The sequence below is a fragment of the Lithobates pipiens genome, unplaced genomic scaffold (assembly GCF_037356315.1).
Source record: "Lithobates pipiens isolate NorthernLeopardFrog02 unplaced genomic scaffold, aLitPip1_a1.2 Scaffold_25, whole genome shotgun sequence".
NCBI lineage: Eukaryota > Metazoa > Chordata > Amphibia > Anura > Ranidae > Lithobates > Lithobates pipiens.
Window position 1 is genome coordinate 168,259,346 of NW_027507787.1, and position 72,089 is coordinate 168,331,434.

Here is a 72,089-nt window from a genome sequence, read left to right on the forward strand (position 1 = left end):
AGGGGCCATGTATTGCGATCTTGCTTCATCAAAAGGTACCGGCCAAGAGGGATGCCCTGCTCGTGAGGCATGCTCGAGTAAAGAGCCTCGACATCTATTACCATGAGGAGAGCGTCCGGAGGAACCTGATCCCCCTTGATGTGGCAAAGCAAGTCCATTGTGTCCTGAATGTATGATGGTAGACCCCAAACATGTGGCATAAGAAATGTATCTACAAATGTACTTGTATTTTCAGTTACAGACTCTATGGCCAATACTATAGGTCTCCCATGTGGTACACAGAGGTTTTTATGGGTTTTTGGTAATGTGTAAAACGTAGGTAATCGTAGTTTGAGTGTTAATAAATTTGAGAGTGTCCTCATCTATGAGGCCACCCCAAAAGGCTCCAATGCACTAATTGTGAAATTCAGCAATAAATTGTTGTATCAGGGTATGATCAATAGGTGTATACTAGACATGTGCAGAGTAAAATATTTCGTTTCGGAATTTCGTTTTCGTCTGAAAACTTAATTTATTTAGTTACTCCCGAAATTCGTTTTTATTTATTTCGTTTTTCGTTCAAAAATTGCATTCGTCCGAAAATCCACATGAATCACGGTCGAATCTGTCTTTGAAGGCTTATGGTGTCTGTCGAATGTATAAAGAAGATTTGACGGAGCTAGTATATAGCATACTTTAGAACCCTATTAAAGTCTATGGGACTCCAACGTTCAAAATCTAAAGTGCTCATTTTAAAGGCTAATTTGCAAGTTACTGTCCTAAAAAGTGTTTGGGGACCTGGGTCCTGCCCCAGGGGACATGGATCAATGCAAAAAAAAGTTTTAAAAACGGCCGTTTTTTCGGGAGCAGTGATTTTAATAATGATTAAAGTGAAACAATAAAAGTGTAATATTCCTTTAAATTTCGTAGGGGGGGGGGGTTGTCTATAGTATGCCTGTGAAGGGGCGCATGTTTCCCGTGCTTAGAACTGTCCCTGCACAAAGTGTATGCAGGAAAAAAAGTCCTTTAAAATCACTCGCAGCTATTATGAATTGTCGGCTCCCGTAATACAGAGAACACTCATTGAAAGTCATTGATAAAAAAATAAATAAATAAATAAATAAAAAAAAGCGTGGGGGTCCCCCAAATTCAATTACCAGGCCCTTCAGGTCTGGTATGGATATTAAGGGGAACCCTGCCTCAAATTTAAGAAAAAAATTGATGTGGGGTTCCCCCTAAATATCCATAACCAGACCCTTCAGGTCTGGTATGGATATTAAGGGAAACCCCGCGTCAAATTTTAAAAAAAATTGACGTGGGGTTCCCCCTAAAAATCCATACCAGACCCTTTATCCGAGCACGCAACCTGGCAGGCCGCAGGAAAAGAGGGGGGGACGAGAGAGCGGCCCCCCTCCCTCCTGAACCGTACCAGGCCACATGCCCTCAACATTGGGAGGATGCTTTGGGGGTCTGTGACCCCTCAAAGCACCTTGTCCCCATGTTGATGAGGACAAGGGCCTCATCCCCACAACCCTGGCTGGTGGTTGTGGAGGTCTGCGGGCGGGGGGCTTATCAGAATCTGGAAGCCCCCTTTAACAAGGGGACCCCCAGATCCCGGCCCCCCCTGTTTGAAATGGTAAGGGGGTACAAAAGTACCCCTACCATTTCACAAAGAAAGTGTAAAAAATGGTTAAATAAAACAAACACACTTTTGAAAAATTCCTTTATTAAAAATAAAAAAATAAAAAAAAGATTCCAGCGGCGGTAATCCACTCTTGCTATCCAGCGACGGACGATCATCTCTCCAGCGATGTCTCATCTCATCCAGCGATCCATCCTTCTTCTGTCTCCGTGGAGGAGACACTGCAACGATTCCGGGGGCTGACGTTTCTTATATACGGAGGGCGGGGCCACCCGTCACCTGACCCCGCCCCCCTCTGACGCAAGGGGAAACCCGGGGTTCCCTGTGACGTATGGGTGACCCCGCACCCCTCTGATGTAACACAGGCAGGTTTCCGTTACATCAGAGGGGGGCGGGGTCACCTATACGTCACGGGGAACCCCGGGTTTCCCCTTGCGTCAGAGGGGGGCGGGGTCAGGTGACGGGTGGCCCCGCCCTCCGTATATAAGAAACGTCAGCCCCCGGAATCGTTGCAGTGTCTCCTCCACGGAGACAGAAGAAGGATGGATCGCTGGATGAGATGAGACATCGCTGGAGAGATGATCGTCCGTCGCTGGATAGCAAGAGTGGATTACCGCCGCTGGAATCTTTTTTTTATTTTTTTATTTTTAATAAAGGAATTTTTCAAAAGTGTGTTTGTTTTATTTAACCATTTTTTACACTTTCTTTGTGAAATGGTAGGGGTACTTTTGTACCCCCTTACCATTTCAAACAGGGGGGGCCGGGATCTGGGGGTCCCCTTGTTAAAGGGGGCTTCCAGATTCTGATAAGCCCCCCGCCCGCAGACCTCCACAACCACCGGCCAGGGTTGTGGGGATGAGGCCCTTGTCTTCATCAACATGGGGACAAGGTGCTTTGAGGGGTCACAGACCCCCAAAGCATCCTCCCAATGTTGAGGGCATGTGGCCTGGTACGGTTCAGGAGGGAGGGGGGGCCGCTCTCTCGTCCCCCCCTCTTTTCCTGTGGCCTGCCAGGTTGCGTGCTCGGATAAAGGGTCTGGTATGGATTTTTAGGGGGAACCCCACATCAATTTTTTTTTTAATTTGACGCGGGGTTCCCCTTAATATCCATACCAGACCTGAAGGGTCTGGTTATGGATATTTAGGGGGAACCCCACGTCAAATTTTTTCTTAAATTTGAGGCAGGGTTCCCCTTAATATCCATACCAGACCTGAAGGGCCTGGTAATTGAATTTGGGGGACCCCCACGCTTTTTTTATTTATTTATTTATTTATTTTTTTATCAATGACTTTCAATGAGTGTTCTCTGTATTACGGGAGCCGACAATTCATAATAGCTGCGAGTGATTTTAAAGGACTTTTTTTCCTGCATAAATGACACTTTGTGCAGGGACAATTCTAAGCACGGGAAACATGCGCCCCTTCACAGGCATACTATAGACAACCCCCCCCCCCCCCCCCCTATGAAATTTAAAGGAATATTACACTTTTATTGTTTCACTTTAATCATTATTAAAATCACTGCTCCCGAAAAAACGGCCGTTTTTAAACAATTTTTTTGCATTGATCCATGTCCCCTGGGGCAGGACCCGGGTCCCCAAACACTTTTTAGGACAGTATCTTGCAGAATCTTTTCTCTCTGTCAAATCTTTTTTCTCTGTCGAATATTTTCTCTATATAATCTTGGACTAATAGAGGTAAGGTTAGGCACATTCGAACACAGGTTCTATAGACACAGATTGTTGTCAGAGTCATGTCGAATCTCCTATTCTATATCGAACTGTTGTAACAATGAAAACGAAAATAAAGCATTTATTTATGTCGGATCTTTCGTTTTTCGGATTTTGTGCTTTCGTTATCGTTTGTCAAAACGAAAACGAAAATAGCTGAAATTCGGACGAAAATGCATTCGGACGAAAACGAATGCACATGTCTAGTGTATACCAAGTTACATTATGTAGGACATCTTAGCACATAGTCTGGTACTGATGATGTGTCATAAGTACTATGTTCCCGCCCTTGTCAGACTGTTTAATTACCAGATCTGTGTGTTTCCTGTGTTTTTCTGCTTGTTCCTGTCCCCAGACTATATAGACCCACTTCTAGAATATCTTTCTTGATTTCAGTTATTGCACAATCCAGTGTCTCCCGTGTTCGCTGCGGGGAGATTACCCGTCCAGGGGGCCTCTAATTGTGCTGTCTGGTGCGCCTTTTGGGTTTCCACTGGAAAGCTATGCCTGACATAAAAAATCCAAAATTACCTTATTATCTGTATTTTGTTATTTTTATATCGTCTTAAAAACCTTTGATTCTGTAACTATGAGACTATATCGTTCTGTAGATGTTTATGGTCGATTCCTCCTGAAGAAGCGACTGAAGTCACGAAACATGTAGAGGATTACATCAGAACCTACATCTTTAATCCCCATACACCTGTGGGGTTCAATTTGTTCTTTGCCGAACCATTTGTAACTGTATGCAATAACTACTTATGTACCTTTGTACCAATGCTTTTATCTATGTTCCTTTTTTCAATAAATTCATATTTTTTATATTTACCTTGTCTAAATCCCTAGGTACCAAGATAATCCTCAACACTTTTGTTGTCGTGGGGAAGTATTTTGGAGTAGCCCCTGACACACCCTTTTCCAATGTTCTGTCGTGGTGATACAGAAAACCCCTGTGAAGGTAGATAGAAGTGGGCTACAAGCCCTGAAAATGTACTTCCCTGGCTGGACCAACATTGATGAAAAACACCACATTTGAGTGAAACCCCCACACTAGATATAACATATTTCCTCCTCCTCCTCCTCCTCCTCACTGTGGATGGCTTGAGACGTTTGTGCTTGTAATCGTTGTAATGGAATTGGCCTTACGATTTCCCAGCCATGTCCACTGGCCCTCCTAACCACTCGCACTTCACGTTCTAAAGACTGAAGCTCTGACCTAGATGGTTCCACACATACTTGTATGTCCAAGGGAGCCATTTGTAAAGGACTTTGTGTCCCAGCTGTGTCATCGTGTAGCAACCCACTTGGTGTTTGAGAAGTTTCTAATTGCTCATAAGAGGTTGTTGGTGGTTCTTTTGCCCCAGTCACCACCAATTTGGTCATATCTGGCTTTACAGTTTGGTCTTCCTTAGAGTAATTTGGTGTTTCCTTGTCCGAGTGATTGTTTACTTGTTGACCTTGAAAAGCTTTGACATAACGATGGATCTTCTGCTGACTAAGGTCCTTTCTTACCACCACCCTATAGTACCAGAAGATTAGGTTAGAGTGCTTTTTGGGGAACTATTTTCTAAAGTAATTCTACAATAATTATTTTCATATTTTCAGGTACCTACCTTCTTTAGTATTGAGTGTATTGAATGTATGTTTAGGGATAGAGAGTGCAGAAACTCCTGGTACCAATTTTTTCCATGGGGGAACAAAACTTTCACAATCACTCCCTCAATTAATATTGAAGGGGAGTTTCTTATAGCACTCATAGATATAATGATTGCAGAATATGTCTGCTGGACTGAGTAATGAAAACCTCACAAACAAGAAAAAAAGCCCAACCATAGTTATAATGTGTGGTTGTATGCAATGGTGTACAGCCAACCTCTTTAATGGCACCCTATCCATTCTTCTAACAATGGCTTTAAAAAAAAAAACATAACATAAGGGAAAAAATATTATAGTTATAACATGGTGACATCACAGTGTGCTCATCTCAAGTCCATGATCAGAGGTACATCCGTAAAGGTTTTACTGTACAGACAATTGCAGAGCACAGCAGACGTGACATTAAAGAGAACCACAGAGAAGTTGTATTGTATTCATTGCTTTCCTTACAGGGTCACCCATAGATCATGTAGGGCAGGGGTAGGCAACTTCGCCCCTCTAGCTGTTTTGAAACTACAAGTCCCATGAGACATTGCAAGATCCTGACAATCACAGGCATGATTCCTAGAGGCAGAGGCATGATAAGATTTGTAAGTTCAAAACAGCTGGAGGGCCAAGGTTGCCTAGCCCTGATGTACAGTAGGGTAGTGTAGTGTATTGATGAATGGCGCCACTATGTAATCATAAAAAAAAAAAGATCTTTAAAAGCACACCTTGGTATAGTGACAATCGTGTCCTTTATTCACATTTTTGAACCTCGAAGGATGCTTTTTTTTCAGGGATATCTTGAAAAATGCATTCTGCAAGGTCCCAAAAGGTTGACCTGTGATTCCTTTTGCTATATGTGAATAAACAACAGGATTATCATTATACCAAGGTGTGCTGGTGAACATCCTATTTTCCTAAGAGAACTGGTTACACCTGGTCTAAAGCAAGAATCTCAGTATTGATGAGATTCAATTGTGTATGATCAGACATAAAAATATCTATATTAGCCAAATTGCCCAAGTCTTACCCTTCAGCATGAGAGGATAAGGGATGCTGCTGAGTCAAATGCCTGACTTCAAACAGCCTTATGGGCCATACACACGATAGGGTTTTCTGACAACAAATGTTGGATGTGAGCTTATTGTTGGAAAGTCCGACCGTGTGTATGTCGGAATCTCCACCAACAAATGTTTGAGAGGAGGTTCTCAAATTTTTCGACAACAAGACTTGTTGTCGGAAATTCCGAGCGTGTGTACACAATTCCGACGCAAAAAAGTCCATGTATGCTCGGGGTCAAGCAGAAGAGCCGCACTGGCTATTGAACTTCATCTTTCTCGGCTCGTCGTACGTGTTATACGTCACCGCGTTCTTGACGCTCAGAATTTCCTAGAACATTTGTGTGACCATGTGCAAAACAAGTTTGAGCCAACATCCTTTGGGAAAAAATCCACTGTTTTGTTGTCGGAAAATCCTATCGTGTGTACATAGACTTAGACCCCGTTCACGTCTAGGCGATTTTCTGCTTGAAGGTTGTAGCTCTAAAAAGCTGAACAAGCCAAACTGACAGTGACTGTCAGGTTTGAGGTGGCCCTTGACCCCTGACTCAAGTAGAATTCTGCACAATTATAATAGTTTACATTGAATGTTGAGATTAACTGAATGGTTCTCTTAATTCCTGCCAGGTCCATTTTTGCATTTTTTTTTACACACAAAAATTTAGATTGAAAGATTGGTTAAAACAAAAAACAGTATATATATTCTGCAAGCAGAGACCCTAGGGAATAAAATGGTGATAGACTAGTTCAGATTTGTTATGTCAACTGTTTATCATGAGAAACTTTTCAGTAACAGATACACTAACCTTAACTTTATTGAACACAAATGTAATACATTACCCATTTTAAGATGAGGTGCCAAGTAAATGCATACCCAACACATCAAGCTTTAAAACTGTATGCACTCGTGAAATAACGATGAACTTTGAAACCCCAAATTTTCCTTAGGTGACACTTTAAAAACCCCTACAGGTCATCAGTTTTGAATTAATCATGAATAGTGGCCTTAGCGTTATCGTTCTCACTTTTGCATTTGCAGATATATGCAACATGTATTGTGCAATCCACATTTTTCCCAATATGTGCATTTACATACGTATGTACAGTACGTTGTTTTGGCATGGGCTCAAAATTATTTTTTGGGAGTAGATGATTTGGGTGCTTGAGTGTACTTCTCCTTTGTTCCACTTTTTTCCCCACGTATCTTTAATGGTATTACATAGGAGACCAATAACCTTCTATGTGATAGCATTTATAATTTAAAATAATCTCTTCTAGGAATAATCAGGGGTCTATTAGACACCTGATGTCTCTCCTGTACTTTAAGCAGATCGTACTCTATTTGCTTCTTTCCTGGCAACAGCGGCCAAGGAAAATGACAATAGAACTTGAAAGTAACAAAATCCTCACCTCTTCCAGGTTCTTACTATATAGAGGAGATTAGCAAATGGACATTCACTAGTCTCCCTCCTGTCTACCTGGTGACATACACCAGTCCATAGGGGTCCTGGGCCCGTGGGTGGGACAGATACTGGATCACTTCCACCTAAAACAGTTGGCTTCTGAAATGTATACACACTCCTATCTGCTGTAGTAACCTGGAGTATGTAAAACCCCCTAGCTACCACTGATCTATGACATACTGTACATATCACATTTGGTGGAGTTAAAACAGATACAGATCTCAGCAGAGCAGAATTAAAAAGAAAAAGTCAACTACAGCAATTCAACTCACCGTAAATACCAGTGGTCTCCTAATCCATATTTTGTGCCACAAACGCCTGATCGAGGCCAAAGGAATCGTGGGAGCTTTCTCTCCAACATCACTACAGTTGCAGCAACCTGATAAAAAGAGAGGCGGGATACATGTATGTCTTTATTATGATGATGCATTAACTTGTACAATAGACTTTAATCGATTTTCAATAATAATAAAACAAGACACATTTGTATATACACTATATTGTCAAATGTATTATGACACTGACACGCACATGAACTTTAATGGCATCCTAGTCTTAGCCCGTAGGGTTCAATATTGCGTTGGCCCACCCTTTGCAACTATAACAGCTTCAACTATACTGGGAAGGCTGTCCACAAGGTTTAGGAGGGTGTCTATGGGGATGTTTGACCATTCTTTCAGAAGAGCATTTGTGAGGTCAGGCACTGATGTTAGATGAGAAGGCCTGGCTCGCAGTCTCCACTCTAATTCATCCCAAAGGTGTTTTATTGGGTTGAGGTCAGGACTGTGTGCAAGCCAGTCAAGTTCCTCAACCCCAAACTCACTCATCCATATTTTTTGACCAATTATTCCCATAGACACACACCTAAACCTTGAGTACAGCCTTCTCAGAAGAGTTGAAGCTGTTATAGTTGCAAAGGGTGGGCCAACTCAATATTGAACCCTACGGACTAAGACTGGGATGCCATTAAAGTTTATGTGCGTCTAAAAGTGGGCATCCCAATACTTTTGACAATATAGTGTATGTCCACAGATCCTTAGGTATTAATCATTACCATACCTGAGCTCTCCACAGCTCATCTCTCTCCTGTGCCACCCTCCATTGAGTGTCTCCCACCATGGCGATCAGCAGATTCAGCATCATGAGGTTGGTGAGGATGGCGAAGGAAAAATATAAAATGTGGAACATGTACGGAAGGGTCACGGAATAGTTGGTGGGGGAGTTGATGACGTTGAGGAAAAGCTCAAAGGTGGTTAAAATAGACATGAGGTAATTATAGAAAAATCCAAACTGGTCGGGATCTTCTGTTTGGAATATAATGTAAAATGCTGGCAGAAGGAAAACACAAGTCAAAGAACATGATCAGTTACATTTAAATGTAGAAAAATAAACTTTTCCAAAAACTCTTTTACAATATGGGCTTACATGCATTCTATTGGATCAATGCATGGGGGCTGCATTGTAGAAACAAGGGTTGCAGCAGTCACAGCCAAGCCCCGGCTCCTGCGGGACTAGATTGCTTTCTCTGAAACTTTCTATCTTGGGATTCCCTTGATTTTTTATCAGTGCAAACATATTTTCAGGGGTTTATGTATCTGTTCTATAAAGCTTGCATCATTTGCCTAAACGAATCCTTGATGATGACCCTCAATATTCCTATTGTGTGTTTTTCAGTTTCCTTTACAGACTGTTCAGGTTTAAATTTGAAATATCCTTTGAGCAGCTAAAAGTACCCAGCAAACACAGCGGAAAGCCAAAATAATTACATTTGATTTAAAGCAGAGATAAACCTTAAAAGCACATATTTGCCAGCTGGTAGGGTCCATAGGTGAAAGATAATTTATATACTGTATAATCTATTTTTATTAAAGAAGACTTTTCAAAGTTACTAAAAATTGAAGGAGAAAAAAAAAGGTACATGGTACAAAATATACAAAGCAAGGTAAACTAAAGCTGCCTATACAATGCTGTGAAAAAGTATTTTCCTTTTTTCTGATTTTTATTTTTTTTTGTACTTTTGTCACACTTAAATGACTCAGATAATCAAACAAATGTTATTATTATACAAAGATAATCCAAGTAAATACAAAATGCAGTTTAAATTATGGTTTCATTTATTAAGGCTGGCTTTATGTGAAAATTGCCCCCTAAACCTAATAACTGGTTGTGCCACTCTTGGTGGCAACAACTGCAATCAAGCCTTTGCGCTAACTGGCTGTAGAGCAATTTTAGCCCACTCTTTTATGCAGAATTGTTTTAATTCAGCCACATTGGAGGGTTTTCCAGCATGAAAGGCCTGTGTAAGGTCATGATACAGCATCTCAATTGGATTTAAGTGCAGGCTTTGACCAGGCCACTCCAAAACCTACATTTTGCTTTGTTTGAACCATTTGGAGTTGGCTGTTATGGTTCAGATCATTGTCCTGCTGCATAACCCAAGTGCACTTGAGCTTGAGGTCACAAACTGATGGCCGGACATTTATCTTTAGGATTTTCTGGTAGAGCTCAGAATTTATGGTTCCATCAATTATGGTATGTCGCTCAGATCCTGAAGCTGCAAAGCAGCCCCAGACCATCAGGCTACCATCACCATGTCTGACTGTTGGTATGATCTTCTTGTTATGAAATGCTGTATTATTTTTATGTCATATGTAACAGGACGCACACCTTCCAAAAAGTTATATTTTTGTCTTATAAGTCCACAGAATATTTACCTAAAAGTCTTGGGAATAATCAAGATTTTTTTGGTAAATGTGAGATGAGCCTTTGTGTTCTTTTGGTCAGCAGTGGCTTAGGCCTTGGAATTCTCCCATGGATGCCATTTTTGCCCAGTCTCTTTCTTATTGTTGAATCATGAACACCGATCTTACCTGAGGTAAGTGAGGCCTGCAGTTCTTTACATGTTGTTCTGGGTTCTTTTATGACCTCCTGGATGAATCGTCGTCATGCTCTTGGAGTCATTTTTGTAGGTCACTCCTGGTAAGGTTCACCACTGTCCGAAGTTATCTCCATTTGTGGATAATGGCTCTCTCCATGGTTCACTGGAGTTTCAAAGCCTTAGAAATGGCTTTGAAACCCTTCCTAGACTGATACATGTCCATTACTTTGTTTCTAATCTGTTCTTGATTTTTTTTTAGATTATGGCAAAATGTGTGGCTTTTTGTGATCTGTTAGCATGCTTCACTTTATCAGACAGCTTCTATGTATGTGATATCTTGATTCAACAGGTCTGGCAGTAATCAGGCCTGGGTGTGGCAAGTGAAATTGAACTCCGATTTCCAAAAAATTGTGGTTAATCACAGTTCATTCATGATTAAGCATGGGAGGGGGCTTTTTCACATAGGGCCAGGCAGGTTTTAACAGCTTTTATCCCTTAATAAATGAAATAATAATTTAAAAACTGCATCTTGGATTTACTCAGGTTATCTGTGTGTAAAATTACAATTTGTTCAATGATCTGAATCATTTAAGTGTGAGAAATATGCAAATAAAAAGAAATAAATCAGTAAGAGAGCAAATACGTTTTCACAGCACTGTATATATGGCTGGTTCAGCAGGAACCAGCTGAATTTTGATCCAAGTATGGGCAGGCTAGTTGTAGAGAAGTCAATCTACTGATTGGTCTCTGTACCACCAGCCTGGGAGGTATTTACCACTTCAATTGGGGAATACAATACCTCAGTGTCACAAGGAGGATTCCCCCATCCACCTAGAAAGTGTGGTTGAACGAAAACAAAAGGCTGCTTATGGCTTATGAGCTGCTTAAGGCTGTTTTAGGCATGTGTAATGTGCTATCACTCTACATATCCTTATCATCAACATAATCTATATGTACAAAAAAAAAAAAACATTAACGAAAGGGGTGCTACACAGATATAAAGTGTGTCTAGTAATTATATAGGAATTGCTGGGATCAATTTTCTGTCATTAGGCAAAGGAAGCATTGGTAATACTCTATAATCACTAAATATGGCAGCAGTCTCTCTCTCTTTGTGAGTGCAATGTGGAGTGGTCTCTCTGTGGGGGAGCAAAACAGTCTCTCTCTCTCTCTGGGGACAGAAATTAGGTTTTCCAGTTGAACATAGGTGACAAAAAAAAACTGATGGGTTACAATAACTGCCCTTACTATACCAAAAATAAGAAATATGTTTTTTGCCTTCAGATCTATTTTAGAAGTAAAGGAGTTTAATTTTTTTCTGGAATCATACTTACCTTGGAGGACAGATGCTGTATCTGTCCCCCAACGCCTCTAAAGTGGGTTACACACTATAAGGAAATCAGGCGAACGTTCGTCCAATTTTTCTCACCCTTCCACAGCAAATCGGGACTGATGAACAAAAATTCGGAATCGGCTGTCAAGAGTTGTCAAAATCGTATGAAAATTCTATGGACAAAAATGTTTGCCTGATTTTTTTTATAGTGTACGAGCCTTAACACTGAGAACCGAGTGGTCGAACATTGCCAATCACTCAGTTTTCAGAGCTTAGTGAGCAGAGAGCTGCAGACTGTCAGTCACAGCTCTCTGCTCTGCCTCCTCCTCGCTCCCTGGAGCATTGAGCTGTGGAGGGGCGGGGGGCGGCCAGCTCAGACTCTCAGCCACTCCCTGAGTGTCGCTCCAGGCCCCTGGCAGATCCAGACTTTATTGTCTTGATGACGCGGTGCCTGGACTGACATCTGTGACATCAGCAGACTTCAGCCTACTCTCTGCTGAAAAGGGTCACAGGAGTGCAAAACGGACTGCACTCCTGTGACCCATAGGAGAAGTACAGCCAAATGAGCTTTGGGTATACCTTTCCTTGAAATGTCAGCAAGAACTTGGCTGTGTCAGTAAATATTGAGGGTTGTGTCCGTAAATTTCACTTTGGTAGGTTGGCAACACTGGCTGTCAGTAATACTGAAACGACACACACAGCAGCCATGAGACCATCCACACACCTGTTCTCACAGGCGCGTACATGAATACACTATGAACTGGCTGGGGGTGGGAGGAGCAGGGTTTTTTACAGCTGGGCCTGCTGGCTGGTTTCTGGGTAGTGCTGGCAGGAAGGAAGTGATAAGGGCGAAAGTGAAACCTCCCATATCGCCTCCTCTCAACATCCTATGTGGCCACGCAGGAGGGAAGAGACCCAGATTTTGTGGCTAATTAGTACCTAATTAGTGAGGTAAGACCCTCACTACTATTCTTTTGTTTTGATTTATTATGTCTGGGATGGGGGCCGAGTCGCTGCACTATAGGCCTCTGGGTTGTACTTGCCCCCTGGGCCAAAATTGCCAGTCAGCCCCTGTTTTAGGCTGTATTCACGCTTATGCAAATTGGATGCAGGTTTCCCAACATCCAATTCGCATGACAGGAGAGTGTACCCAGCTCGCAATGGAGCCAGTTCACACACCTCTGGGGTGGCAGCAGTTCATATTTGGAAAGGGTCCTGTGCGTCTTTGGTTCCGATTCAGGTTAGAACCCAGGCAAAAATTCAGACCTGGTTTGCACCTGAATTGGTGGACAGGAACGCACCAGCCCCAATAATTAAAATTTGCGAGCACTGAACTTATTCTCTTTGAAGAAGAGACACTTGAGAGGGGGATATGATTTCAATTTATAAATACTGTACTGGTGACCCCACAATAGGGATAAAACATTTTTGCAGAAGGGAGTTTAACCGCTGCTTCAGCCCTGGAAGATTTTACCCCCTTCCTGACCAGAGCACCTTTTGCGGCATTGCGTCAATTTAACTGACAATTGCGCGGCCATGCGACATTACACCAAAAAAAAAAATCGTTTTTCATTTTTGCGCTATAAACACAAAAAGAGCAACAATTTTGAAAAAAAAAACTATATTTTTTACTTTTTGCTATAATTACATTTTTTTTTTAAAATATATAAAAAACAAATGTTTTCCTCAGTTTAGGCCAATATGTATTCTTCTACATATTTTTGGTAAAAAAAATTGCAATAAGCATATATTGATTGGTTTGCGCAAAAGTTATAGCATCTACAAAATAGGGGAACGATTTATGGCAATTTTATTATTATTTTTTTCTATTAGTAATGGCAGTGATCTGCGATTTTTATTGTGACTGCGACATTATGGCAGACATATCGGACACTTTTGACACTATTTTGGGACCATTATCATTTATACAGCGCTCAGTGCTATAAAAATACGGGCACGGTCATGCTGTACGCCCACTAGCCCCGCCAATTAAAGGGGAGCTATGTGTATGCTCATTTGCCGACCGCTGCGATTGTGCCGACGTATATCGGCGCGCAGCGGTCGGCAAGTGGTTAACAAGACACATGTACACTCATTAAAATTTGAAGAAAAGAGGTTTAACCTTAAACTACGTAGAGGGTTCTTTACTGTAAGAGCGGCAAGGATGTGGAATTCCCTGCCACAGGCGGTGGTCTCAGCGGAGGGCATTGATACTTTCAAAAAACGATTACATAAGCACCTGAACGACCGCAACATACAGGGATATACAATACAATACTGGCATATAATCACACACGCATAGGTTGGACTTGATGGACTTGTGTCTTTTTTCAACTTCACCTACTATGTATCTATAAATTCTTCAAAACGTTTTACTTACCAGTTGTATATCCAACAATGACCACAAACATCAGCCAGCAAAACCGTACCAAGTCTCCAAAAATCATCTGCAAAAACCAAGGTATGTACTGAACACATATCCGATTTCCTACAAATACTAAGATCAAGTATACTTCTTCCCTACTTGTGTGGCTTTGGTCTGTCTCATTACCTTTCTTTTATATTTCCTTCATTTCCTCTTTACATAAAGCAAACCGGTCATTTCGCTATGACACCCTTTAATGAGGAGCTCCAGGCTCCTTCAGAAAAAATGAAAGGTCAGCAGCTATAAATACTGTAGCTGCCAACTTTTAATATTAGGAATCCAGGAATCCAGTGGTGCCCTCATCCGAGCTGATTTTTTAATCGACTATTGGAAGCTGCCACCGGCATCCTGCTTACAGGAAACCGACAGTGAAGTCTTGTGGTTTACAGCCGGTTTCCTACTGTGTGAGGGCAAACCTCCAGCTCAGTTCACCACGGCTAACTGAGCCAGGAGTGGGAGCCGGTATCTGTAAAATCCAAGTACCTACTCCCCTCTCACCCCCAAAAGGTGCCAAATGTGGCAGCGGGGGGGGGGGGGGGCAGACAAGCAGAACTTGCCCTTTTGGGTGGACCGGCACTTTAGGTGTAATTTTAGTCAGAAAATGAAGTCCCACTAGATCACTTCAGGCTGGTCTATGCTGATTAAAATCCAGTACTACATTGTGACAGAAGCAAAGCCCCTAGAAACGGATCTGTTGACAGCCTAAAGATTTACTGCAGTTCGGAGGCCCTGGGCTTCAGCAAAATGTCAGCCTTCAGCAAGAAGAAACAGGAGCAATGTTGATGGCAATATACAGCACACACTAATTTTAGTAGGATATATAATAATAATAATGAATGGTATTTTTTATCAAGTTCTTATGGGTAAGGTCTAATAGTTGCTGCCCTGTCAATGGCTTCATCTCAAGTAGAAAACACACATCTGATGATTCGTAGCTTCTGTGTGTTCATAACGGTCAGACCCCCATAGCTAAGAATAATTTATTCTACACCATAAGGGCCTGTGTTTATAGGCTTTTGTTTGCTTTAGTTGGGTTTTGCATTCTTATACAAGTCAATGGGAATGGAAAACGTTCAGGTCAAATGCAAGGTTAGAGGGAGGTCCACCATAGATTAAATGCACCTGTCAATGAATTCTGAATGATCTGAGAAGTATCTTAAACTGATACCACCAATCAAAGCCCAAAACCCAATGACACAGGCCCTAACCCTGCTATGTAATACTGCTAGGGTAGATGGAAGATATATGCCCAACATTGAAAACTGCCTTGCATCAGTGGTCCTCAGTTTGAATCCCAGCCAGGGCATTATCTGCATGGAGATCACATTTTCTCCTTGTGCTTGTGTGGGTTTCCTCCTGTTTCCTCCCACACTCCAAATACATGCTGGTAGGCTAATAGGCACCTGACTAGATTGGCCCTAGTATGTGTATGTATGAATGTGAGATATGGATCTTGGATTGCAAGCTCCTGAATAAAATAAAAATGTTTTAAACTTGCTCATCAGGGCCCATTTGTTTTCCTTTCTGCTCATTTGATGGATGTGTTGCAAAAGAAAGCTCTACAAAAAAAGGGAACATTTTGCTTTGCCAAGAACTTTTCCAACATCTAATCAATTCACAATGCAACACAGCATATCTACATCAACTCATTCACATGGTTTGGTCTTATAAGGTTGTGCATGTCCAGCCCAAAGCTTACTGCATTCTCAAGTCAACTTACTTTATGGATCATGATGGTGAAAGGTCCAAGCATTTGGAATCCACGTGCAAAATACATGACATAGCACCAGCCCAGCACAAGTAATATGCACATCGGCACCACCTCTCCATCTGTGTCTGTCAGTCGGAGAACGAGGGTCACAAGCACCAAACAAGGGAAGGCGATTCTGTTGGCAGATACTATTTTAGTTGCTTTGCTCATTAACACAAAGAAACAAACATGAAAAATGTCGCTTTAGATTATTTAAAGTAGTTGGAAAGGCTAAACACAGTACAGCAGCCCAATAGCACTGCAAATATTTATAGAAAATTCATAGAAAGTCACCCAAATAAATACCTTTCTTGATACACGTGGCCTTCTGTGGTGTTCTGTGGTACTACCTTGCTGTGTTGGCGCTGGGTGCAGTGTACATTGGGATAGTGGGTGTGTACATTAGTACATAAGAAGAGTGCTAAGGATGGGCTGTGGGCATTTAGCCAAAGTGATGCTGGGAGGATGAGAGGGGTTGCAGAGACCCATCCATATTTGCATTGTTGGAGCTTGATCATGAATAAGCAGAGGAAGCTTAATGCATGCAGCATCATCATGCATATACACTATATTACCAAATGTATTGGGACACCTGCCTTTACACGTGCATGAACTTAAATGGCATCCCAGTCTTAGTTCGTGGGGGTCAATATTTGACAGAGGAGTGTCTGTGAACATGGATTTTGCAAAAGCGTTTGATACAGGACACACGACTAATGTGAGGTAAAGTCTATAGGCTTGGAAATATCAGTTTGCAAATGGATAGAAAACTGGCTAAAAGACAGAATTCAGAGAGTAGTGGTTAATGATTCTTACTCTGAATGGTCTAAGGTTATCAGTGGTGTACCCCAAAGTTCAGTGCTGGGACCCTTACTTTCTTGGATTAAAAGTACAATTAAAAGTACAATTTCAATCTTTGCAGATGACACCAAGCTATGCAGTGGAATAATGTCCTTGCAGGATGTCTCCAATTTACAAGCCGACCTCAATGTACTGTCTAATTGGGTGATTAAGTGGCAGATGAGGTTTAATGTTGGTAAATGTAAAGTTATGCACTTGGGGGCTAAGAATATGCATGCATCATATATACTAGGGGGGTACAACTGGGGGGGATCCATAGTGGAGAAGGATCTGGGGATTTTGGTAGATCATAAGTTCAATAATAACATGCAATGCCAAGCTGCGGTTTGCAAAGCAAGCAAAGTCCTTTCTTTTATTAAGAGAGGTATGGACTGAAGAGAGAGATATTATTTTGCCCCTGTACAAATCATTAGTAAGACCTCATCTGCAATATGCAGTTCAGTTTTGGACTCAAAGCCACAAGCATGACACCCAGAGGCAGAGGCATGATGGGACTTGTAGTTTTGCAACAGCTGGAGGTCTGCTAGTTGCATATCCCTGGCGTAAAGGAAGGTGTTCCATTACTTTTGGTAATATAATGTATAATTAAATAGGGCAGATACAGATAACCAAAAACGCTAACCAGAATTGAAATTCAATGTTGGCAGCACAATGTAGTCAGCCCTAAAGCGGAATTCTTGCTATGAGCTGAACTGGCAGGATCAAAAGGATAATTGAAGGCACATCAACAAATTGGATAAAATTAAAGTGAATTATATATTATATATATTATGCAGAAAGCAGAAGGTGATTTTCATTTTTGGAATGCCCTTGGCTTGGTTTCCTTTGCAGTTGGGGGGGGGGGGGGGGCAGTAAAAACATGCAGTGGAGCCAATTTCTCCCCCGCCTTCTTAAAGTGGTAGTAAACCACCAGATAAATTGCAATAGGCCTATCTGCAGGTTTAAAGTGATATTAAAGTCTTTTTTTTGTTGAAAAATGTCATACTTACCTGCTCACTGGCTCACTGACATTGATGACGCCCACTGCTGTCTCAGCAAATGAGGAGGGAGAGTCCCCAAAAGCCGAGGCTCTTGTGCAGCATTTCTGGATCAAGATGGGGCTCAGATAATTATTAGGGGACTGCTGCACACAGAAGTTTTTTTTATCTTAATGCCTAGACTTCATTAAGATAAAAAACTTTCTGCCTTTTTAACCACTTTAAATTATAATGTACCAGTGTGCACTGCATACTAGCACATTACGACAGACTTACCTGCACACTGAGCCCACCAGCGCAGCGCTGTCATGGCTCCCTGATGCTGCCATCTTCATCCAGGTTCGCAGGTTCTGGCTATATAAGTGGCCGGGGCCACTTCACTCCCTCGTATGCCTGCCAAAGCACTGAACTCTGGCATGGAGCGCTGAAGGACCGGCACATTATGCTTTCCCTTTAGAGCGCATGTACCGGTGACATCACTGGCTGCATGTTGTGTGAATATCTCCTAAACAGTGTAACAGGGGATATTCACTGTGCCTAAAGGTAAGCCTTATTATAGGCTTACCGGTAGGTAAAAGGTCAAAAGTGGAGTTTAATTTCAATTTAGAGCGGAGTTCCACCCAAAAATTGAACTTCCGCTTTAAGTACTGGTGACCCCCTGCCACATGTGGCATGTCATTTTTTGGGGGGGGGGGGGCAGTTTTCGACAGGCACAAGCGCCCACTTCTTCCCCTGGCCCTGCAAAGCTAAACAATGCCAATTACCAGTTGTGGAAGTTTAAACTAGAAATGCTTCTTAGCAAGGATGATTTGTGGTAAGTGCTGAATACAGACAGACCCACAAATGGAGAGACAGAGGAATGAGACAGGAAGGATAGACAGGCAAATCCAACTATAAGCTTACTAGTGGAAGATGACCAGCTTATCCACATAAGAACAGAGCAAACAGCCAAAGCTATGTGGACTTCACTACAAAAACTGGATGAGCTTTCAAACCTCAATGGTAAACTGTTTCTACTAAGAAAGTTGTATAAGAGGAGACTAGAAGATGGCCAGATAATGTGTAACCACTAGAGATCATAGAGCAGCTACGTGCCATCAGAGAGGACATCAAAGATAACCATACTGTTTCCCTGCTCCTCTGCAGCATTCCAGAGACATATACAGCTCGTATTAATGCTTTAGAAACCAGACCCGAGCAGGAACTGACACTGGAATAAGTCAAAGACAAATTAATTGATGAATATGACAGAAGAAAAGAAAATACGCACCATGATGACAAAGCTCTAAAGATGTACAAAGACACAAAGCACAACAAAGAAAGCAGAGCCTGTTTTCGCTGTTAAAAGGACCGGTCACTTAAAAAAAGGCTGTTCTATCTGTAAAGCCGAGCAGTGAAAGCTGCGTGGCTGGTGTATAAACTTTAGAAGCAATAAACCACTAGCGATGAGACTTTCTTCACAAACATTGATTACAGTGCAAAAGACAAAGTTTTCCTAGAAAAGCATCACTGCAGAAGGTAAAGGCCAAGTCTTCCTGAACTGCCTTACACAACAAGGAGGTCACCACAGTATCTTTGTAAAGAAAGTGCTGTATGTTCCAGAACTAGAAGGCAGCCTTCTATCAGTGAAAAGTCTTGCATACAACAGTCTCACAATAACAAGCAATTCCTCACAATATCAAAACTGGATGACCATCTATTCAGGCTCATCACCACAGACCAGCAGTCCAATATAGTCTCTAATGACCTACACAACAAATGTATTCACTTATGACAAAGACGGCTGGGGCACAGAAGTCCAAAAGCTATATACAGGGCATTATAAAGAGAAGCTTATCATAAGATTTAACAATAATGCCTTACAAATTGCTCATGTATTAATGCAAAAGACACACATGATCCTCTTCCACAGGCATCTCAAAAAAAAAAAAAATGACCCACCCCCTGCAGCTTATACACAGTGATGTATGCCGTCCAATGAAAACTCCTACGTAAGGTGGGAACAGATATCTACCAACTTTCATTGCTGATTATTACAGTTACACAACTACTAATCTGATGAAACACAAGAATGAAATGTCAGAGAAATTTCAATAGTCTTGCCATGTCCAGCAACAAATTCCAACAGAAACCAGGAATAATACGCACCAACAATGGGGGGGAATACATAAGCAAAGAAGTGGCCTCATACCTGAAGAGACCAGGAATAGTACACCAGACAACCACACCATACACTCTTCAACAAAATGGTGTAGTAGAAAGGAAGAATCACACTCTTATAGAAATGGCCAAATGCATGTTGTATACATGCCCACATATACATGCCAGTGTTGCCAACCATCAGTATTTTTACTGGCAGCCAGTAAAAAAATGGGCACTTTTCTCCTGCCAGTGACAGGAAAAGGTTGCCACTGCCAGTAAAAAATCATTTGCTGTGACGCTCAGCTCGAAACTGCCTGCTACTGTGTGTTTGGGCGGGTCTGGCGGTGGCGGTGCAAGGTTCCAGTAATATAGTAGGTGACACTGCAGTGTTATAGTTTGTATTCTATGGCAATGTAATGAGAGGAAGTGTTTGTCACCTCACTGTTCTCTTGTATGCTCTTTGTTCCTGTTCCTTATATTCCTCAATTAAAGTAAAGTACGGTAATTCCATGATCTCAATACTCTGACAAAAGAAACTGTGTGCAATGCATGCTGTTGAGGCACAGTGGTGTGGTAATTATATGTATAAAAAAAAGGCATTTAGGAGGCGACATATCACCTCTTCACAGCTTATCAAATTCATCAAGGTCAAATGGGAAAATGCTCCTTACATTGGTGGTCAGAAGAAGAATGAAACTCGAATGCCGTGTACACACAAGCAGAATGTCTGACATAAAAAGTCAGACGGGAGCTTATCATCGTATATTCCGATTGTGTGTATGCCCCATCGGACTTTTTACATCAAAAATTCTGATGGACCTAGAAATATAGCATGTTCTAAATATTTCTGACGGAACCAATTCCTATTGGGAAACAGTTTATATGCTGTTTTCCGACATACCAAAGACGACGCATGCTCTGAAGCAAGTACGAGACGGAAGCTATTGGCTACTGGCTATTGAACTTCCTTTTTCTAGTCCCGTCATTACTGTGGTGATCAGAATGCTACCCTTAAATACAGCTAAAAACATAACTGATATAATACTGTTGGCTCTGCTAAGTGCCACTGACCCTGTAATTATGGAGGCACCATTGAATGGTAGGTCAGTCAGCTACAGCTCAAGGAAACCCTAGTAGCTTGTCAAGGAATCCTGATTGGGAATGGCTAGTCTAACCCATCACACATGTTTATGGAGTGATCTCCTGCAGGCAGATCTTCTGATCGCCATCTCACACCCTTGGCTAGTTTACATAAAATTATTTCCTTTGGTTCTTACATGATAAGTGTGAATGGTCCTCCTCGTATTAGGTCCTTTGGGTCTCTTATCTGAAAAAAGTCTGGAATCTAAAGAGTTTAGAAAAATATCTAAAATTAACAGAATATACTGGATAGTAGATAGACATGACTGCACCATTTTCTGCATAATAAACAAACTATTGACTTCATATTTACCCATATGGAACAGGGTCTACACAGGGCTCCTGTACAGCCTACCAGACATTATTTTTCCAATAAAAAAAAAAAATGTACAATGAGTTTTTTGTCCAATGCAGAATAGGAATACCATTCCCTCCCTCTCTATCTGCCTGTGTGCCCCAGCAGCCGGTGGGAGAGGAAAGCCAGCAGTGATGCAGGTGGCCCAGCAACACGGGGGGAATCAGATGTGGGTAGAACAGGTGGTGGCGGGATGGGAGAACATTTACAGGTTGATACACTCTAAAGGGAGAGACACACAGTGCATCATTTCTGTAATTGTTCTCCCGTCCCACCTCACTGATCCCCGCTGATCCCACTATCTGCAGCTCTGGGTCTATCTCTGTGCACCCACTGCTTATTGTTAGCAGTTGAAATTTTTTCCCTAGTAGCTATTCTATAATGGACTACCTTAGGACCTTATTAAAGTGTATCTAAACCCAAGAACAAAATTGAAATATTTTACATAGTTGGTAAGCTCACCAGTGCTAGAAGTGGTGACTGCGTTTGTTTTCTTTTTCAGGCTTGTGCATGTGGGGGGGGGGGGGGCGGCCTGTTTGTTAGGGACTCATGGGCATCGCCCCTTCTCTGGCGGCATTTGATGGGCACAGTGGCAGCATTTGATGGCACAGTGGCTGCAATTGATGGCAGTGTGGCTGCATTTCATGGGCACAGTGAGGCTGTAATTTATGTTTTTTTTCAGTATTTTTAGAATTTTTATGTTTGTTTGCGCTCCCTCAAAAATTTTGAGCACCAGCTGCCACTGAGGGGCAGTAAAATCAGGTGGTTCAGCTGTGGTTTAACTGTTCCACAACCGCCTACCTGAACCAGGGCATGCAGCGGCTTAGGGCTGTACACATGCCATGCAGCATCGCAGGCAAAAATTTAAGAACATGTCACATTTGGCAGGTTTTAATGCCGCCAAAGGCGGCCAATGCATGCCTTTGGGGCTGAAACAAAACCTTGTACAATGCAACTAATAAAATAATGTTTGGCTTGACATGCACTTTAAATTCTGTGTTTACCTTGAGAAGTAAAAGTACAATTGCTCCAATAACACTAATGAGCTCTCCTGTTAGACGTAGGTGGTCTTCAGAAGTGAGATATGATTCCTGGTGAGATGAAGAACATTATGGTGACAACAAGTTTTCCCACAGAACAGGCTTGAATTGAAAATATTGCCAAAACTACCCAGCAAACACTGCTGAAAGAGGTCCAAAGCAGTACCTCATCTCTACAACAGAATGCCCTTAGTCTTCTGGGTTAATGACTCCCAGAGTTACTCAACCTGGAAGGCCAAGGAAATATTGTGCAGCTTTCAAGTATAACTTTTTTTTAACTTTAAAGTGATTCTAAAGGTTTCTTTTTTATATATATATATTTTTAATAACAAATGTGTAATGGTTTTGCACAGAAATATATTATTGTTAGGGGTTAAGTAATTTCTAGCAAAAATGCATAGTTTTATAAGCATGTAATTTTCTTTTTAAATGCCCCGATAGAAAAATGGTTACAATTCTTACATTTAGAGATTTTTGGACCAGTAAGGTGATATCCCTTTGATTAGTTGCATTCTCCGTTCTTGGTTTAAGGGGCCGGTTGGCACAGGCAAGAGAGACCACAATCATGTAAAGGACATAGATAAAGGCCAATGTGCAGAAATATGGCCAACCAAACCTCTGCCATTTTCTGTTGACCAACTCCTGGACTGGGGAGAGATCCAAAATCCGACGAGCCTAAAAAAAGATGAAGTATTAAGTCAATAAGACCTGAAATCATGACTCTCGTGATCACATAATTCACCAACAGAGACAATGATAAATGTATTTAAGATCAATGCAACTGTAAAGACTTTTTTTGTAAACACAAAAGATTGTAAAGACAAAAGACACATGTAAAGCTTAAGTTAAGAGATAAGAAAAGGAGGAGGGATAGTTAAAGAGTTAAAGTTAATGTAAGGATAACAGTGTCTTTCTCCATCATTCTTCAAGGGACACAAAAGTTAGTAACAGTGCAATTATACTGCTGCCTACAGAGGGTTAGGACACTGGCAAACTGTAAAAGTTGTAGGCCAGCCCCCATATTAAACCTTCTCCACCCAGCCTGCCTCCGTTTTTTGCTAGTGTCCTAGTAGGTTGGGCATCCTTTCTTCCGCTCCTCTGAACAAAACTCTACATAATTTTGCTATTTCTTTTTGTGCAGTTTTTTCTTGACAACTTCAATGAAAGTGCTGGGATACACTGCTTATATTTTTTTCTCTCTTCAGTGACCTTAATCAAGATGCCTTGTTGCTGCTTAAGCTGGTCTCTGCATAGCAGTTATCCGGATCGGCGTATCTTTAGTAACAGTTTTTGGGCCATTTAACACTGGATGTGCGAGTTAGCCTGCACATGATCCTTTGGGCACTGGGCTCTGTGGCTTTCCCCAGTCAGGTTACTGTGCTTGTGGCCAAGATTCCTAATCCTCGCTCATTGGAAGAGGCTATAGTGCTGCTCTGAAGCAGGTTACATGATTCCTGGAGTCATATGTTGGATCACAGTTAGGCAGGTGTTACCTGTCCCACACCAGCAACACCCTTGGGTATTTTGATGGTAGGTATCCTATTCATCCTTCTGCTTCTGATGCTCACGTGCCAAAGTAGCACTTCCTGAGTGGGTCAAAAGGAACAACCCTAACCCATGCCAAATGCTGATGGGTGGCGCTGGGACTTGTTGGTCCAGGTTTCTATACACAGAAGGAACTTGAAATCAGGGGAACAACAGGTCCTTATTAATCTTGTTAATAATTTTTCTTTAACCATCAAACGATCAAACAAGGGCAGAAATATTGCAGTGATGGACAATCAACAATACGTGGCTATTGTGTAAAAAAAATCCTAGACAACCCAAAATGGTATAGACCCATTTCACCTAGACTAGGATCAACACTCTTTTTTAGGAGTTTGTGGATAGTGTCCTTGCAAATGGGATTATCCCTAAAAAAAAAACATGAGATTACATACACACTGATTTTCCTAAAATGCTGACTTTCTATTCCCTCCCTAAGGCCCACAAAAGCCTCAGTAAACCCCCTGGGAAACCTATTGTCTCTGACAGAAATTTTGAGTCACTTCATTAATGAACATCTGAGACCACATGTAGTATGTCTCCCCTCCTATATGAAAGATATTAAATTTTTTTGACCCACTCACATTTGGTCAACATTGATGTTGACACCCTTTATAGTTCTGTTCCTCATAACCTGGGCCTAGCCGCTACTGAACATGTTCTATCCCAGCGAACTCAAGATAACTGGGTCTACTATTAATTTATTGTGCAGTCCTTGGATTTTGTCCTCAGACATAATGTGTTTTACCTTTGATGGTTCCCTCTTCCTCCTGGTGCAGGGGGTTGCGATGGGGACTTGTTGTGCCTCATTGTATGCTAACCTGTACCTGGGAGACTGGGAACTAATGATTATGTCTGGCGAACTGCTATCAATGTGCATAGTTATGTGGTACCAATATATTGATGATGTTTTTTTTTATATGGAATGGCCCTGAGGATTTGCTCCAATATTTGTTGGACAGATTGAACAAGAATGAGTTCAACCTTTCACTATGATATATCAGCCGAATAAGATCACATTACTTGACATCATGGTTACACGTGACACCATTAATGTGCTAAAGAGATGCCTATATCGCAAACCCACGGCCGGCAAATCCCTGTTGCATGTGTCCAGTTTTCACCCCAAACCACTTCTAAGATCTATCCCATACTGTCAGTATCTTAAGATTAGAAGGAACTGTTCAGATGAAGCATCATTTGAGCAGGAGGCACTGAAACTCAGGGAGAGGCTCTTGGAGAGAGGAAACACCCTGACGTGGCTTAAAAAGGCCTATAGGAAAGCAATTAACAAATCCAGAGATAAACTATTATATGGCCCCACAGCATCTAAACAACAGGAGAATTTTACTAGAGTCATTATTATATTTTTTAACCAACACTCCAAGATTAGACACATCATATAGAAACACTGGCATCTGCTATTCTTGGATTCCAACATATGCAGGACTCCCCAAATTACATTCAGACATTCCTTAGCACTGCGGGACTCTATTAGAGTGAATACAAAGGTGATAAAAGAAAGGATCCATGTAAATATAGGGGTACCTATACATGCGGATGATGCAATCAGTGTAGATACATATACACAGAGGGATCTATGGTTATGCTGAATGGACATCTACTCAAGGCTAAACATTTTGTGAATGGCAAAACCTGTGGTGTGGTGTACCTCTTGATTTGCAGTTGTTTTTCCTTTTATATCAAGAAGATAAAAATTAACCATGTAAAAGAATTTACAGGCATGCATGCAAACTGCCAATCCTGAAATACCCCTCGGTAGGCATGTCCATGTCCTACATGAGGGGGTGTTTCCTAGGGCCAGGTTTTGGGCATTGGATTGGATCCATCCCAGTGCCCGTGGTGGAGATTGGAATAAACATCTCCTCCAGAGGGAGCTGAGGTGGATCCACTCTCTCAAGGCCACAATGAGGCTGTTAATTATAGGCAGGTTTTGGAAGGCTTTGTCTCAGGAGGGATGAAGTTATGATCCTTCATATGAGGTTATCTTCCCCACCCCCTCATGCTTCCTCCTCCCCCTTTGCTTCTTGTTGCTGGTTTGCTTTTGTTTCCTCTAATTGTGCATGCACAGGATGGTCCAAGTATATATTTTTATGGTCCCGGTGTTTGTTTTTTTATGTATTTATTTTTATCTTTATAATTATTCAATCTCTGTTCTACTACTCTATTACTAATATCATTAGTACTAAATATATATAGGGGGCCTAAGCGCTAATAAGGTAGTATATATGTGCTTAGAATTTAAAATAAAAAAAACCTTAATGGTTAGGCTGCAGCCATATGGAAGTGTTCTGTCACTCATTGGGTTAAATGTCTAATAATGGTGTTATCTAATCAATTTCCTATTTAACCACTGTGCTCAAAATAAATATTACTCAATATAAATATTTAAATTCGTGCATATAGATGAAAAATGCTGAGTGCAATAATGTGTCCACTGACACAAAAATAAAGTGCTAAATACTGTGCAAATTATGCAAAAAAAATTGCTGTGCAAATAATGCTTAATTAAGCCATTCACAAATGCTGTGAAAAATATTGTGCAAAAAAATTCTAGTACTAAAACCATCATTATTTCATTTATTTTACATTTATTCATTTTAATTTCTTCTTTTTTCATCCATTTTTTTAATTTATTCTTTATTATTTTGTACATATATACACATTAATTTATACCTTGAAGAAACTAATTTTGAGAAATTGATTAGTGTGTTATTGCTGCCAACATCCTAAATAGCATCATGTAGAAAACATGCACCAAAGTGCATTAGGGGAAGCCCCCTTGGACTTTGTATGGCAGAAATAAAGTATAAAAAATCAAGAATAAATAAAAAGGCACAAAGGTGCCAACTTTATTGGTCACAAAATGGTAGACCAATGCCTTGTTGTTATCCTTTGGCTTAGCTTGCTTTCCCGGTGGTTGCTGCACCCGGCACGCCGCCTGGGCCAGTGGGATTCGGGTATACTCTGACACTTGGCAGGTGTCCCCTTGTGTCATCACTGTCCGCATCCCTCCGGCCTTCCTTTCTCGCCATCTCCTTATCTCTGTGCAGCTTCCCGTGGGTCTAACCCGAGCCTGGGAGGGGTGTTTTGTGCTCCCCTACCAACTTCTGTGGACCTTGCAATATTGTTTTTACTTCACTGTGCTCACTCGCTGGCAATGTGAGTAACTCCTTCAACTGTCTCCCCTTTGTCTCTTGACTGTCTCTTTTTTGCTTCATGTATATAGAATGACTTCTGTGAATATGCTCTAATATGTGTTTTATTTTATAGAAGAAATTTACTAAAGTTGTTTAAACCTACCTTGAAGAAGGAGCGTATAGAACTCCGAAACATGTTGGTGTCAGGTTTACACACCTATTCTATCATTGCACAGTGACCTATTACATTGGCGCCATGACCATTAATTATTTTTCTTTTTTATGTAACTCATTGTATGTATTGTATTTTATCATACTTTTTAAAAAACTTTTTATACTAAAAAAATACTTGAATTTAATTGTTGTTCAGCATGTGTCTGTACACTCTTTGAGCCTAAAAAGTCCTGCCTAGCTGTTCTGGGAAGTTCTCTTCTCATCTATACACAGAAGGATAGGTTAAAAATGACTGAGGTCCCCACAAGAAGGGGGACCATGCTAGGAGGGTATTCTAGTTGGTCTTCTCTTTTGGACTTGCTTGTCCACCAAACTTGCTTCTAGGGACATGTTTTTTCTGGAACTTGGCCCAGTAAATTGTTAACATTGACCATTTCTAGTCTTGGTCTGGTTTTCTCCTGTTTAGGTAGTATTTTTCCCATCGTTTTTATTTTTTCGTGGAATTGAAGGGCTCTCCATTCTCTCACTGGTTTATGCCTATTGTTCTCTAATGTGAAAGCCTAACCCATGGGGAAGATTTTTCTGTTTTCTGGTCTGCAGCACCAGGTCGATCCTTAGTGCTCTCCACCAGGTTGTGGCAGTTACCCTGTCTAGGGGATTCATCTAGCTTTGATTCAGACACTGATTCAAATTCCACTGTAGCTGGTTCACAAATTAACTTCTCTGTGGTTATCAGTTGGACTGCTTTTAAACATCCCTACTGTCACTGAATGTCCTTCAATGGATGATGGTGAAAATGTTTGCTCTTTCCATGAGATACCTTTCTTTGAGTCTATTGAGGGACAAAGGTTCCAACCCCCTGTGTGGGACTGGCTTACAACTTTGTTTTTTGCCAGTGTCCCAACAGCAGTATAACCTAATTGTTACTGAATTCCTGTATCACTTTATAATGGACTTGACTAAAAAGATTTTATGGCAAGTATAAAAGTCACATTTTCTTAACTTTGGATAGAACCCTGTGCTGTTTTTATTGCTATGTGGTGCCGTTATTCCTCTCATTTGCCATCCTGCGGACAACTTTTACCTGACAGGAAGCAAGGAGAACTCTCCAAAAGCAACAAAAGACAGAAATAATAATACTTTCCTCTAGTAGAGTAGGGGAATACTAGAATCCCTTCCAGAATGGGGTCATAATTGCACAATATTTCCATACACACCTCTCTTTTTTTTACAGAGACCACCAGATCCAGTACAGACTTGGGATCCCCCCAAACATCGATCTCCGTCAGGTCATAAAGATAGCAACTAATCTGACCAAATGTCCACTGTAGTTGTCTCCTCTTCTGCACAATGTGCTGGAACATCTGGGGAGACCAATTTTAAGAGGCTCATTCAATAAAGCAATGCAAAAGGCACTAAACCTTACTATATTCAGAGCATTTAAAGGATTTGTCTAAAACTGAAAAAAGGTTATAACTGTATCAAGTGGCAGGGCCAGGGCAAGGGAAGGGCGGGATATTAGGGGCATGTGCCCTGGGTGCAGTGTTGACGGGTGTGGGGGGGACACACTGGGTGCTTCAGCCACTCCGTTCTCCTTTTGCTGAGAAGTCGCATACAGCATCACTACAGCATCATTCTTATCACAAAGAGCAGGGCCTGATAGCTGCTGGATGGAGGATTCTGCTCTCTCCTCCCTCAAATAGCAGCCTTCTCTGGGTGGATGAGGACATTTGTACTTCCATCTCAGCGTGCCGCTGCTGGGGAGTCAACAAAGACTGCCTCAGATGCCAAAGCAGTCCTCCTTGGATTGACTCCACAAATATAGGAATTCTTTTTTCCTTCCAGTGACACTACAGATGCAGGGACATTTTTCCTTCCAGTGTGACACCACCACTGCAGGGACATTTTTCCTTCTACTGGCACCAACAATGCAGGGACATTTTTCCTTCTACTGGCACCAACAATGCAGGGACATTTTTCCTTCTACTGGGACCAACAATGCAGGGACATCTTTTCCTTTAAGTGACACCACAGATGCAGGTACTTTTTTCCTTCCAGTGACCCCTCAGATGTGGGGGCATTCTTCCTTCTAGTGACATCTCTGATGCAGGGACATTTTTCCCTTTCAGTGACACCACCAATGACAAGACATTTTTCCTTTCAGTGACATCATGAACGCAGGGACAATGTTCCTTCCTGTAATACTTCTGACTCTTCAGTTCGCTAAAACCACAACTATTGCTATTGCTTTTTCAGCTCAATCTACAAACATTTCAGCACAGCACATTGCACACCCATGTCTTAGCCCCATCACTGTCCCTCCCAACCTGGGCACTGGATAAACTTGTTCTGACACTGCTGAGTAATAATATTGGGGTCCTTGCTTGAAATCACAGCCAATTATTTTAATTCTTAAAATAACAATATTGTATAATTTTTAGATTTTTTTTATTAGTAAGATCTCTTCTCACAGAGGGACAGCAACCTCTTTTCTGCCGACTTTAAATGGCGTCTCCGTGTCCACTGAAGTGTAAACAGGCAGTCACTGAACGTGCTGTGTGGCCCATTTATATGTTTATGTTCAATGATTCTATCCGCCTCTTATGTAGTATGAATAAATCCAGTTCAATCCGTCTTTTTAATGACAAGGGTTCTCCACATCCTAACCTTGCTCGACATTTGTCTCCCCATCAGTGTTATACTTTGCTGTTGACCGATGACCATGGACTCACCCATTTTGACCTTTGTCAAGTGAACCCATAATACAATAACAATGATTATCTCCACTCTGCAGGTTCCTTACATATACATACCACGGTGTTACCTTCTACCGCCGCCATCTTCAAGGGGGTCAGCCCATCATTGTTTGTGATCTCCTCTGAACCAGGCCCAAACTTCTCCTTGTGATGGCCCAGGATGAGGTTGTACATCTGACAGGCAGACATTTTGTTGGGTTGTAATGCCAGAATATGGAGGATGGTGTTTCCTGCAGGAGGGGAGAGAAAAATAAGAGAACTGAGAGTGGTACAAAATATTTCAGCTATAAATATATAAAGTTTAGAAGATGTAATTACAATCACATGAACTTTAATGGTCTCCCAGTCTTAGTCCGCAGGAATCAATATTGACCCACCCCTTGCAGCTATAACAGCCTCAACTCTTCTGGGAAGGCTATCCACAACATTTAGGAGCATGTCTATGGGAAAACTTTACCATTGTTCCAGAAGTGTATTTGTGAGGTCAGGCACTGATGTTGGACAAGAAGGGCTGGCTCGCAGTCTCCATTCTAATTCAACCCAAAGATGTTCTCTTGGGTTGAGGTGAGGCAGGTTCCTCCACTCCTAACTCACTCTTGCATGTCTTTATAGACCTTGCTTTGTGCACTGGGGCCATCCAAAAACTGTTCCCACAATGTTGGGAGCATGAAATCATCCAAAACTGAAATAATCTCCATAATCCCCCCACCACCAAATTATTTGGACCAGTGCAGAAAGCAAGGTCCATATAGACATGGATGAGTGAGTTTGGAGGGGAGCAACTTGACTGGCCTGCACAGAGTCCTGACCTCAACCCAATAGAATGTCTTTTGGTTGAATTACAGCAGTGCTTGACTTCACAAATGCACTTCTGGAAGAAGCTGTCATAGCTGCAAAGGGTGGGTCAACTCAATATTGAACCTTACGGACTAGGATGCCATTAAAGTTCATGTGCATGTAAAGGCAGGTGTCCCAATATCTTTGGTAACATATATATATAAATACAATATATCAATCATATACAGTGCTTTGAAAAAGTATTCCCACCCCTTGACATTTTGTCATGTTACAACCAAAAACGTAAATGTATTTTATTGGGATTTTATGTGATAGACCAACACACAGTGGCACATATTTGTGAAGTGGAAGGAAAATAATAAATGATTTTCATAATTTTTTTTACAAATAAATATGTGAAAAGTGTGGTGTGCATTTGCATTCAGCCCCTATGAGTCAATATTTTGTAGAACCCCCTTTTGCTGCACTTACAGCTGCAAGTCTTTTTGGGGAGGTCTCTACCAGATTTGCACATTTAGAGAGTGAAATTTTGCCCATTCTTCTTTGCAAAGTAGCTCAAGCTCTGTCAGATTGGACAGAGAGCATCTGTGAACAGCAATTTTCCACATATTCTCAATTGCATTTAGGTCTGAACTTTGACCGAGCCATTCTAACACATGCATATGCTTTGATTTAAACTATTTATTTGTGGCTCTGGCTGTATGTTTAGGTCATTGTTCTGCTGAAATGTGAAACTGCACCCCAGTCTCAAGTCTTTTGCTCTAACAGGTCTTCTTCTAACATTGCCCTGTATTTGGCTCCACCCATATTCACTCTGACCAGCTTCCCTGTCCCTGCTGAACAAAAGCATCCCCACAACATGATGCTGCCACCACTATGTTTCACGGTGGGGATGATGTGTTCAGAGTGATGTGCAATGTAAGGCCGCGTACACACGACTGTTCGCCCAACTTAGTTTGTCAAACAATCCGACAAACAGTCCGCTCAAAATTTGCATGAGCGGACTTGACCACACACGATGAACGAACAGTCCGCTGAAAGCGTGCGCGATGACGTGAACGGCACGTACGACGGGACTAGAAAAACGACGTCCTATACACTACAATGCAACCTTCGGCGTGTAAATCCTTTCTGAGCATGCGCGGAACTTAGTTTGACGAACAAGTCTACACACGAGCGGACTGTCCGCTCAAACCAAGTTTCAGCGGACTGTCTTACGGGAATTCCGAAAAACTTTGTTTGTCAGACTGTCCGCTGAAACTGTCCGCTGAAGCCCACACACGAGCGGACTGTCCGCTGAAACACTGTTCAGCGGACAAAGTTGGGCGAACAGTCCGCCCGTGTGTACGCGGCCTTAGAGTTCCACCACACATAGCGTTTTGCATTTAGGCCAAAAAGTTCCATTTTGGTCTCATCTGACCAGATCACCTTCTTCCACTTGTTTGCTGTGTCTCCCACATGGCTTCTCACAAACTGCAAATTTTTATGGCTTTCCTTTAACAATGGCTTTCTTCTTGCCACTCTTCCATAAAGGCCAGATTTGTGGAGTGCACGACTAATCATTCTGTGAACAGATTCTCCCACCTGAGCTCTTCCAGAGTTAACATGGGCTTCTTGTCTGCTTCTCTGATTAATACTCGCCTTGCCCGGCCTGTCATTTTAGGAGGACAGCCATGTCTTTGTAGGTCTACAGTTTTGCCATACTCTTTCCATTTTCAGATGAATGATTGAACAGTCATCCGTGAGATGTTCAAAAGCTTGGGATATTTTGTTATAACCTAAACCTGCTTTAAACGTATCTACAACGTTATCCCTGATCTGTCTGATGTGTGTTCTTTGGCCTTCAGGATTCTGTTTGTTCACTAAGGTTCTCTAGCAAACATCTGAGAGCTTTACAGAACAGCTGTATTTATACTGAGATTAAATTACACACAGATGGACTCTATTTTCTAATTAGGTGACTTCTGAAGGCAATTGGTTACACTCGAATTTAGTTAGGGGTATCAGAGTAAAAGGGGCTGAATACAAATGCACGCCATACTTTTAACCACCTCGCGCCCGCCCTATAGCCGAATGACGGCCGTAGAGCAGGCGCTTTAGTCTGGGTGGCCGTCCCTGGGCGCTCATCGGGGAAGTTCTGTGTTTGCCGTGTCCCCTGGGGACAGGCAAACACAGATCGCTGTAAACGGCCAATCACAGCGGCCGTTTACAGCGAAATCGGCGTGTCCAATGGGAGATGATCTCATATGTAAACATATGAGATCATCTCTCAGCGCCGCTCTCCCTCCTCACACAGACAGAGTGTGAGAGGGAAGAGATGAACGGCTGCAGCGCCGTCAGTGTAAAATAAATAAATAAATAAAGTAAAAAAAAAAAAAAAAGGTGTAAAAAAAAGTGCCATCCTCCCCCAGTGCAATCCCGCCCCAGTGCCATCCTGCCCCAGTGCCATCCTGCCCCAGTGCCATCCACCCCAGTGCCATCCACCCCAGTGCTACCTGCCCCCAGTGCCACCTGCCCCCAGTGCCACCTGTTAGTGCTATCTGTCCCCAGTGCCACCTGTTAGTGCCATTTGTCCCCAGTGCCATCTGTCATCAGTGCCACGTATAAGTGCCATCTGTCATCAGTGCCATCTGTCATCAGTGCCACATAGTGCCATCTGTCATCAGTGCCACGTATTAGTGCCATCTGTCATCAGTGCCACGTATCAGTGCCATTTGTCATCAGTTCCACCTGTCAGTGTCACGTGCCATCTGTTGTCAGTGTCACGTGTCATCAATGCCACTTATCAGTGCCATCTGTCATCAGTGTCACGCGTCATCGGTGCCACGTATTAGTGCCATCTGTCATCGGTGGCATGTATTAGTGCCACGTATTAGTGCCATCTGTCATCGGTGGCACGTATTAGTGCCACGTATTAGTGCCACGTGTCATCAGTGCCACGTATTAGTGCCACGTGTCATCAGTGCCACATATTAGTGCCATCTGTCATCAGTGCCACGTGTCATCAGTGCCAGGTATAAGTGTCATCATTGCCACGTATCAGTGCCATCTGTCATCAGTGTCACGTGTCATTGTCCTGGTGCTTCAAAAGTGTAATAAGTAGTCAACAAGTTAGATGTGTAATTTATGTTCCTAGAACACATGATGGCGCTCCCTGCATGTTGGGCCTCTCTATGTGGCCAGGCTGTGAAAAAGTCCCACACATGTGGTATTGTAAGGAGGAGTAGCAGAATTTTTTTGGGGGTGTCATTTGTGGTATACACATGCCATGTGAGAGAAATAACCTATTACAATGCCAATTTTGTGGAGAAAAATAAAAAAAATGAAAAATCTTAATTTTGCAAAGAATTGTGGGAAAAAAATGACAACATCAAAAAGCTCACCATGCCTCTTACTAAATACTTTGGAATGTCTACTTTTCAAAAAGGGGTCATTTGGGGGGTATTTGTACTTTCCTGACTTGTTCGGGTCACAGGAAGCGAGATAGGCCACCAGTACATCAGATGTGATCAATTTTGTGCGATTCGCACCACAGCTTTTAGACTCTCTAACTTTCACAAAGACCAAATAATATCCACTAATTTGGGTTATTTTTACCAAAGATATGTAGCAGTATAAATTGTGGCCAAAATTTATGAAGAAAAATTAATAATTTCCATAATTCTGTCACAAAAACAAAGAAATATGCGTTTTTTTTTTCAAAATTTTCGGTCTTTTTTCATTTATAGCGCAAAAAAGAAAAAAACCCCAGAGGTGATCAAATACCACCAAAAGAAAGCTCTATTTGTGGGAAAAAAAGGACAAAAAATTCATATGGGTCCAGTGTTGCATGACTGAATAATTGTCATTCTAAATGTGAGCGCACCGAAAGCTGAAAATTGGTCTGGGCAGGAAGGGTGTATAAGTGCCCAGTAAGCAAGTGGTTAAGATATTTATTTGTAAAAAAAAGATTGAAAACCATTCATCATTTTTCTTCTACTTCACAATTATGTGCCACTTTGTGTTGGTCTATCACACAAAAGCCCAATAAAATACATATATAAGTTTTTGGCTGTAACATGAAAAAATTTGGAAAATGTCAAGGGGTATGAATACTTTTTCAAGGCACTTTTTGTAAATATTTTATTCTATCTTTTCATGTGACAACATTAAGAAATTACACTTTGGCACAATGTAAAGTAGTGAGTGTACTGCTTGTATAACAGTGTGAAATTGCTGTCCCCTCAAAATAGCTCAACACACAGCCAATAATGTCTAAACAGCTGGCAACAAAAGTGAGTACACCCCTAAGTGATGTAGCACTGACCCCCGAAGGAGCTGCTGTTTTTTGTTGGGCTTACCGTTACCTCAACTGCTCACTGTGTCCGTCTCAGGGGTCCCATTGTAGAGTGGATTAAAGAATGTTAGCTCCAACACTTAGTCCTTTTTCCAAAGATTTATTTGAAAGAAACATGAAGTTTTGCAATAGAGGGATAGAGGGATAAGGGGAGTTCAGGTACCTTGTAATTGTGGGTTAGAGGTATTTCCTTGATCCAAAGGACAAACAGCTTCCACAGGCTGGATCTAGCAATCCCCGGATAGGCCTCTCTCACTGACCTAGCAGCCGGTGAGATGCTGGAACAAAGTCTCTGCCACAGACTTGTCAATTCAACAAAATCCTTGTGCAATCCTCTGCCACAGGAAAGCACAACCAGCAACTTGTTGAGAAATTAAAGAGTTGTCACACAGTACCAGTTTCTTTCAGCCGATCCGGCAATACTGTGTCTCCAGGCTCTTCCAGAGATACCAGCCTTGTTGCTCGGTCCTCTCCTGAAAAAGTCCTCCCCTGGATCCTCCAGTCGCTTGGCTTCTCCCTGCAGGCAAGATAGCACAGGACCACCCCTGGATTGGCAGGCCCCAAGACTTTTGGGCCCACCCTTTCAGTTACAAAGCCTCTGGCCAGCCGGCCCAGAGACATAGAGACGGGCAGCACACACCTCAGCCCAGGAGGGCCAGGAGGTTGGGATAACGAACCACAAAATATGGTACCTGTACCTTAAGTACCCTTACCCAGAATGCACAGTGGGTGAACCACTCCCACTGGGCTTTTTCTGAGTAAAAGGGGTACCCAATGCATTCAGCCTGTTACATTTCTAACACTTACCAGTGGTGACAGCGACACCCACAGCCAAGTGGAAACTAGCACAACCCAGCTGAACTGGTACAGAAACCAGAACTTTGACATAATTAGTCTGAGCCAAACTGCAGCTTCGGACAAACTAAAATTTACAAAGACAATAGCGTCTGCTCATTAGGAGCAGGGCACTATAGTGAAAATGTCCAAATTGGGACCATTAACCTCCCCAGTGTCATGTGACTCATTGGTGTTGCAAGGTCTCAGGTGTGAATGGGGAGCAGGTGTGTTAAATTTGATGTAATCGCTCTCATTATCATACTGTTCACTGGAGGTTCAACATGGCACCTCATGGCAAGAAAACTCTGAAGATCTGAAAAAAAAAAAGAATTATTGCTCTACATAAAGATGGCCTAGGCTATATGAAGATTGGCAAGACCCTGAAACTGGGCTGCAGCAAGGTGGCTAAGACCATACAGCGGTTTAACAGGACAGATTCCACTCAGAACAGACATCACCATGGTCAACCAAAGGAGTTGAGTGCACATGCTCAGCGTCATATCCAGAGGTTGTCTTTGGGAAATAGACGTATGAGTTCTGGCAGCATTGCTGCAGAGGTTGAAGGGGTGGGGGAGGGGGGGGGGCAGCCTGTCAGTACTCAGACTATACGCCACACACTGCATCAAATTGGTCTGCATGGCTGTCATCCCAGAAGGAAGACTCTTCGAAAGATGATGCATAAGAAAGCCTGCAATCAGTTTGCTGTAGAAATGCAGACTAATCACATGGATTACTGGAACCATGTCCTGTGGTCTGATGAAACCAAGGTAAACTTATTTGATTCAGATGGTGTGAAGCCTGTGTTGGCAACCAGGTGAGGAGTACAAAGACAAGTGTGTCTTGCCTACAGTCAATCATGGTGGTGGGAGTGTCAGCGACCCTAAACACACCTCCAAGATGACCACTGCCTTGCTAAAGAAGCTGAGGGTAAAGATGATGGACTGGCCAAGCATGTCTCCAGACCTAAACCCTATTGAGCATCTGTGGGACATCCTGAAATGGAAGGTGGAGGAGTGCAAGGTCTCTAACATCCACCAGCTCTGTGATATAGTCATGGAGTAGTGGAAGAGGAAACCAGTGACAAACTGTGAAGCTCTGGTGAACTTCATGCCCAAGAAGGTTAAGGCAGTGTTGGGAAATAATGGTGGCCACACAACATATTGACACTTTGGGCCCAATTTGGACATTTTCACTTAGGGGTGTACTCACTTTTGTTGTTATGCAAGCTGTACGCTCACTACTTTACATTGTAGCAAAGTGTTATTTCTTCAGTGTTGTCAAATGAAAAGATATAATAAAATATTTACAAAAATGTGAGGGGTGTACTCACTTTTGTGAGATACTGTATATGATAGGTAATATTAAACATTTAAAGGGTAACTCTTTCCCACTATCACTGGGAATAAATAGCAAATAAATAAAAGATAATATAGCGTATAGAATTGCGACAAGTCATATTGTAATTGAATGTTATTAAAAATGACCTTTCCTTTTCAATCTGCAGCCGCTGTAATTTTTTGGAAATGCAATGCAATATGGATACAAGATAGTGTTCTGTACATAGAATGTGTACAGAACGCCCCTAGAAACATAATTTTCTGCTTTTCCTGATTGGCTCACCCATTTTCCTAGAAGTCTGCCGAAGATACAAGTCCGTTTTTAGGCTTCCCTGCAACAGCCTTGGACAACTACAGGAAAATAATTAAGTGGTGTGCTGCAACTGTCAGAGCGAATGCAATGTGGACACTCTGGGGGTGTTTGGACCCCCATATCCCTCCCTTATCTACACCCCTGGCTAACAGTAATAAAAGGTGAATCCCTTCCACGTGTAACATTGTGCAGTTACTGTTATGAAGAACTTTTTTATTTGCCACAAGATGGCAGTGTCCCCCAACTTAGTTATCACACAGCTCTTACAGAAATGTAGGAGACTTTGGGACTTGTATGCTGCATTTAGGTTTTTTGTTTTAAGATCAGCTGGAGCTGAACTACACCAACCCCTGGGGACTGGATAAGTGTGGGAGGGGGGGATTTAAAAAGGGAAGGAGTTGGAAAGACTGTGTTGGAGGCCAGATGTGAGAGAGAGAGCAGAGTGGATCCACGGGGACCCAGGCTGGATTGGACCGAGTTGGGAAGTAACAAAAGCCTCCAGAGAAGCTGATCATCCTGAGGAGGCAGGTAGCAGAACCTGCAGGCAGATGGACCGGGTCATCGCCACCTTCACAGCCATTCCAGAATACAGAGGGAGCCCAGACACTATAACCCATACAGTGCTGCAGGCTAACCTCCTTACTACCTTAACTAACACTGCAGGAGACCAGGATTCAGTTCTTTGCTTCCCTGTGAGGCAGGAATTTTGCAAACACGCCCTACTTCAGACTTGAGCCATTCATGAAAGAAATGAGTTGGTTCCCATTTAGGGACATACTCCAGTCCCAACTTGTTTCACCTTCTTTTCAAAGCAATTTCTGTGACCATTTGACATCCTTAAAGCAATACTTATTTAGACATCCTTAAAGTGATACTCAGCCCTACCAGTGTTTATTAAAGGGGAGCTCTGTTGCCATTTTACTATTAACTATTACTAAGAGACTACATCTCTACTGTGCACCAGCGCAAGGGCCTCAACTAGCCGGCAGAAGAGTTCTTCATATGCTTGGGGTATCTACCAAGAATTTACTTGACTAAATTCCTGAGAGTTAAATCCTGACTTTTTCTCATCCTAATTGGTTACTTGGAGAAAATGTATTGGTTTGGGAGCTCACATTCATTTAAATCTTCAGTCCTGCAGGATGGGTGGGAGTGGCTTAAAGTTGTACTGTATTGGGTTATATTGCCTTTGAGGTTTTTCCAGTTGAAAGACTCAGCCAAGTGTTCTCTTTTGCCTGTTTTGCCATTTCTGTGACACTAATACAACTTAACTCATCTGTGTGTACATGTTTATCTTTTGTGTGATGCCAGGGAGTCACCTGGCCAAGGTATTTTAGTGGTGTCATCAAGGGCAATACTTTGCTCAGGTAGTACTGTGAATAGTGAATAGGGTACCCAAAATACTCAGCAGCTCCTAAGTGGGTAGTGCTACACAAGTTTAGCTGTTTTTGCATCACCACATGTTCCAAGCTGGACCAATGTAAGTATGCGTGATCAATACCTAGCCGTTCCTGTGGAAGCTGTGAATCATTGTGGTAGGCAGCGCTACTACCGTGATCACCACTGGATTCCAGGTCTCATGCTATGTGGCTGCCCTGTTGCCATTTAGGAAGTCACTCGGGCGCAATTCAGAGAACACTTTGCATTTTTTCAATGATTACAAAGCCTTTTCTGATTGGATAAGGTGGAGATCATGGCCTTGCCATCTCAACTCTCCACCTCCTTCATTCAGAGAATATAAGCTGATCTGCTACAAGCATTCCTATTACTGTACTGTGTAGCAAGATCAGAATCCAAGGTGCTGCTTGTTTCACCTTTTCAAAATAGTGTTGGATGCTGGTTGTCACTGACAGCCAGCAGTTCTACCCTATATCCCAGTTGGGACCAGAGAGAACTGCTGATTTCTGGTGCCATTTTAGAACAACACATGAGACTCGAAAGGTTAAAGATCCAAGAACTGAAAGACGTATAAACAGTTATAGAATAAAATAATTTGTGCAGCAGAGTAATAAACCGAACCATGGGAATCTTTGGCCTCTGCATCGGCTCCGTGCTGTAGTAATAATTGGACCAATTCTGCATTCCCCACGCAGGCAGCAAAGGAAAGAATGTGTTCTCCTGTCCAAAAAAAAAATAAAGAACTATTAACTTTTAGCACTTCATAATATTACTGGGTTTATTGAGGTGTACAGTATGTCACAAAAGTGAGTACACCCCTCACATATTTGCAAATATTTTATTATATATTTTCATGTGACAACACTGAAGAAATTACACTTTGCTGCAATGTAAAGTAGTGAGTGCATAGCTTGTATAACAGTGTAAATTTGCTGTCCCCTCAAAATAACTCAACACACGGCCATTAATGTCAAAACTGCTGGCAACTAAAGTGAGTACACCAATATTTTGTGTGGGCTCCATTATTTTCCAGCACTGCCTTAACCCTCTTGGGCATGGAGTTAACCAGAGCTTCACAGATTGCCACTGGAGTCCTCTTCCACTCCTCCATGACAACACCACAGAACTGGTGGATGTTAGAGACCTTGCGCTCCTCCACCTTCTGTTTGAGGATGCCAAACATATGCTCTATAGGGTTTAGGTCTGAAGACATGCTTGGCCAGTCCATCAACTTTACCCTCAGCTTCTTTAGCAAGGCAGTGGTCGTCTTGGAGGTGTTTGGGATCGTTATGTTGGAATACTGCCCTGCGGCCCAGTCGCCGAAGGGAGGGGTTAATGCTCTGCTTCAGTATGTCACAGTACATGGTTCTCTCAATGAACTGTAGCTCCCCAGTGCAGGCAGTGCTCATGCAGCCCCAGATCATGACACTCCCATCACCATGCTTGACTGTAGGCAAGACACACTTGCTTTTGTACTCCTCATCTGGTTGCTGCCACACAAGCTGGACACCATCTGAATCAAATACGTTTATCTTGGTCTCATCAGACCACAGGACATGGTTCCAGTAATCCATGTCCTTAGTCTGCTTGTCTTCAGCAACAGGAAAGCATACCCTGACTCACCATAATAGAAGGAGTTGGGTTTGAGCTGGAAGTACGTTCCGACTGCCCGTGGAATGGACACACTGGCACCATTTTGTATCAGCTCTTCCACAATTGCAAGATTCTGACGCATTACAGCAATGTGCAGTGCTGTCTGACCTGCCAAGACACAAGAAAGGAGGAAGCTATGAAAACAAAAGAACTGATATCATATTTTTCAGACCCGTCAGTGAGTATTTGGTGGATTTTTCCTAGGTTTGGAGAGACTGGGGAAGAGTTAAACATAGTGTATTTTTCAATTTTTGTCCCTCGGTGGAAATATATTCCCTCACTTCTTGTCCCAGAAATATGTTAGGTACACGGGTTTAACTACAGATCATGGTGCCCCATAGCAAGATGTTCATGGGCCACCCCAGTGACCACCCTACTGTCTTTGAACTTAGCATTAGGTATGTCTAAATCAAGGACAGGTAGATTGGAAACCTTCCATGGGCTCTGGCTCCCTTGTGTATGGCTTGAAGGTCTTTAGCAAATGATTACCATGCAATAAGGTCCCCCCCCCCAGTACATTGGCTGCAAGCTGGGCCTGTCAGAGGCTGACTACTCAACTGATTCAAACACTACAAGGTAACGGATTTTCCACAGATCTGATTCAGACAGGAGACCTGACACAACTGCCACTCCTTCTCCCAACCATTACCAGTCTCCTGCCTAAGTCAGTGTCCACACTTTTTGTTACCCAGGTATAGGCGACTGGAATGACAAGGCTCAGTCTGCTTTCTTTTATTATTTTCTACATGTGCAACAGGCATTATAGTCCATTACTTCATGGTTCAGACATGGATGTTTGGGTATAATACCCACTCCTGGGTTTTCTCTCTTGTAGAGTATTTAGCTTCTTAGCATACCACACAGGGGAAAGATCCACAATGTTCCTCTAAGAGGGAAGCCCATGTGAATTGGTCTAAATGTTAAAGATGCAGGCCCTGGAACTCCCACAGGGGCCTAAAAAATACCCACACTCAGTACTTGCCTCTTTATTGTACTGCCATGCCACTATTCTGGACTCTACACCTCTATTTTAAATCTAAAACTAGGAAGGAGATGGAGACCCATAGAGTGGAAAGTGTGATGCCAGGGGAGAAGTGGTGGTCAGGACTGAAAGGGGATGCAAAGTGCAGCATTGGAAGAGGGAGAGTACAACTTTGGGGCTTTTTTAAATTTGGGTAAGTTTTAAAAACAAAAACCTTTGGCATAGGCCAGCAGATGACCCAGCCCACCAGATTCCATTTGAGTAACTGAAAATTTATATTTGGATTGATTGGCTCTTTGAAGATGAAATGTCCACATTATGCACCTATCCACATTTTCTTCCATAATACAATGCAATACTATGAATAAATTACCCCTTATCATGCATCTGTGAAGGTTCTCATATATCCAATCATGGTATAGCTTATAGTGGTTATAGTGGTTATTCATATTCAACTAGACCTGTTCTGTAATGTAAAGCCCAACTGAATGGGACCAATTCATTTAAAATTCTGACTTAAATTAACCAGTAATGGTTCCTTTAATTACCTTTGTAAAGGTCAGAGGTCATGTGCTGGTTGACAAGCTCTGGCGTATGTTCCAACAGAATCTTCACAGACTTCAGGTTATCGTGGAGCACAGCGAGATGTAGTGCAGTCTCTCCAACGGCACCTGGTAGAAAGTCCATCATTGTGAGACAAGCTCTTATTAGTAGTGATAAACATTGCATATTTTTTTTTCTCGTCTCACTTTGTTTTATAATTATATATGGGAAACTTGAATTGAGCCAGCATTTTCTTGGGAGAACAAAAAAAATGTAGTGTAAAAGCACAGAATCTGGAAGATTTTAGCAATTACTGTAGTAGGCCAACCACTACAGTGATTTTCAGCTTCCCAGTGGCCTCCAAGATATGACATACCGTATATTGTAAAGTAAATATGCAATTAAAGCCGAGTTCCACTCAAAAGTGGAACTTCCACTTATCTGTCTCCCCCGGTGCCACATTTGGCACCTTTCAGGGGGAGGGGGGAACGGGTACCTCGGAAGTTTGCCCCCCTCCTCCTTCCTCACCAGGCAAATTAGAAAGCACAGCGCGCTCTGCACATGAACAGTAGGGAACCGTCTGTGAGGCTTCACTGCCGGTTTCCCTTAACAGGAATGGCAGCAGCGCACCCGACAGACGATCTGAAAATTGGCAGGGGTGCCCACTTTGTGGGAATCCTGGACAAGTAAGTGACCTAATACCTAATATTAAAAGTCAGCAGCTACAGTATTTGTAGTTGCTGACTTTAAATCTTTCGTGGGGGGGCTGGACCTCCTCTTTAAGATCATACTTATTAACAATTATTAACAATTTTTTTCGGTCAGAATCCAAATTCGGACCCATTTTTGGTTATTCGGAGATTCAAATTTATTGGAACCTCCGAATTAAATAGTAATGAATAGTAATGAATTTAGTTCAAATTCTTTAACCACTTCAGCCCTGGAAGGATTTGCCCCCTTCCCGACCAGGCAATTTTTTTGCGATTCAGCACTACGTCGCTTTAATTGACAATTGCGCGGTTGTGCAACGTTGTACAGAAACAAAATTTCTTTCCTTTTTTTTCTCACAAATGGAGCTTTCTTTTGGTAGTATTTTATCACCTCTGCAGTTTTTATATTTTGCTCTATGAACAAAAAAACAGTGACAATTTTGAAAAAACACAATATTTTGTAGGTTTTGCTATAATAAATATCCCAACATTTAAAAAAAAAAAACATATATTTTCTCAGTTTAGGCAGATATGTATTCTTCTAAATTTTTTTGGTAAAAAAAAAAAAATCGAAATAAGCCTATATTAATTGGTTTGCGCAAAAGTTATAGCGTCTACAAAATAGGGTATAGATTTATGACATTTTTTTTTTTATTATTTTTTTTTTACTAGTAATGGTGGCGATCTGCAATTTTTATCAGGACTGTGACATTGTGGCGGACAGATCGGACACTTTTGGGACCACTTACATTTATACAGTGATCAGAGCTAAAAATAGCCATTGATTACTGTATAAATGTCACTGGCAGGGAAGGGGTTAACTCTAGGAGCGATCAAGGGGTTAACTGTGTTCCCTAGGTGTATTCTAACTGTAGGGGGGCTGGGACTGACTAGAGGAGGAGGGAGATCGGTGTTCACACTTAGTATGAACACAAAATCTTTCTCCTCTCCTCTGAGAGAACTGGAATTTGTGTGTTTACACACACAGATCCTGGTTCTCGCTCTGTCACGAGCGATCGTGGGTGCACGCACATCGGCTCAGAGGACACACACGCCTGCTGTGACGTCATAAAGAAGTGACATACAGCTACGGCGATTTGCTAAGCCATGCCAACCTGCCCCAGTATAACTGCGGCGGCTGGTCGGATAGCGGTTAAAATTTATTTAATTTAATTGTTTTCTAACAAATTCCAAATTTTCAGAACAATTAGAATTTGGATCGGTAGAAAAATGATCGACCGATTAAAATTCTGTGTGAAGAATAGCTGCTTCCCCACTGACAACCGAAAAGTAAACAAATGTAAATGTAAACAAAACAATAGTGGCAATAGAAAACTAAAGAAAAACAGTGTGAGGTTCCCCCCAATCTGTGCCAGGCCTACCAGGTCTGGTATGGATTCTAACGGCCAAAAAAAGGACGGCGCTTGGTCCCCCTTAAAACCAATACCAGACCCTCTGCACATGCAGCCTGGAAAAAGGAGGGGACAAGCAAGTTCCCCCCATCTGGGCCAACCAGGCCTCAACATGGGGGGGTGGGGGTTGATGGGGACAAGGGTCTCTTTCCCCACAACCCTCGGCCCCCCAGATCCTACCCCCCTACCCATTCACCAAAATTTGTAAAAAGTAAATTAAGACAGTACACAAGTTTTTTACAATTCTTTTATTAAAAATAAGAAACAATGTGCCCAATGTAGATCCTTCTCACATTGCCCGCCACACCGTCAAACCCGAAAAAGGAAAAAAGGCCTCGTCAAATGTTCCCTGCAGCCTGCCTGCTCCCCATCTCACATTTCTTAAATTGAAGGGGCGGAGTCACCTGATGACATTAGCTGGTGACCCCGTCCCCTGTGATGTCACCGACCGGGGCATGTTGGGTCAATGACATCACAAGGTGCGGGATCACCAAGTTATGTTACGAGGTGGCCCCTTACCTATTTAAGAAGCATCACCCGGCGAAGTAGGCATTAGGTGGGCAGCCTTCGTCGCGGGTGGAGCTTTTCTTTTTCGGGACCAGCGGTGCAGCGTTCTAGCAGCACTCTGAAAATTGATCCACCATGGATTACTTTTCAGAGAATAGGCAGATAAATCCCTTTTCATTGGTGTGATCACATTAAGGCTGGCCATAGATGCCTCGTTTTTTATTGATTAGCCAGATGGTAAAAAAAAAACAATTCCCCCATCCACACATGCATGGTGGATGGAGGAATCCTCCCTGCTCTGCTATTGTATTCTGACAGCGAGACTCCTCAGCTGACAGAATACACTGATCAGTGGCTGCAGCCAGCTAATCGAGAAACATTTTCAACAGAAGTCGATCATTAGGCCAATTTTTGTTGAGTGAGAACAGCCATATACAGTGCCTTGAAATTGTCCCAATTTTATCATGTTACAACCAAAAACATAAATGTATTTTATTGGGATTTTATGTGATAGACCAACACAAAGTGGCACATAATTGTGAAGTGGAAGGAAAATGATAAATAGTTTTTAACTTTTTTTTACAAATAAATATCTGAAAAGTGTGGGGTGCCTTTGTATTCAGCCCCCTTTACTCTGATACCCCTAAATAAAATCTAGTGGAACCAACTGCCTTCAGAAGTCCCTCAGAGGTTTGTTAGAGAACCTTAGTGAACAAATAGCATCATGAAGGCCAAGGAACACACCAGACAGGTCAGGGATAAAGTTGTGGAGACATTTAAAGCGGGGCTAGGTTCTAAAAAAAATTCCAAGGTTTGAACACCTCATGGAGCACTGTTCAATCCATCTTTCAAAAATGGAAAGAGTATGGCACAACTGCAAACCTACCAAGACATGGCCGTCCACCTAAACTGACAGGCCGAGCAAGGAGAGCATTAAGCAGAGAAGTAGCCAAGAGGCCCATGGTAACTCTGGAGGAGCTGCAGAGATTCACAGCTCAGGTGGGAGAATCTGTCCAGAGGATAACTGTTAGTCGTGCCCTCCACAAATCTGGCCTTTACAGAAGAGTGGCAAGAAGAAAGTAATTGTTGAAAGAAATCCATAGGAAGTCCCATTTGCAGTTTGCAAGAAGCCAAGTGGGGGACACAGCAAACATGTAGAAGAAGATGCTCTGGTCAGATGAGACCAAAATTTGACTTTTTAAACTAAAAGCAATGTGCTATGTGTGGCGGAAAACTAACACTGCACAACATCCTGAACACATCACCCCCACCGTGAAACATGGTGGTAGCAGCATCATGTGAGGATGCTTTTCTCCTCAGCAGAGACAGCGAAGCTGGTCAGAGTTGATGGAAAGCTGCAAAATACAGGGCAATCTTAGAAGAAAACCTGTATTGCCGTGTACACATGCCCGAACTTTACGACAGCAAAGGTTTGACTGAACGAATCTGTTGTACAATTCGATCGTGTGTGGGCTTCATCGGACCTTTGCTGTCAAAATCTTTCTGTTCGACTTGAGTCTGGTCGAAAAATCAGTTCGTCTGTATGCTAGTACGATGGACAAAAACCAACACTCGGGCAGCTATTGGCTACTGGCTATGAACTTCCATATTCTACTCCGGTCGTACGTCATCATGGTCGAATCCGTCGGACTTTGATTGTGTGTGGCCAAGTCTGTTCGTTTGGAAAGTCCGTTGGAACTCATTCGGGAAGACCGTCGGACCTTGTCTGCAGGAAAGTCCGGTCATGTGTAGACGGCATTAGAGTCTACAAAAGACAAAAGACTAGGGTGGGAGTTCACCTTCCAGCAGGACAACAACCCTAAACATACAGCCATAGCTACAATGGAATGGTTTATATCAAAGCATATTCATGTGTTACAATGGTCCAGTCAAAGTCCAGACCTAAATCCAATTGAGAATCTGTGGCAAGCAGGGGCGGACTGACAACTCATGGGGCCCCCGGGCAATAGGAGATTATGGGGCCACACAGTATACAATCACGCAGTATACACATACATGTTTCTATTGGCTGAGAAGGTACTGGAGAGGTGGGGCAGCTAAAATCTCAGGATTTTTAGACCAAAAGGATGTGGGTAAGGGACATTTCAGAGACGGATGTAAAGAAAAACACAGATTTTTACATACCGTCCCTGGTTTTACTGAGGCTGGCAACCCTGGTGGGGCCCCCTAGTGGCCCAGCGCCCTCGGGCAGTGCCCGAGTGGCCAAATGGTCAGTCCGCCCCTGGTGGCACGACTTGCTGTTCACAGACGCTCTTCACCCAATCTGACAGCGCTTGAGCTATTTTGCAAAGTACAATGGGCAAAAATCTCTAGATGTGCAAAGCTGGTAGAGACATCCCCAAAAGACTTGCAGCTGTAATTTCACTGAAAGGTGGTTCTACAAAATATTGACTCCGGGGGGGCTGAATAAAAATGGACGCCACACTTTTCACATATTTATTTGTAAAAAACTTTGATAACCATTTATCATTTACCTTCCACTTCACAATTATGCGCCACTTTGTGTTGGTCTATCACATAAAATCCCAAAAAATGCATTTACATTTTTGCTTGTAACATGACAAAGTGTGGAGAATTTTAAGGGGTATGAATACTTTTTGAAGGCACTGTATGAATCAAAATTCTATGGCCAGCTTAGGAGTATACTGGATACAACTACGTAGGTATGAATTGTCGATTATTGTGGATCTTTTCGTGGTCTTAACAAATAATCAGGATGAAGTACTTACCTCTTTGCAATGGGTCAGTGGTCTCCAAAGCCAGCAGCTTCTTGAGAGCCTTGGTGCGATTCCTCTGTGCATATTTAAGGAGGGGCAGCTCCTTAATCCTGTGGGGACAGATTGCATTATTTGTGTGCACAGGATGCATATGGTCTCTAAAAAGTCATTAGTATAGTAAAGGTAATAGAAAGGAAATGTAAGAAATGGTAGCAGATAATATTTTTTGGGGGTTATAAAATTTTAGACATTTCAGTCTCTCAACTTTTTTTCCAACTGGAGGAACCCTTATAATAATTTTCTGGGCTCAAGAAATCCCTGCTAAAAATGATCATAGATTTAACACCTATATCCACTTGACCGCCGGAATATCGACCAGGCCAATGTTTGCTATACAGCACTGCATGACTTTAACTGACAATATGGTACATATATGACATTTATGTAATTTCCCCCCCACAAATAGAGCTTTCTTTTGGTGGTATTTGATCACCACTGGGTTTTTTTTTATTTTTTTGCGCTGTAAACAAAAAAAGACTGACATTTAAAAAAAAAAAAAAAAAAGAATATTTTTTACTTTCTGCTATTAAACATATCTAATAAAAAAAATGTAAAAATCAAATTTCTTCAAAAATGTAGGCCAATATATATTCTGCTACGTATTTTTGGTAAAAAAAAAAAAAAATCCCATGCAGCATATATTGGTTTGAGCAAAAGTTATAGCGCCAACGAACTATCGGATATATGCTGGAACTTTTATTTATTTATTTATTTTTATACTAGTAATGGCAGCGATCAGTGACTTATAGCAGAACTGCGATATTGGGGTGGACAATCTGACACTAACCAACACTTTTGACACTTTTTTTGGGAACCGGTGACACTAATAGAGTGATCAGTGCTAAAAATATGCACTGTCACTGTACTAATGAAGCTGGCTTGGAAGAGGTTAAACCTTTAGGGTTAAATGTGTGTCTAACCAGTGTTTATGTGCACACACTGCAATGCAATGCAATGCCTTTACTAAGGAAAGTGCTGGATTTTTATATTAGCAGGGAAACAAAATCCAGCACATCCCACTGACAGTACAGAGCTCTGTATTGTTTACATAGGCAGAGCTCTGTCTTGTGTTGCTCCTTGCCGATCAGCAGTTGTCAGTGGACACCCATTGGCCGACACCCACTGATCGATGTAGGCTTAGGACACGTCCCCTGTCACACCCCCTTAAAGGAGAATTAACCAAAAAAAAGTCAATTAAAGCCACAAGGGCTTTTCCTTTATATTGGCTTTTAAAAATTACAAATGCAGCAAAGTAGAATATGGTTGAAAGGTTTAGCACTGGGAAACAATTTTTGAAGATTAAAAAGTACATTTTATATACAACTATATAGATCAGACCAAAATGAGGGACAAATGAGGAGGAGGGACATTGCTCAAAATTAGGGACAGTCCCTCAAAATCAGGGACAGTTGAGAGCTATGTATTAGTTCGAGGGGATAGATATAGATTATTTTTAGATACACCCCCCCCCCCCCCAAAAAAAAAAAACAATGACCAGACTAATGCCCTGTACACCTGGTCGGACTTTCCGACGGAAAATGTGCGATCTGATCATGTTGTCGTAAAATCTGATCGTGTGTGGGCTGCATCTGACTTTTTCTGTTGGAATTTCTGACTCACAAAGTTTGAGAGCTGGATCTAAAATTTTCCAACAACAAAATCTGATCATTTAAATTCTGATCGTGTGACGACAATTCCAAAGGACAAAGTGCCACGCATGCTCAGAATAAATTACGAGACGAAAACTATTGGCTACTGGCCTCTTTATAGGCCCGTTGTATTTGGTTTACGTCACCTCGTTCTGAACGATCGGATTTTCCGACAACTTTGTGCGACCGTGTGTATGCAAGACAAGTTTGGGCCAAAATCCGTCGGAATAAATCCGACGGATTTCGTCGTCGGAATGTCCGACCGTGTGTACAGGGCATTAGACTACCAACCCCATTAATATAAATAGTCTCATAGAACCACATGAAATAACCAGATAGGAACCAAAATACATACATCTTTATTAATGAACACATTAAAGGCATAAACAATTAAAAAATCTTGGCCAAGGATACAAAAATATATGCTGGTACCAGTAACTGCCTCTGAATGCAAATAACCAGCATATACTTGAATACACTCCAATAGACTGTGGCGAGTCCCCTAATAAATAAATTCCATGTACATACAAGGATTTTTTTCTCAGAGAATAGATGCAGGTACTTCCCCATTGTGAGTCACCCCTTGTCTCCGCCTCCTACCCACCTTTGAGCATGTGCCTTTGTACCACCCTCTAGCCGCTTCCTAGTACCGCTTAAGCAAGTATCATTTTTTTTTTTTGTGCAAAGTAATTTGTATGAAATTTGTTAATTATAACAAGAAATGCAGTAAAACAGATATCTTCAGCAATTACAGACCCCACCACCAACAACAGATCCCCCAGAAACAATAGATGCCCCCACCAAAACAATAAATACACTTCAGCCACAATAGACCCCCTCCAGCAAAAATATATCTCCTAGCAGCCACATCAATAGACCCTTTAGCAGCCAGCAACAATAGAACCCTCACTCAACAGTAGACCCCCCCCCCCACAACAATAGATCCCTCCCTCAAAAGTAGATCCCCCAGCAACAACGGACTGCTTCCTTAACCACTAGATGACCAATTATACTGCAGCAGGTTGTCTCACCTGGGCAAATCGCTGTAGGTATACATCGGCCGCTAAAAGACCACTAGGGGGCGCAGGCCTGTGGCACGATGATGGAGCCAATGTATGTGCCCAGTAGGTGGAATGTTCTCCGGGCACCCGCAATCGCTCCTAAAAGTCACAGAACGGAGATCTGTCAATATAAACAGACAGATCTCTGTTCTGTCAGGGGTGAGGAGACACATCTGTTGCTCATTCTAAGTATGAACAGCGATATGTCTACATATGGACACACATTTAACCTCTTGATTCCCCCCTAGTGTTAACCCCTTCCCTGCCAGAGACATTTATACATTAATCAGTGACTATTTTTAGCTCTGATCACTGTATAAATGTCCATGGTCCCAAAAATGTATCAAAAGTGTCTGATATGTCTGCTGCGATGTCGCAGTCCCAATAAAATCACAGATCGCTGCCATTACTAGTAAAAAAAAAAAAAATAATAATAAAAATGCCATAAATAAATCCCCTACTTGTAAACGCTATAACTTTTTTTGCAAACCAATCAATATACGCTTATTGTGATTTTTTTTTTTTTTTACCAAAAATATGTAGAATAAATATCGGCCAAAACTTAGGCAGACATTTTTATTTTTTTTATATTTTTGGGGGGATATTTATTATAGCAAAAAGTAAAAAATATAGCTTTTTTTCATAATTGTCGCTCTTTTTTTGTTTTTAGCGCAAAAAAGGCAGAGATGATCAAATACCATCAAAAGCAAGCTCTATTAGTGGGAAAAAAAGGACCTCAATTTTGTTTGAGTAAAACGTTGCATGACCGTGCAATTGTCAGTTAAAGCGACACAGTGCCATATTACAAAAAAAAATGGTCTGGTCATTAAGGGGGCAAATACTTCCGGGGCTGAAGTGGTTAACATCGGCAGACCGTCCCAACTATAGACCCCTTCCAGCGTCAATAGTTTCCCTAGCATCTAGCATCAATAGATCCTCCAGCATGTCCCAGCACCCCATGCCATTACATACATGCAGTTCCAGAGGCGACGGAACTGGGTTTCCCCACGTTCCCACTGAAAAAAAGCCCTGTGTACATACAGTGGGGCAAAAAAAGTATTTAGTCAGCCACCAATTGTGCAAGTTCTCCCACTTAAAAAGATGAGAGAGGCCTGTAATTGTCATCATAGGTATACCTCAACTATGAGAGACAAAATGTGGAAACAAATCCAGACAATCACATTGTCTGATTTTTTAAAGAATTTATTTGCAAATTATGGTGGAAAATAAGTATTTGGTCAATATCAAAAGATCATCTCAATACTTTGTTATATATCCTTTGTTGGCAATGACAGAGGTCAAATGTTTTCTGTAAGTCTTCACAAGGTTGTCACACACTGTTGCTGGTATGTTGGCCCATTCCTCCATGCAGAACCAAAGCCATGGAATACTATTCTTATTACATGGAAAAAAGAAAAGAAAAGTAAACAAATGTGCTGTCTTAAAGTGATAAATAATAGCTGCCAGCACAACAGAAATCTGTGAATATGTGAACAAATGGAAAAGTGGTAAAGTGCAGCGCTAAAAGCGAAGGTGAAAGTGAGATTCCCCTGACGGGATCAAACTAGTAACAAACCATTACTGATGTGCATAAACCATGATAAAATACATACAATATTACTCTAATATACAAACAACAATAATGATGATGTTTACATAAATCAACAGTGCATCTATATATATATATATATATATATATATATATTAGAATGAAATTCCATAAAGTGACTCCAATATATAAAGTGACTTGCGAGATAAATCTGTGAACTAGTTATAGCAGTGGCATCAGCAGAACCCATCCCGACCGGTTTCGTCTCAATAAGACATCATCTGGGGTCATCTTGGACCCCACTTTTAGTGCTGCACTTTACCATGGACCATGCCACGGACAATCCAATCGTGTGTGGGCAAATCAGGTCGTTTTTCATTAAAAAAATCCAACAGACCTAGAAATAGAACATGATTCAAATCTGTCCGAAGGACTCAATTCCTATGGGGAAAACCATTCGGATGCTGGTCCAACGGACCAAATACGACGCAAGGGAAACTATTGGCTACTGGCAATTGAACTTCCTTACGTCATCACGTTCAAAACTAATGGACTTTCGAATGGACTTAGTCCGTTTGTGTTTGGCCAAGTTCGCTCGCTTGGAAAGTCCGCCGGAACTCCGCTGAAAGTCAGTTGGGAAGACCCTCGGACCTAGTCTGCGGGAAAGTCCGGGCGTGTGTATACGCAGCATTAAGGGTATTAAAGTAAAGGGGGCTGAATACAAATGCACGCCATATTTTTCAGATATTTATTTGTAAAAACAAAATTTAAAACCATTTATCATATTCCTTCCACTTCACAATTATGGGCCACTTTGTGTTGGTCTATCACATAAAATCCCAATAAAATCCATTTACATTTTTGGTTGTAACTTGACAAAATGTGGAAAATTTCAAGGGGTGTGAAGGCACTGTAAACCCATGCATTGGTGGTCAGTGGAAAATTTCCCCCTAGGGAAGACCTTTTAGATTCAATACTACTAAGTTGCCCAAGAAACCCCAAGCAATCTCAAAACAATTCCATGAAACCCTGGTTGTGGGAGACTGTTTAAATAATATAAGCACCCAAGGCAAACATAATTGTACAGCAACTCATCAGCAATCTTCTTTGACTAATCTGGATGCAGACATCTGACATCCATTTGGTTTCTCTATGGGTTACTGTAATTTGTACATTACCATTTCTTCCTGCCTTGCCTTATTGAATAAAGATAAATGAAAACATGTAAGAGGAACCCAGATTATTTTCACATGGCCAACATGCACACCCATATACTGTTCATGTCCATGGATGCTGATCCTAGACCTTTCCTCCTCCTCATCCTACTGGTCAGGGTAGACAGTCACACTTGGAAAACTCACACATAGCCTTATGTATTACATGTGGTTCAGATGGAAGCTCAAAAGGCCCAACTGCCCACCTGGGGCCCATGGAAGATGGGAGCCAGGGCCACCTGCTGCATGGTACATGAAGGGGTTCTCTCTCACCCTCAGCTGGGAGACTTCTATTCCTCCATCATCACCCACTCTAGAGCCAACCAGGTTTCACCAATCACCAAACTCTTCAACTCTTAAACTACCCAACTCAGTCATTGGCTGCATTTAACACTTCACTTCCAGTTTCACACAGAGGCTTCTAGTTTAAAAATGAATTCCTTTATTTCCTAGGCATAGCAAAAGTTCATTGAATGGTAATAACTTTCTGAGTAATGGCAAGACAAACACACCCTTTGTACTTTGCACAATGGTGGAATAGCAAGGGTGTGCTGATAACGTGACTTCAGTCCATAACCTAGATTCCCATGAACTAAGGGCAAAGTCCTCCACAGCCCCTCTTCGGAGGGGGAGAACACAGCTTGAACCCCTTGGCTGAACTCCCTTTCCCAGTGGGCCAAGCAGTCTCTCTGGCTTCAAAGCTCCTCCCACCTGTATAAAGTGGTACACCCGTGCACCATACATATACTGTCCCCCAATTACGATAAAGACAGCGCTCTTGTGTACTATAAATTACAATACATTATTGTGTATTAATAAATTCACAATCTAATCCACATAAAAAGTGCTCTGTGCATAAAATGAGTCCAAAAAGCAAATGTGCTTTTTGACCCATCAAAGGTGTACTCTATCCTCCTTGCCTTTAAGCATACACACCACAGTTACCAGATGTTGTTGAATTCTTAATGAAAATAGAAGTCAAATAGCGCTTTTCTGCTAGTGTGTTATGTGTTAAATAATTGGTGGACTTTAGTCCGCTTAAGGTTCAGGCACTGGGTCCTTTGCCTTTAAGGTCTGTAAAATGCCTTTGTCCCTTTAAAGATACTCAATAATATCCAGCATCCAAGCACTGAGAGAGAGAATGGGGAAGCCTCCTATAGTTTTTTATTATTGATGCCTGTTATAACTAAGCAATGCATTTACATCAATAATGTAAACGGAATCCAAAAAAATGCAATTGGGAACATGCGTTCCAGGAAGCGGAAGTGATGTCATCTACATATGGCCTCATCAGGAGCTGCTGTTCTCTGTTAATGTATTACTGTATTTGTTCCATAGCTGGGAAAGTCTAATTGTTTCAGACTTACCTTAACTGTAAGGCCCCTTTCACACGGATAGACCGTCTATTCATTTTTCTTCCATTTGTCAATGGACGACAATGCATTCCTATGTACAAATGGATGACCATTCGTTACCATCCGTTAACCTCCGATTCCAACTTTATCTGTTTTTTTAATGTACAAGGCTACGTCCAGATCCATGAAAACGGGTATTAACCGGCGTTAACGGACAATGTCCATCAATGTCCGATCAGTTAAGATCCGTTTTGAAGAAATAATATTTTTTTTGTTTATCTGTGAACTCAACCTATGACCCAGGCAGTATTTTTACAATAGGAAGTACATCCTCAGGACATCCCCAGTACATGCCCAAGGAGAAACATGGCAAGAGATGTCTCCCATGAGGAGCTTATAAACCTGGTGCACAAAAGGCCAGGCTTGTGGGACTCACCCTGTCGGGACCACAGTGACAGAGTAAGAACACAGCAACTATGGGATGAAATCTCTAAGCTTGTGACACCAAATTGGTCCACCATGACTCCCAAACAGCGTGATCAATGTGGTAAGTGTTGCCCAACTGCAGCGTGCTGTCTTGTCAGTGTTTTTATGTAATCATTAGATCATGGGTTGGTTGTAAATTTTTGAATGGTGTCAGGGTTTTTTTTTTAGCATTTCAGCAAATATTATTTTAGTATTCTATGCTTCTATTATAAAAATGTTGCAAACACTCTAACAAACATTTTTTTTAAGGAAATGTTCAGTAGAGAGGGCATAGTTGATGCAAAGATTCACATGCATTACTACAAAGATTAAATAACAATACATACAAAGCAGAGTGCCGCATGGTTTGGCTCTGCTGCAGCGAGAGACTGAACAGTACATTACTCACATTTCCATAATCTAAATGTCAAAACCTTTACTCAAATTCTTTCTCAATGTGTGTTTACAGGATTCAAAATTAACAGAAGGTGGCGTTCTCTGGGAGACCGTTTTCGCAGAGATTTGAATGATGAGGCAAAGTGTGCAAGTGGTTCCGGAGCTCCTACAAAGAAAAATCTGTCTACTTTGAAATGTTGTCCTTTCTAAGGAAAGTCATGGATGTTAGACCGTCAGTGATGTTTGTGTGTTCCATCTAGAAAGTGAAAAAAGTAGGTCTCCATATAGTAAGGTTTTGTGACCAAATGTTCCTTTTTATTGTAGTACATCATCAAATGTCTCAGAGTGTGAGGAGAACACTTATAATAATAAGACAGAAGCAGTGCAGGAAGGTGAGCAAGCCACACAAGAGGGAGAAGGCCAGTCCCAGTCTTGATTAGACAGCACATCCAAGTGCACGTCCATACCATTTAATCAGCCTCATCTGCAACAAGCATGAAAGGCAGGTCTGGTCCTTCAGTTCCAGGCAGAGGCTGATCAAATGGTATGTTCAATCACCCTTCTCGCAGTCTTATACCCATTACAGATCCACGGAATTATCTGGAATCAGAATTGCTGCCATTTTCCGCAATGTCCACAGCGATAAATTTATAATTACTATCACAGATAGCCATGAGGACCAATGAAAAATATTTATTGTAGTTATGAAATCTAGACCTGGAACGTGAAGGCTTTTGGATACAGATATGCTTTCCATCAAGAGCTCCAATACAAGTTTGCTCGATTCCAAAATCCTTCTGCTATTCTTTGCCACATGTTTCCATCTAGTAATGGCATCACTTTAGGACACAGCTCTTTCCATATGGCTAAGTAAGTATCATGCACTTAAAAATAGTTGAAATGTCCAGTAAAAAATAATGATTGAGAGGTATAGGACTGGTCAGTTGCAAGAAACCTTAAAAAAAAAAAAAAAAAAAGAAACATCTTTTTAGCTTTTTAAGTAAAACAACATTATGCTGTCACATAAATGGATACGAGATTTATTATCTATACACACTGTATATACACACACACAGTAGACCAGGGGTAGGCAACCTGACACTTGATAAATGAATGACTTCTTACCTCAGGGTCACTAGGAGACGTTCATCTGCAGGTACACACACATCTTCTCATGTTGGCATGTCTCTGCTGCAGCCCTGGTTGCAGTTGGTCCAGTAAGTAGTCGAATGTGGCTACGATCATCCTGGTGAAGTTCAAAAGCTTAGTGGGATACTGTCGGAGATGAGCATAGTGTAAAGCCACAAAACCTTCAGAAGGCCACTTCATTAGCATGGGGTGGGTCCAAAATCAACGTCTCCTAGCCACAATCTGCTTTTTCTTGCTCTCCATTCTCCTCATATAGGCAAATATAACAAGCAGTGTCACGCTGTCCCAAAAATTGTTGGAATCCATTGCACAATGCAGATAGCACACACAAGGACAAAGGAAGGACACAGCAAGCACAAGTCGCTCACTGAAAACTGCAATGCAGCATGGGAGGAGCAATGCTTTTTGGGTAATTTCCTGAAAGGCACAGAAACTGCTGTAAACGGATCAAAACGCATACAAAAATGGATGAAAAACGTGTACATTAAGGGATGAAAACGGATATTATATATAACAGAATATAACGGAACGGAAGACAGATGAAAATAGAGATTAACGGAACAGAAGACGGATGAATATGGATGAAGTAATGGATAAGAACTGATGTTTTAACGTGGCTTAACTGACTGTGCCGTGTGAAAGGGGCCTAAAGCCTTGGGCAAGGCGTGAAGCACAGTCTTAATTATATATTTGCAGGTTCTGTTGTCATCATAGGATTATGTATACATAAGTTAAAGCTGTTGTCTAAACAAAGTCACTGACTTAGTATTTAGTGCTGACAGATTAGGATTTTCCCCTGTATAAACAAACAGTTTGCAGGTTTGTCTAGACAACCAATTACACCTTATTACTCTCCTGGCCACTTATCACCCATAAAGCAGATACTTTTGCGGCCACCCCTGTTCCATCAACCCACTACTCTCCTGGTCCCGACCACTCCTGTCCCATCAACCTACTACCCTCCTGGCCATCTCTCTCCCATAAAGCTGCTATTTTTTTGCCACCTCTGCCCTGTCAAGTCACTACTCTCCTAGCTACCTCTCTCCCATCAAGCTGCTACTCTACCCTTCATCTCTGCAAGGTCAAGCCACTACTTTTCTGGTCACCTCTGCCCTGTCAAGTCGCTGCTCTCCTGGTTTCCTCTTCCCTATTGAGCCAGTACTCTCCTGGCCACCTTACCCTCATCAAGTCTCCACTGTGCTGGCCACCTAACCACTATCAAGCCACTACCCTCCCAGACATTTTTTGCCCTGTCAAGCCCCAACTCTCCTGCCCACCTTTTTTCTGTCAAGCCGGTACTGTGCTGACTACTTCTCCCCCATCAAGTCACTATTCCCCTAGCACCCTCTCCCCAGTAGCTTTTTTCCTGACCATATTTGCTCTGTCAAGCTTCTCCTCTCCCAGCCACCTCTTCCCCCTGTAGCCGCTATTCTCCAAGCCATGTCCTTCCCACAGTCAAGCTGCCTCTTATCTGCTACCTCTACCCCAGTTGGACTGGTAACACCTGGATTGGGTCCACATTTTACTGGAGAGCAGGATCCTGAAGGTGTAGATGCACAAAGCACCATTAATCAAGTGGCTTGCTATGGTTCGGGGCTCCTTCCCCTGGGGACAAGCTGCTGCAGGAACAGCATATATGATCAGGCACTGGCAGAGTGTTTACTTGGACCTTGGTGATCTGACCAGGCCCTCCCCTGAGAGAGGTATTAGGATACTGCATGTAAATAGGCAGGAGCCTGTGTAGCCCAAGTTGAGCAGTTTATTTGTCACAGGGCTAAATTAGATAAAGTAGTGAGTCTGCACAGAGACAGGCTCAGGGACTATGGATTCCAGACAGTCAGGATCTTAAAAAAATTCTAATTTTTCATTTTGACATTGGAAACACCTCAGTGGGTAACCTTTTTGTGTTTTTTTAACCTTCAATTTGCAAAAAAGTGGGCAAAAAGTCCCTGAAATTTAAGATTTCAACCAGGCCCTTATCCATGCAGCCCAAGTGGCCAGGAAAGGGAGGGCAGCGAGTGTGCAGCCCCATATTCCTCAACAACAACAGGCCTAATGTAATTTAAAACTTGGAGGGGGAGCAGCAAAGCTCCCCTTCATTGCAAAATACCCACATTTCATGGTTCAGGGACAAGGGCTTCTTTCCTATTTCCATGTTCCCTAAAATGAGGTGGGTGAATTATGGTGCAAAGTACCCTAAACAAAAATTGAAAGGCATGTGACCTGGTATGGTACAGGAAGGGGGAGGACACATGCTCGCGGCCTCCCTTTCCTGGAACCACAAGCTATATGCCAGGATAAGAGTCTGGTTGGCTTATTAGGGAATACCAATGCTTTTCACCATTTTTTTTCTTTCTTAACCACTTCCCACCCGGCCAATGCATATATACGGCCGGGTGGGAGCCGTCTACTCCTGATAGGACGTTCAGGAATGTCATTCAGGAGTAGCGGGATCGCGCGCGCGCGTGCCCGAGCAGCGGCGCGATCCCGATGTGCTCGTGTCACCCGGACACGGCACATCTCAGATCGGCAGGAGGGCTCTGTGATTGGCCCTCCTGATCACATGACGGCCGTGTCCAATCACGGCCGTCATGTGATGTAAACAAACAGCCGGTTGCTAGGCAATCGGCTCTCCTCTCCTCACACGGAAGTCACCGCTGAGGAGAGGAGAGCAGAACGCTGCAGCCGGCTGATGATCAGTGAGTATGGGCTGCTTTTTACAGCTTTTTACTCACTGATCATCAGTGTAGTGTAAACACACAACACACCACACAGTACAAACACAGTCCCCACATATGTCCCCAAAACACACATGTCCCCAAAACATACATGTCCCCAAATAATAAAAACACATGTCCCTAATAATAAAAACATGTCCCCCACATATGTCCCACTAAAATCACATGTCCCAATGATTATCTGCACACATATGTACGTGGTCACCTGCACACATATGTACATGATCATTTGCGTACATATGTCCGTGATCACACAAACCAATTATTATACACTTAACGGAATTTTTTTTACCAAAAACATGTAGCAGAATACATTTTGGCTTAAATTTATGACAAAATTTGATTTTATTGGATTTCTTTTCAAATAGAAAAAAGAAAATATTGTTTTTTTTCCAAATTTCCGCTTTTTTTGCGCTTATATCGCAAAAAAAAAAAAAAAACGGAGTCGTGAATAAATAACACCAAAATAAAGCTCTATTTGTGCGAACAAAATGATAACAATTTCATTTGGGTACGGTGTAGCATGACCGCGCAATTGTCACTGAAAGCGCTAGAGCGCTGAAAGCTGAAAATTGGGCTGGGAAGGAAGGGGGTGAAAGTGCCCTGTATTGTAGTGGTTAATAAATGTGTACTGTCACTTAGGACTTCACTGACCTTGGGAAACCCATTGGTTATCATAAAGTGACCTTTAATGGTTTAATGACCTTTTAGAGGTTCAAAAACTGACATGTATTTAAAAAAGAATGCCCCATTACAAAGTACCATTTGTTCCATTCTTGAAGGGCAAGGACCTTTCCCCATCTCAGTGTGACCCAAAAAGGGGTAGCCGGTAATTGGGGGGGGCTTATGCTAGAACCTAGAAGCTTCATTTATAGGGGGTGACCAGATATCCACTCCTTAAAGAGGAAGTAAACCCTTCCAAACAACTTGGACCTATAGGTAAGCCTAGAATAAGGCTTACCTGTAGGTCCAAGCAATATCTCCTAAACCTATATGGTTTAGGAGATATTTGCCCGAAAATGGGCACCGCTGTCTATGGCGCATGCGCCGTAGACAGCGGCGCGCAGGCGCACTAAATGCGGCAAATCCAAGAATGGATTTGCCTAATTTGTCGACTCCCGTGCGCATGCGTGGGAGTGACGTCATCGCGGCTTCGCCGTATGGCAGCGGCGGAGTTGCGAGACGCGACTCCCGTGCGCATGCGCGGGAGTGACGTCATCGCGGCTGCGCCGCTGTGATTCGTCGGAGCTGCGAGACGCCACCAGCAACATGGATGCGGCGGACTACAGGGGACAGCGGCGACTTCGCTGGCTCCTGTGTCAGGTAAGTGACACATAATGAGCTACTATGCGATGCATAGTAGTCCATTATGCTTTACCTTTGCAGGGAAAAAAAGAGGAAGTAAACCCATCAGGGTTTACTTCCTCTTTAACAGGGTAGTGAGTATAATGCCCTATACACGCGATCGGATATTCCAAAAACAAAATCCACAGATGTTGGCTAAAACTTGTCTAGCATACACGTGGTCACACAAAGTTGTCGGAATTTCCGATCATCAAGAACGCAGTGATGTACAACAGGACTCTAAAAGGGAAGTTCAGCACCACCAGCGGCACCCTTTGGGCTCCTTCTGTGCATGCTATTTATAGTAGTATCATATTTGATTTCCAGTGTGTTCTTGTCCATGTGTTGCTGATTTTTTTGGTGTCCCAAACTCATTTGGAACCCCCCTCCCCTCAACCGCTAAGTCAGCTAATAGCAATCTGCTGACTTTGCCAACCCATACACACTATACATACCTCTTGGTCAGGTTTTATGGATGAATTCACCAAAGCATGTAGTGCAAGGGCCTGTCTGAATACTTTCAAATGCTACTGTTTAAAGTTTGTTTCTCATATTATTATCTTGATAGGCAATAGCAGAATGTAAAAATGTGCTTCCATTAGTTCAGTGTGTATTTTTCTTTTTTTTATTATGACACTTCTTGCCTGTCCAGTGGGCTGCCAATAGTGTAAGTAAGGAGGGGCTGGCCAAAGTTAACACATATTATTTATGTATTCTGCTCTCAATGAAGTGGAGAGGGTTACCTGTCCAAAACCCACCCCCCCCACCCTAAATATTTGCAATGGGCCATCAAATGGGGTGAAGAAAATGATAAGTGGACCTTATACTTTTGTCTTTAAATACTAATTTTAAAAAATGTTATACTTATTTTGGCCAAATGTTTTGTTTGTGTCTAATCTGCTTGCAATTTTGATGTGCAAAATGACAATTTATTTTTTTCTTGTTTGACTCCATAGTTTCCTTCAACACCGCAGGAATGGCAGACTGTGGCCTCCCACTTTGCCACCCATTAGGACTTTCCCAATTGTGGAGGTGCAATTGATGGGAAGCACATCCACATCATCCCACCCCCCAACTAAGGGTCATACTATTATAATTACAAGAGGTATAATAGTATTGTGATGTTGGCTGTGGTGTCAGCTACAGATGGTGGAGTGATCACCCAGACAGAGTTCTACTGGCATCTCCTGAATGGCAGCTTGGCCTTGCCACCTCCAGAGGAGAATGTGGAAGGGCTCCCCTTCGTTTTCGTCGCGGATGAAGCATTTACGCTGGGGACCATCTTATGCGACCATTGCCTATGAGGACCCTCATCCCGGACCAGAGGGTTTTTAATTACCAGCTGGTCATAGCCAGAAGAGTGGTGAAGAAAAATTTTGGGATAATGGACAGCCGGTTCCGCCTATTTTTGACATCCATCCACATGGTGGAATATAAACGGAATCATATAGTGCTTTCCTGCTGCATTTTGCACAATTTTCTCAAAAAAACTCACCATGTGGCCTCAGTTGGGCCTGAGGTCGACTTTCCAGAACTTTCCAACCTGATGGCCTAGCTTGCCCCCCCCCCCCAAAGCGCCCGTGAGGTCAGAACCAGATACATAGAGTACTTTGCGGGTAGGGGGGCCATTGATATTCCAGACAATGTCTGAAAGACATTTTTTAAATAAATTTATATTTGAAACTGCAATAATATTTGTTTTCATTTACTGCTTGGGTTTGTTTTAGCTGTCTTGATTTTTTTTATTTTGAATTTTTTTGGGCCTTTCTCTTCAACAGTGCAAACTACAATTCTTTGAGAGATGAGGTGACAGTTTCTTCTTCAGATAATATTATTATGTTGTGGGTCTGCTACACACACCTTGTTTTTGTTGTTAATGTATGTAGTGCATTACTGACATGTAGTGCATTACTCATTTTCAGCACCATGACAGAAATGTGTGGAGTCACGAAAATGGCGTGATTGGGGCGAATTAAAAAGCACTGTGGGTGTTATTTACTAAAGGCAAATCCACTTTGCACTAAAAGTGCACAGCAAAAGTGCACTTAAAACTGCACTTGGAGTGCAAAGTGGATTTGCGTTTAGTAAATAACCCCCATTGCCACAGAAAACACCAACTTTACGACAAAAAATGCTTTTGAGGATTGAAAGAAGAAGACACACATTGTTGATGATAAGAAAACGTTTTACTCAAAGCACATTCACATGTGCGTTTATCAAAGGGTTTTTCAACAAACCAACATATTTGGTGTATCTAACATTATTTTTGGTAACATTAATATAACTAGCCATTTTTTATAAAACAGGCATGTTTACAAAGCATAACATATACAACTCAGGAACGTACAAAGTTCAACTTTGAAAAGTGAAGGCAATATCAGACATGAGCATGTCCAAACTGTGTTGATATTGCCTTCAGATGGGGTGTCACTCCTGTAAAAGCCAAATTTACACACAAATTGGGATTCAAACTGGGCATTTTTGTCCTGATCCCATGCCTAATGTCAACATGTGCTATCTACCATCATGGGGAATCAATGTACATTTTTTGGGGTGCAACCCCTTCATGTCAGCCACAAAATGCGTACATTGATCTCCCATGATGGGAGATAGCACATGTTGACACACTGTGTGAATCTTCCAAAATTGGCTTTTGAAAAAATATAAAATTGGTTTGTAAAATCGCAAATCGATGCTAACTAGTTTTGTGTGTTTCAGATTCTCCCTAAAACATCAACGATGGTCTTCATTTTTTGTTGAACATCATTGATGTTTTTTTGAGATTTTCTAAATCGCGATTGCACCCCATTATCTCCCCGATGAGGATCTGGGCACTTTCACTAGTAAAATTACATTCTTCTTCCACAACCTCCACGTCACCTAAAAATAAACAAAAAAACACACACCATGTATTATAAAAATGCAGGCATCCATCTATTACCTGAAGCTGTGGTCTCAGACATTAACCTGTTGTGGTGCCAATTTTGCCAATTTCCACAACCTCTCCTTCCTCCTCCTATTCTGCTTCTGGTGTTGGTTTTTCCCCTTTTTTGTCCTCAGACATCCTGAGTCTTCTCTCCCTTATGAGAATGTAAAAGTGGTATATTTAGCACACCGATATTTGATGGCAGAAATAGAAATATGAATCATTACTTGGAAGTGTCGTACAATTCTGTTTTTTTGGCAGAGTTCAAAGCTGAAAACATTATTTTTTTATGCTTTCTAAACCTAGAATACTTACCTGTTTTGTGCAAGCTTCACAGATGGAGACATCCCTATAGTATCCACTGGAGCATGTGTAAAGGTCCTCTCCTTTACACCGAATCAAGTTTGCATTTCATTCTAGTTACAAACCCCTCTAGACAACAAACTTCCTTTGAGTAGAAATAGGCCTGAACAAATGTAGTTAACTACAACTTCCCAAAACATCGTATTTTTAGTGGGCGAACAAGCGATATTTACTATGACCGATTGAATCCATGAACATGAGAGTGACCATTTTAAACTGTACAACAATAAAGAAAAGCACATGGAGTAGTATGCAAGTAATAAAAATAATATGAACACACGACAACTACTCAATTGTTTGCAGAACTCGCTTGATCTTTCTGTACTGATCGTGCTCCCTCAGTTTCAGGCCTAACCAGCGTTTCCTCAGTTGATCACTGGATCAACTGAGGAAATGAGCTTTGCCTTTCTGATATTTGGGTTTGGGTAAGGTTCATACTTCCCATCATAGTCGTTCCCCTTCAAGAAGTCCACCATCTCCAACATCTCTACAAAGGACATATTTGAGGCCTTAAATCTTCTCCTCCGGAATCGGGACATTTCTGGCTCTGGGCTTTCCTCGTCCTCATCATTGCTGTAATTAGCATGCACCTGCTGTGTCTGCGCCATGTGCTCTTCCCACTGTGCCGAAAGAGAAGGGGCGGGGAATAGACTAGAAAGAAAGTCAGGGGCGGGCGGAGTTTCACACATGCGCAGTGTATATAAAATGTAACACATGTGCGTCGTACGTATGATCTGTGAGCGGAGGGCGGAGTATCGGAAGCAACGATCATTAGAACGAAGGTACAGTTTAAACTTGGATCATCATTGGCCTATACTGCTTTTGGATTGAGCCCTATATTGGGTCAAGAATAGGAGAGTTTAGCCTGACATTAGGGTTTGTCTTGTGTTGTGACTTGCTAAGAAAATGGATGGGTTCAAAGACCACAGTTTTCTGCCTATTTTCATAGACAAGTACAGGGAGCTGTCCTGTCTGTGGCAGGTGAAACACCCCCATTATAACAACAAATTAAAGAGGCAGGCAGCGCTGGAGAAACCGCTGGAGTTGATGAAGCCAGTGGTCCCCACAGCAGACATCCCCTATTTAAAAGCCAAAATTGGTGGCTTGAGGAGTACATATCTGAGAGAGCGCAAGAAGGTCCAGGACTCCATGAGATCAGGAGCTGCAGCAGATGACATTTATGTCCCCAGGCTCTGGTACTATAAGAGACTGCATTTTCTGACCAGACCAGACTCTGACCAGACTGAAATCCGGGAATCCCTCTCAACCCTTCCTTCCACGCTTCATTCCACCCCAGCTGAGGCTTCCGATGCCCACCCTGGGCTTTCCAGCCAGGAAGAAGTGGAGGAGCCCAGCTTGAGCAGGGTATATTATTGTTCTACATATTTTTTGAGTAAAAATGAATGAGGTTAACTAGATGTGATTATTGATCACCTATTGCTGATTTAATAAAGTGATTTACACAGTGGCGTAACTAGAACCTTCAGGGCCCCGATGCAAGAAACCATGAAGGGCCCCCTTGACAGGGCCCTTTACTCCAAGTTTGGTGGCGGAACAACAGGACCCGGTTGCAAGTGGGTGGCTACATGTAAAGGAACCAATTTCTCCATTTGCCGCCGCTTCTCCACCTCTCCCTTCCACAGGCATTCAGCGGCTGCAAGAGGAAAATGGAGAGATGGGTTCCTCTATGCCGGTGTTTCTCAAGCTTTTTCCAGTCAGGGCACCCTTTAAGTACATCCCTAGGTGAATGGGGCTGCACTGCAACCACCCTGCAACTGTGTGCATTGCATGCAGTTGCAGCATAGTGATGATGCATTTAAGGGGTTGTAAACCCTCGTGTTTTTTCACCTTAATCCATCCTATGCATTAAGGTGAAAAAACACCTGGCAGTCACCGGAACCCCAGCCCCCACCTTTTTACTTACCTGAGCCCTGGAACTTCACCAGTTGGAGATGCACTCTTCCTTTGCCCGGGGTTCTCGGCTCCTGATTGGATAGATTGATAGCAGCTCGGCCATTGGCTCCCACTGCTGTTAATAATATCCAATGAGGCGGGCGTCGGGGGCGCCTGCAAGGTAACCCCCCCCGGGAGAGTGCTTCTCCTAGGGGGTTGTCTGATAAGAGGAGGAGCCACGAGAGCCACCGAGGGACCCCAGAATACAAGGTTTGGGGCCACTCTGTGCAAAACAAGCTGCACAGTGAAGGTAAGTATAAGGCCGCGTACACACGGGCGGACTGTTCGCTCAACTTTGTCCGCTGAACAGTGTTTCAGCGGACAGTCCGCTCGTGTGTGGGGCTTCAGCGGACAGTTTCAGCGGACAGTTTGACGAACAAAGTTTTTCGGAAATTCCGAAAAACTGTCCGCTGAAACTTGGTTTGAGCGGACAGTCCGCCCGTGTGTAGGCCACTTTCGAAATGAGAAAACTGTTCCCGCTCGGAGGAAAGTCTGCTCATTTCGAGCGCGTCTCCAGGTAGGCGGGGCCCGCGAGGGAGACGTCGCGGGCCCCGCCGCCTGGTATGGACTTAAAGGGGAACCCCAACGCCGAAAAAAATCGGCGTGGGGGTCCCTCCAAAGTCCACAACAGACCCTTGTCCGAGCACGCTACCCGGCCGGCCAGGAAAGGGGGGCGAGCAAGCGCGCCCCCCCTACCGAGCCGTACCAGGCCGCGTGCCCTCAACATGGGGGGTGCCTTGGGGAAGGGGGGACCGCGCGGGCCCCCCACCCCAAAGCACCTTGTCCCCATGTTGATGAGGACAAGGGCCTCTTCCCGACAACCCTGGCCGTTGGTTGTCGGGGTCTGCGGGCGGGGGGCTTATCGGAATCCGGGAGCCCCCTTTAATAAGGGGGCCCCCGGATACCGGCCCCCCACCCTATGTGAATGAGTATGGGGTACAATGTACCCCTACCCATTCACCTGTAAAATAAAAGTACCCAAAAAAAAAACACAACACACGAGATAAAATATTTTATTGCACAGCTCCGGGGGTCTTCCGTCTTCGGGGGTCTTCTCGCCGGACTCCTCCGCTATCTTCTTGTAGCTCTTTTGCTAGCGGAGGAGTCCGGCTTTCTTTCTCCCCGCCGCCGGCCTCTTCTCCCGACTTCGGGGGTCTTGTCCCCCTCTTCTGCCGGGCCACCGCGCCTTCTTATAGCTCTTTTACAAGCGGTGGCCCGGTCTTCTGTCGCCGCTGTCGCCTTCCGGTCGCCTTCCGTTCTTCTTCTTGTTCTTCTTCTTCTTCTTCTCCAGGAGATGTTGACACGTCGCTCTCTCCGGCCGGAATGCCAGAGCCGCGCTGTGCGGCCACTTATATAGTGACAATGGGGCGGTGTCACATGGTATATGTCACATGGGTTGGTCACATGGTGACCCCGCCCCCTTACGATGTCATAGTCCCCATGTGACATCAACCCATGTGACCAACCCATGTGACATATACCATGTGACACCGCCCCATTGTCACTATATAAGTGGCCGCGCAGCGCGGCTCTGGCATTCCGGCCGGAGAGAGCGACGTGTCAACATCTCCTGGAGAAGAAGAAGAAGAATAAGAAGAAGAACGGAAGGCGACCGGAAGGCGACAGCGGCGACAGAAGACCGGGCCACCGCCTGTAAAAGAGCTATAAGAAGGCGCGGTGGCCCGGCAGAAGAACCGAAGAGGGGGACAAGACCCCCGAAGTCGGGAGAAGAGGCCGGCGGCGGGGAGGAAGATAGCCGGACTCCTCCGCTAGCAAAAGAGCTACAAGAAGATAGCGGAGGAGTCCGGCGAGAAGACCCCCGAAGACGGAAGACCCCCGGAGCTGTGCAATAAAATATTTTATCTCGTGTGTTGTGTTTTTTTTTTGGGTACTTTTATTTTACAGGTGAATGGGTAGGGGTACATTGTACCCCATACTCATTCACATAGGGTGGGGGGCCGGTATCCGGGGGCCCCCTTATTAAAGGGGGCTCCCGGATTCCGATAAGCCCCCCGCCCGCAGACCCCGACAACCAACGGCCAGGGTTGTCGGGAAGAGGCCCTTGTCCTCATCAACATGGGGACAAGGTGCCCGCGCGGTCCCCCCTTCCCCAAGGCACCCCCCATGTTGAGGGCACGCGGCCTGGTACGGCTCGGTAGGGGGGGCGCGCTCGCTCGCCCCCCTTTCCTGGCCGGCCGGGTAGCGTGCTCGGACAAGGGTCTGTTGTGGACTTTGGGGGGACCCCCACGCCGATTTTTTTCGGCGTTGGGGTTCCCCTTTAAGTACATTCCAGGCGGCGGAGCCCGCGACGTCTCCGTCGCGGGCCCCGCCTACCTGCACACGCGCTCGAAATGAGCGGACTGTTGCCTCGTGTGTGGGCGAGTCCGTTCATTTCAAAAGTTGCGCGGACTTAGTACGACGAACAAAGTTTGCCATATTTGTCCGCTCAAAAAGTGCCGTGTGTGGGCGTGTTCGTTCATTCAAAAGTTTGAGCGGACTGTTTGACGAACTTAGTTTCGGCAGACAGTCCCCGCGTGTGTACGCGGCCTGACGTTTGTTATTAAAAAAAAAAAAAAAAAAAAAAAAAAGCAAACCTTTACAATCACATTAAGGGATTAAAACAGGTGGTCAGGAGGCAACATATTGCCCCTTTACCAGCTGTCAAATGCCTCTGAAAAGCGATCTGAGCACAGATCGCTTTTCAGAGTAATAGCATTTTTTTGCTGCTACTTTGAACAAGAAAGAAAAAAAAAAACAGTTCTGATTGTACACATATGGGGTAGGGCTGGGGAAAAAAAATCGATTTGAATCTTGAATTGAGTTGAGAGGTCAAATCAATTAAAATTTTCAGCAAATAGTTTTTTGTAGATATTTATTTTTTTCACCAGGATCAGTGCTGACACCGCACGGGTCCTGAGGAGCTGCATGCAGGAGTTTTTAGGTGAGGCCGTGGCTTCGGCTTAGCCCGCAAGGCCGGACCTGCGGACTAGTACGAAGCCATGGCCTCATCTAAAAACTCCTGCCCGCAGCTCCTCAGGACTGGTGCGGTGTCCATAAAAAAAAAAACTGGATTCGATTTGTGAATTGAGTTTTTTTTTTTAAATGACAACATTTTTTTTTTTTTAAATCGCCCAGCTCTAATATGGGAAGGGGGGGCAGGATTAAACGCAGATACATAAAATGTGCATACATACATCTAAACAGCGGTGGCTGGTGCTCAAAATTTTTGGGGGGCACAAAAATTTTTATAAACCAAATCATCAAATGCAGCCACTGTGCCGTCAAACGCTGCCACTGTACCCTCAAATGCAGCCACTGTGCAATCAATCCCACTGTGCCCATTTAACGCTGCCACTGTGCCCATTTAACGCTGCCACTGTGCCCTCAAATGCTGCCATTGTGCCATTAAAGGCTGCCACTGTGCCCATTTAACGCTGCCACTGTGCCATTAATTGCAGCCACTGTGCCATCAATTGCAGCCACTGTGCCATCAAAAGCTGTCACTGTGCCATCAAACATTGCCACTGTGCCATCAACTGCAGCCACTGTGCCCATTTAACGCTGCCACTGTGCCCTCAAACACTGCCACTGTGCCATCAAACGCTATCACTGTGCTATCAATTGCAGTCACTGTGCCAAATGCTGCCACTGTGCCACATGCTGCCACTGTGCCCTCAAATGCTACAACTGTGCCATCAATTGCAGCCACTGTGCCATTAAACACTGCCAGTGTGTCATCAAATGCTGCTAGTGTGCCCTTGAATGCCGCCAGTGTGCCTCCCCTGCCCGCTCGCCAGCTACACACATGCACATACACATACGCACACATACACGCACGCATACACACACACACACACAACTACACACACACATACACACACAAATGCACACACATAAAGTCTTTTCAAAAACGGCAGTGCTTTATCTTACCTCTTCCTGCCGGGTACTGCACTGTAGGGGGAGACAAAGAGCACACACTGCTTTCACTTTAGTTACAAGCAGTGTGATGACTCCGAGCTCCCCGCAGTGTCGATTACACTTCGGCTGAAGATCAGGGAGCTCGGTCTCAGCCGCCCGCTCCTTCAGATATACAGGGGGGCCCTCAAGGCCCCCCTGCAGCACGGGGCCCGGTCGCCTTGGCGATCTCAGCGACCCCTATAATTCCGCCACTGCATTTACATATCAATAGACAGTAGTAGCCAAAAATAATTGGGACAAGAATGAAAAATGCTGGGGTCAGAATGATAGTCTTTTCTATTTGTTAACATTCAATTTGCAACAGTCATGAGTGGAAAATTGTGTGTGATCGATGAACCAAAAACTAAAAGTATGTCCCTTTTTCATACACAGGAAGACCTCAGCCAGAAGGAGAGCGTGGAATGTGGCAGCCAGGAGGAGGCAGGGGTTTGTGGCAGCCAGGAGGAGACAGGGGTTAGTGGCAGCCAGGAGGTGGGCAGGCCTAGGAGCCTCACAGAATCTCAGGTCCCTCCCCTCCGCCTTCCAATCAAAAGGCCCAGAAAGCGGAAGAACATGGAGCAGTCAGCGCTCAGGCTGATTGGGGGGACTTCTCAAAACCACCCCCACTCATCAAAAGGCCTTTGCCTCGGGGGGGGGGCGTGTCTGGCGGAGAAGATGGACGCATAGCTGCGAGCTCCTGCCGCCTCACACTATACAGCTACTCACCGAGACCAAACGGAGGGGTCCCCAGAGAATGATTGGCATTCCGGTAGCGGCGGACATCACCGGCAGCATGACCAAATGGCGGAAAAACAATAGACCGCCCCAGCGCCTCACAGATTTCTATCCGGCGGTGCCTCAGCACATCCAAGATGGCGCCGGCGCTCACTCCGGCGGAGGACACAGCTCGAGCGTCGGCCTCCAGTCTGTGGTGAGTCAGGCTCCTGCCGTTCTGAGGGACACAGGGGAGAGCTCCCCCCCCTCTACCCCCACTATGCGCAGCCCTACAGGCAGAGAAGGGAGGGAGATGACTTCTCTGCTGGGCTGCAGCATGTCTCCTCACAGCTCTCCTCCCAGAAGACACAGGCTGAGCCTTCAATATCTATGTTTCCAGCCTCTGACAATGCTATCTCTGAGAGCACCATGAAAAGTATGCTCTTATCTCTCAGGAGCACTTTATTCACTGATTTCTCTGACATGTTTGCCTCTGTGAATAATACTGTTCAGGCTCACTCTACACAAATTCATCATTTAGAGTCTAAAATGGCGGATCTTTACACTGCCCATAATGAGCTTGTTGATGCGTACACTGATCAGGAAGCTGAGTTGCAACACCTCCAGTATAAATTATCAGATTTGGAAGACCGCTCAAGGAGGAATAACATCAAATTCAGAGGTATTCCTGAAACTATACCTCCGAGTGATCTCACCAACTTTGTTCAACGCCTTATGAAAGCTCTTATTCCGTCTCTGACAGACATTGAATTGTGTGTGGATAGGGCGCACCGTATTCCGAAACCAAAATTTCTCCCTGACACTGCACCTAGAGATACTCTGGCGCGTATTCATTATTATCATGTGAAAGAAAGGATAATGGTGGCGGCTAAACAAAACCCGGTGGTTCCTGATGAATTTACTGGTATCTCTCTATATACTGACATCTCACAACAAACGGCATTGAATAGGAAGAAACTGAATCCACTCACGAAAATTCTGCGCAACAACAACATAAATTACAGATGGGGATTTCCCACAAAGCTCCCCGTCTCCTGGAATGGTAAACTATTCCCCATACATAGTGTGAATAAAGGTATACAACTGTTTAAACAGTGGAATCTGCTCCCGCCTGATGCACAACCCCCCGTTCCACCTGCTCCAGAACACCTGGCTACGGAATGGTCGTGACCTGACTGTTGAGAAGTCCAAGTCCTCTCCGTTCTGTTGCTACTTTTCAGTAGCGTGAGGCAAGGAGGTCGAACGTTTAGTTTGCACCCTTTTTGTTGTGCCTAGTGCGCCGCACTAGTGGCCTATCTCCCACACTTTTGTTGAAGCAGCTTTCGCTGCCCATTGTCCTGTTTCTACAGGTCTTTTTTACTTATGATGATCTTGTTCCCCTTTCTGTCCTTCGTCTTGTGGTTCTCCCATCCCCTTTCTTCTTGGGTCACCGCTTACGGACTATCCTTCACTACAGGAGAACATGGCTTCTGGTCTACGTCTCTTCCATGGGTTGTTGCTCTAACTGGACTGCTACTACTTCAGATGCAAGTACACCGCCTTTTCCAAAAGAATGTATGTCC

The 72,089-nt window shown here is 43.1% G+C and overlaps 1 protein-coding gene across 1 annotated transcript; it reads right to left on the bottom strand.

Moving 5' to 3' along the window:
• Positions 1 to 4,400: 4,400 nt before the first annotated feature.
• On the bottom strand, positions 4,401 to 50,379 carry LOC143929792 (transient receptor potential cation channel subfamily V member 6-like). The gene is made up of 15 exons (XM_077453769.1): positions 50,354 to 50,379; positions 47,626 to 47,723; positions 42,252 to 42,374; positions 40,692 to 40,829; positions 39,690 to 39,788; positions 30,107 to 30,279; positions 28,511 to 28,657; positions 22,876 to 23,088; positions 22,378 to 22,464; positions 21,156 to 21,223; positions 15,869 to 16,034; positions 14,104 to 14,170; positions 8,572 to 8,840; positions 7,785 to 7,891; positions 4,401 to 4,869 (listed from the first exon to the last, which is right to left on the bottom strand). Exons 1-15 carry the CDS (start codon positions 50,377 to 50,379, stop codon positions 4,401 to 4,403), a joined length of 2,250 nt encoding a protein of 749 aa, XP_077309895.1.
• Positions 50,380 to 72,089: the final 21,710 nt, after the last annotated feature.

Coding starts and splice junctions, on each gene's coding strand:
- LOC143929792 (XM_077453769.1), bottom strand. CDS start 50,379: ATGTATACCTACAGCGATTTGCCCAG. Junction 21,224..22,377: donor TTGTACTTTTACTTCTCAAG/GTAAACACAGAA, acceptor TAAACTCTTTAG/ATTCCAGACTTTTTTCAGAT. Junction 4,870..7,784: donor GGAGACCACTGGTATTTACG/GTGAGTTGAATT, acceptor CTGGTACTATAG/GGTGGTGGTAAGAAAGGACC.